At 44.9% G+C, this 60,096-nt stretch overlaps 2 protein-coding genes and 1 long non-coding RNA gene across 3 annotated transcripts; 1 reads left to right on the top strand and 2 right to left on the bottom strand.

The window, feature by feature from the left end:
- LOC8083761 (cation-chloride cotransporter 1) lies at nt 34,696–45,698 on the bottom strand. The gene is made up of 14 exons (XM_002440890.2): nt 45,529–45,698; nt 45,165–45,353; nt 44,251–44,400; nt 44,003–44,081; nt 43,501–43,592; nt 43,050–43,164; nt 42,776–42,876; nt 41,182–41,243; nt 39,603–39,851; nt 39,420–39,534; nt 38,179–38,373; nt 36,814–37,214; nt 36,406–36,567; nt 34,696–36,325 (listed from the first exon to the last, which is right to left on the bottom strand). The coding sequence occupies exons 2-14, from the start codon at nt 45,338–45,340 to the stop codon at nt 35,226–35,228; spliced, it is 2,997 nt and encodes a 998-aa protein (XP_002440935.1). The 5' UTR covers nt 45,341–45,353; nt 45,529–45,698; the 3' UTR covers nt 34,696–35,225.
- Nucleotides 53,867–55,384, bottom strand: LOC110430014. The gene is made up of 2 exons (XR_002447186.1): nt 55,201–55,384; nt 53,867–54,269 (listed from the first exon to the last, which is right to left on the bottom strand). It is a non-coding gene; the product is annotated as an uncharacterized LOC110430014 (long non-coding RNA).
- On the top strand, nt 56,043–57,621 carry LOC110430452 (nascent polypeptide-associated complex subunit alpha, muscle-specific form-like). The gene is made up of 3 exons (XM_021448134.1): nt 56,043–56,115; nt 56,226–57,174; nt 57,268–57,621. Exons 1-2 carry the CDS (start codon nt 56,043–56,045, stop codon nt 57,038–57,040), a joined length of 888 nt encoding a protein of 295 aa, XP_021303809.1. The 3' UTR covers nt 57,041–57,174; nt 57,268–57,621.

Below are 60,096 nucleotides of genomic sequence, written 5' to 3' on the forward strand. Positions count from 1 at the left end.
ACGCGGCGTCCGACCCTCGACCGAACAGGGACCCTTCCTAGGGACGAGTTGGGCGTCGACTGACAACACCACAACTACCCCGTCGGATCTGCCGCCATACCGTACAAGCTTGCGACCTCAGAACCAGCGCGAGGCGGCACGCAGGGCAGAACGCAGGAGCACGCGTAATCATCACCGGGCTATCAAGATGGGACGGCTCGAGGCTACGCCGGTACGGAAGCATCGAGTAGGTCAGCGCTCCATGCTGCTATCGACCCCTACTCTGACATCTATACATGTACCCTGAGTCACTCCTTGGAACTATAAAAGGAGGGACTCAGGAATAGATCAGGAGAGACGACAACACAACACCACGCTCATACGCAGTAGCACACACACACTCCATACCACGCTTGTATCCGCCCCTGTACAAGTCTTAGGTGCAAGATAATACAAACTCTCTTCCCCCCGCTGGACGTAGGGCCTTCTCTTGCCCGAACCAGGATAAATCTCTGTGTCTTCTTGCATCACCATCTGGGAAAGGGAGCACGCATACAAATTTACTCGTTGGTGTGACCCCCCGTGGGGAAAACACCGACAGTTGGCGCGCCAGGTAGGGGTCCTGCGTGTTTTTCATCGATTTCCCACTCCTTTCCAGATGGCAACTCTTGCCTCGCCGATTCCGCACTCCACGGTTATTTGGTTTGGGAGTCTCGAGTTCATGTCTACGGGCTCCGGCTACGACATGATTTTGCTCTCAGTCAGAGGACCAGGAGGAGCCCGCGTTGCGCCAGCACGGTTGGGGGCCCCGAGACGCCCTCACCACCACGCCTCCCCGCCTAAGAAGAGGCGCGGACAGCACCACCGCGGTCCCTCTGCTTCATCACGACCAACAACTCGTGCGAAGCAGGAAGTGGGCCACAAGTCGGCAGCGCCATGTGTCGAAGCAATGAGCACGACGGCTCAGCACCGCACAACAACGAGAGGGGACGCATCTCGCGCACTCTCCCTCGCCGCTGCTAGGCTACTTCCACACGGGTTGTTCACTCCAAGAAGGGCACTGCCATTCGGATTGGACAACGTCGCGGCGTCGCTCGCCAGGGCGACATGCCCAAATGCCCAGACACACGTGGAGAGACCAATGGTCCTCCCACGTGACTCAGGAACGCCACAGCCGACGCCCGGACTACCGAATCTCTCCCAGATGCGGGGCCTCCGTCGTCTAGGCCCTGGACGATACACGATCATCTCCCTCAGACAGCGGTTGCTGGAGGAGGGACGTGGGTGTTTCTACACCGCCAAACCAGACTCCGACTCCGAGACTGATAGCTACGACCCTACGAGGGAATGCTGTCACATCGACGGGGCGGTAGAAACTACCGACGAGACACAGGATGCTGTTGCGGGCGGTCGAGCCCCCGCGGCACGAGAAGACCCCAGGACGCCTGGGAACGACGGACAGGTCGACCCTCCTCCACAGGAAGACAGAACCGCACAGCTCGCGCAGCTGCGGGAGCTCAAGATGAAGCTCGACGAAGACCACGAGCGCCTCGTCCTGCTCGAACAAATCCTTGAGCAAGACCTACCCTACCCGCCGGGCGGAAGTGTCCGCAGACGCGCTCGAGAGGTACATCGACAGATCGTCGGTGACGCAGAGCCAGAGCAACCTGTCAGCCGTTTCCCTCGAGCAGGCCAGAATGTAGTGGCAGCAACGATGCTGCTACGTAACATGCCGGAGCCATCAAACTCCCAGACTCGACGCATTCGAGATGAGGTACAGACATTGCTCCAGGTGGCGGCAGTTCAACAAGCCGAAAGTTCGGCTTCTCGACGGCGAGGAGCCGCCACTGAAAAGTGCGACGAGCAGCCTCAAAATGAAAAGGAAGTATCAGTCCATCAACAACCTCCTCCTCGAGGCAGAAAAACCACTCTCGTTCTCCCCGTCGACAGTCAGCGTCGACACGACGCACGACACGACATCGAAGAAAATCGACGCCGCCGGCACGGAGACGCAGAAGAGCGCGGTTACAACGCGCATCGCGGTGGGAGGTACGACAGCGACGAGGACCGGGTGGCCCCCGAGCCACCGGGCCCACGGGTGTTCAGCAGGGCGATCCGCAGCACGCCCCTGCCCAATCCATTCCGACCCCCGACCAACATCGCGAAATATAATGGAGAGACCAAACCAGAATTATGGTTGGCTGATTTTAGGTTGGCCTGCCAGCTAGGTGGCGCTCGAGGGGATGATCGAGCCATCATCAGACAACTACCGCTCTTCCTCTTCGACACCGCCCGTCGATGGCTCGAGGAACTTCCAGCAAATCAAATTCACGATTGGGTCGATTTGGTCAAAGTCTTCGAGGGAAATTTCAAAGGGACCTACATACGGCCCGGGAACTCGTGGGACCTTAGCAAATGCAAGCAGAAGTCAGGAGAAACTCTTCGAGAGTATGCTCGACGTTTCTCGAAGCAGCGCACTGAGCTTCCGCACATCCCTGACCATGACGTCATCCTGGCTTTTGTCTCTGGTACCACCAGTCGAGACTTAGTGCGGGAACTGGGCCGAAATCGCCCTCAGACCGTCGATGAACTGATGGACTTAGTAGCAAACTACGCGGCAGGAGAGGAGGCAGTCGGCGCCTTCTTCAGCTGCGAAGGGGGGAAAGGCAAGCGGCCTGTCGATGAAGATGGAACCCCCAGTCGAGGGCTCAAGAAGAACAAGAAGAAGCAGAAAGTGCGGCAGTACAAGCAGGAGAACTTCGACGACGATCTTGTCGCCGCCATGGAGCGGAAGAAGCCTAGAGGCCCCCCAGACGGAGGTATCTTCGACAAGATGCTTGAAGAACCGTGCCCTTACCATAAGGGAGGCGCCAACCACAAGCTCAAGGACTGTCGAATGCTGAAAAGGCATTTCGACAGTCTAGGGCTCAAAAGAGATGAGCGTGATGACTCGAAGAAGGACAAGGGTGGTGACAAAGAGGGCGACAAGAATGACGACGGCTTCCCCGCCGTCCACGACTGCTACATGATCTATGGTGGGCCCTCGACTCAGTTGACCACGAGGCAGCGCAAAAGGGAACGTCGTGAGGTCTTCGCGGCAAGAATGGCGGTGCCCCAATACCTTAGCTGGTCGAGCACTCCCATCACTTTCGATCGAGAGGACCACCCCGACAAGGTAGTCGCCCCAGGCGTCTACCCGCTCGTCGTCGACCCTATCATCGTCAACACCCGGCTCTCAAAGGTGCTGATGGACGGTGGCAGCAGCCTCAACATCATCTACCTGGAGACCCTCGACCTCCTCGGCATAGATAGAGGAAAGCTCCAACCAAGTGCCGACGGTTTTCATGGCGTCGTACCAGGAAAAAAGGCGCTGCCAGTAGGTCGAATTGACTTACCGGTCTGCTTTGGCACAGCGGCCAACTTCAGGAAGGAGACCCTCACCTTTGAAGTAGTTGGATTCCGAGGCACGTACCACGCCATCATCGGACGCCCGGGCTACGCCAAGTTCATGGCTATACCCAACTACACCTACTTGAAGCTGAAGATGCCAGGTCCCAAAGGCGTCATCACCGTCAGCTCCTCCTTCGAGCATGCGTACGAGTGCGACGTCGAGTGCGTCGAGTATGGGGAGGCGGTCGAAAACTCCACCGAGCTTGTCGCGAAGCTCGAGGCCCTGGCAGCCGAGGCTCCAGAGCCCAAGCGCCACGCGGGCAGCTTCGAGGCGGCAGAAGGAACCAAGAAGATCCCACTCGACCCCAACAACTCCGACGGCAAGGTGCTGACGATCAGCGCCGATCTCGACCCCAAATAGGAAGCTGTGCTCGTCGACTTTCTCCGTGCAAACGCCGACATGTTTGCATGGAGTCCTTCGGACATGCCAGGCATACCGAGGGAAGTCGTCGAGCACTCCTTGGAGATTCGAGCCGGTTCCAAGCCAGTGAAGCAGCGGTTGCGCCGATTCGACGAGGAGAAGCGCAAGATCATTGGCGAGGAAGTCCACAAGCTTTTGACGGCCGGATTCATCAAGGAGGTTCATCATCCCGACTGGTTAGCAAACCCTGTATTAGTTAAGAAAAAGAATGGGAAAATGAGGATGTGTGTCGATTATACTAGTCTAAATAAAGCATGTCCAAAAGTTCCCTTTCCATTGCCACGTATTGATCAGATTGTCGATTCTACCGCGGGATGTGAAACCCTTTCTTTCCTTGATGCGTATTCTGGTTGCCACCAAATAAAAATGAAGGAGTCCGACCAGCTCGCGACCTCTTTCATCACACCTTTTGGGATGTATTGCTATGTGACCATGCCATTTGGGCTTCGAAACGCGGGAGCCACATACCAACGTTGCATGCTCCACGTATTTGGCGAACACATAGGGTCAACGGTCGAGGCCTACGTCGACGACATTGTCGTCAAGTCAAAACGGCGAGGGGACCTTATCCAGGACCTCGAGATCGCTTTTAGGTGCTTACGCACCAACCAGATCAAGCTCAATCATGAGAAATGCGTTTTCGGTGTGCCTCGAGGCATGCTCCTAGGATACATCGTTTCGCAGCGCGGCATCGAGGCCAACCCCGAGAAAGTCTCGGCCATCACAAGAATGGGGCCGATCCGAGACATCAAGGGTGTGCAGAGAGTCACGGGATGCCTGGCGGCTCTGAGCCGTTTCATCTCGAGACTAGGAGAAAAGGCGTTACCATTGTATCGACTCCTGAAAAAGGTCGAGCGCTTTTCTTGGACCCCCGAGGCCGAGGAAGCGCTCGAAAGACTGAAGAAGACGCTGACCTCGGCACCAGTCCTGGTCCCACCTCAACCTGCAGAGCCGCTACTCCTCTACGTCGCATCGACGACCCAGGTCGTCAGTGCGGCGGTGGTGGTTGAAAGACAGGAGGAGGGTCATGCGCTGCCGGTCCAAAGGCCAGTCTATTTCGTCAGCGAGGTGCTTTCAGAGACCAAGGCGCGTTACCCCCAAATCCAGAAGCTGATCTACGCTGTAATCCTTGCCCGTCGCAAGCTGCAGCATTACTTTCTCGGCCACCCCATCACGGTGGTCTCGTCTTTCCCTTTGGGCGAGATAATCCGGAGCAAGGAGGCCACGGGAAGAATAGCTAAGTGGTCAGTCGAACTCATGAGTGAGACTCTCACTTACGCGCCTCGCAAGGCCATCAAATCGCAAGCCCTGGTGGACTTCATCGCGGAATGGACAGACTCCCACCTCCCCCCGACCCAGGTCCAAGCGGAACTGTGGACGATGTATTTCGACGGGTCACTCATGAAAACGGGGGCCGGGGCTGGTCTGTTGTTCGTCTCACCCTTGGGCGTCCATATGAGGTATGTCATCAGGATTCACTTTGCCGCATCCAACAACGTCGCGGAATACGAAGCCCTCGTCAACGGTCTCAAGATTGCCATCGAGCTAGGAGTCCGACGCCTCGACGTCCGAGGTGACTCCCAACTCATCATCGACCAAGTAATGAAAACCTCGAGCTGCCACGACCCGAAAATGGAGGCGTACTGTAAAGAAGTCTGTCGACTCGAGGACAAGTTCCATGGCCTCGAGCTCGTGCACATCGCTCGACGCTACAACGAAGCAGCTGACGAACTCGCCAAAATCGCGTCGACCCGAGGCACGGTACCACCTGACGCGCTCTCAAGAGATCTCCACGAACCATCCGTCGACTTGGGCTCGGGGGCTGGCGTCGACGCCACTCCCGCCCAGCCAACCGACAACGTCGATACGCTGCTGACCTCAGCAGAGGTGATGGAGGTGGAACAGCGATCCAGTCGACCGTTCGACTGGCGCACACCATTCCTCGACTGCCTAATCCGCTGCGAGCTGCCAGAAGACCGATCTGAGGCCCGCCGTATCGCTCGAAGAGCCAAGTCATACGTGATTTACGGCGAAGACAATGAACTATATCGACGAAGCCCGACGGGGGTCTTACAGCGTTGCATCACCGTGGATGAAGGCTGAAAACTCCTCGAGGACCTGCACTCGGGAGCTTGCGGCCACCATGCTGCTCCACGGACCCTCGTAGGGAACGCTTTTCGACAAGGTTTCTACTGGCCGACGGCCGTGGCAGATGCCGTCGAGCTCGTACGCTCGTGTCACGGGTGCCAGTTCTACGCCAAGCAGACGCATCTGCCCGCCCACGCTCTTCAGATGATCCCCATCACCTGGCCGTTTGCGGTATGGGGGCTCGATTTAGTAGGACCTCTACAAAAGGCAAAAGGAGGGTACACCCACTTGCTGGTGGCCATTGACAAGTTCTCCAAATGGATCGAGGCTCGACCCATCACCAACATCCGCTCCGAGCAGGCCGTCCTTTTCTTCACCAATATCATTCATCGGTTTGGGATTTCGAACGTCATCATCACCGACAACGGCACTCAGTTCACCGGCAAAAAGTTCTTGGACTTCTGCGATCAGCATCACATCCGTGTGAACTGGTCTGCGGTAGCCCACCCTCGAACTAACGGCCAGGTCGAGCGTGCCAACGGCATGATTTTGCAAGGACTCAAACCAAGGATCTACAATCGTTTGAAGAAATTCGGCAAGAAATGGGTCGAGGAGCTTTCCTCGGTCCTATGGAGTCTGAGGACAACACCAAGCAGGGCCACAAAGTACACCCCATTCTTCATGGTCTACGGCTCCGAGGCTGTCCTCCCCACAGACCTCGAGTATGGGTCACCTCGACTCAAGGCATACAATGAGCAGTCCAATAAGGAAACTCAAGAAAACGCAGTCGACCAACTCGAGGAGGCTCGAGACATGGCCCTCCTCAACTCCGCCAGATATCAGCAGAAACTTCGACGCTACCACGACAAGCATGTGCGCAAGAGGGATCTCAACGTGGGCGACCTTGTCCTACGACGCCGGCAAAGCAACCAAGGACGCCACAAGCTGACTCCCCCTTGGGAAGGCCCGTATGTGGTGGCCGAGGTTCTGAAGCCGGGAACGTACAAGTTGGCGGACGAGAAGGGGGCAGTCTTCACCAACGCATGGAACATCGAACACCTACGTCAATTCTACCCCTAGAAGTTCTAAACTTACGTTCCTACGTACATTTTGTACCGAGATTTTGTAGGCGAATGCATGAATAAATAAAGTCTTTTCCTCGAGCAACTTCTTTTTGCACCAAAAGGTTTACAAGTCTTGATCCCGACGTTAGAAGGGGGCATCGCCTATGACCCATCATAGCCAACACCCCCTCGGGGGCTACCAGGGGGGCAACCCCCCCAAGCGTCAAAAAAGACAAGAAGTTCCCTTTTCTTACTTCCTTTTCTTACTTAGTAAACCTCGCACGGTTCGAGTAGCTAAGGCGCCTCGAACCTCTCAAAGGCCGGGGGATAACGAGCTAGAGAACTCCTACGCCCCCGGGCTACGGAAATTCTACTCACTTCCCCACCATTGAGGTGGTCAAGGTGGTTTTCTACGAAAGATCGAGCGAGGGATACGAACGTAGGAACAAAGAGAGATAAAAGAATCTCGAGCGGAAAGACAAATAAGCATTTAACAATTACAAAAAGACACTGTATCACTTAGCAATAGAATTAACAAAGTATCATACAAGGGGCCCCAGACGCCCTGAGCAGGCTCACAGGCCTCAGTCCGCGGCATGATCCTCACCGCCCTCGCCTCCGCCTGAGCTAGTCTCAGGAGGGAGCACCTCAGGCTCAAAAAGCTTAGCCAACCGTTCCCCAAGAGCCTCCGCGTCGTCGATCAAGGCGTGGAGCCTCTCCTCGTTCTCCGCGTCAGTCTTGGAGATGTCGGTGACGAAGCCATGAGACACCACCTCCATGTCGTAGGAGAAGCCCGAGCAGACAACCGCCATCGCCCGCTTCACCCCGATGTGGAGGGCATCCCGCACCCGATCTCGCAGCGTCGCGCCTATGTAGCACAGCTGGTCGACCAGGGCGTCACCTCGAGCGCCCTCCCTCGATTCATCCATAGGCTCGACCTCCCAAGAGGTCGAGAGGTCGCTTATCGCCGTCCGCACTCGACGGTTCAAAGCAACCTCAGCCTCGAGCTGGGTCTTGACATTACGGGCCTCGGCTTGGGCGGCTAGGAGCTCGTCCTTGAGCCTTGTAAACATCAAACCAAGAAACTTTAGGAAGAACCAAGCGCACCTCAAAGAAGAAATTTAGCAACAAGAACATACCGTGAATACTCTCCTCCAGGGCTGTGTTCTCGCCGACCAATCTGATATTGGCCCTCTCGATCTCCCTGTTGGAGCGCGCCAGCTCAATATTGGCAACACGGAGATCCTCGATCGCCTTGCCAGCCTGAGCAATGGCTCCACTCTTCTCCAGCAACTCTGCCTTCAGACGCTCGACGTTGTCAGAGAGACTGCGGGATCGAGCCCGCTCCGCCTCGAGGTCTTCGAGGGCCTTCTTCTTTACATCCTCGGCGGCACCCCTGGCGACCTCACTGTCAACGTACGCCACCTTCATCTTCTGGAAGGAGTCGCGGAGGGAGTCCAGGTCGGTCTTGAGAAGGCCCTTCTCCTTGTCCAGGTCTGCAATGACGCTCTTGTAGGACAGGGCCTCCTCCCGGGCTTTAGACGCGGCCTCCTCGACCGTAAGAGCCCGCTCCCGCAGCAGCATCGTCTCCTCCTCCGCCTTCTTCGAGGCCTCTCGAGCCTCGGCCAAGGCAGCCTCCCTCGCCTTCTTCTCCTCCCTGAGCGCTATGAGATCCTTATAAGCTTGAAGGAGCTTTTCCTGCGACTCGAGGAGTTGATCCTGAGGAGGGGGAGCTGCTCCCAGCCGCCTCTCGTGGCGTGTATGAAACTAGACTTGATGCGGGAGGTCTCCTTCATATCCTGCGAACCAAGGATCGAACGGTTAGAGCACAAAACTGAAAGGTTTCATAAGGATTGAAGATCGAAAAAACACTCACGAAGTAAGCCGGCCCGAGCCCGTTGTTAATGACGTCTGCCAGGAGCCCCACCACATGCTTCATCCAAAGGCGGAGCTCCTCGACGTGTTCCCACTTTTCCGCCTCCTTCCGGTCATCCAGGAAGATGTTCGGCTCGGACGGGTCGTGGGAGGCCCGGATGCGGATCCGATCAGGGCACCAGTGCTCCATCTCTCGGTCGGCCCGTGCCTTGACGCCGCGGATGAGGTCCTCGGCGGTCTCGAGGGAGCCCCCATGGCGCAGGAACAGGTCGACGAGGCATGGGAACCGCCCGTCGTCGTCCACCGTCTTCCAAGTTCCGTCCTTGGTCCCCGACATCCCGATCTCATCCTCCTCGGAGGGAAAGTGGTCCTCCCATGCCCGACGCTCCCGGAGGAACCCTGGGGTGATCCCGTCCATGCCGTAGATCGTCCTCTTGATCTCGGACTCGGGGTCGGTGGGGGTGCGCATCATGCAAGCGAGCGCCACCACTCCATCCGCTCGCCCCGGTTCTGCCCGGATCGCGGCAGGTGCCCCCGGGAGGAGCCACGCTGGGGTTGGGGGGCCGTACACCGGCAGATCCTCTTCCTGCTCGTCGGGCCCTTGCGGCTCCGGCAGTACTGGCTGGGCCGGACCTTGGGGCGGGGGCTCGAGCAGTCCCTCCTCTTGGCCCCACGGCTGCTGCTGCTGCTGCTGCTCCTGCTGCTGCTGCTGCTGTTGCTGCTGCTGCTGTTGCTGTTGTTGCGCCTCATGCTCCTGCGGCTGCCGCGCCGCCTCGCGCTCCCGCTGTTCATCCTCCTCCCTCTTCTTCTTCTGCTCCTCGAGGGTACGGAGGCCGGCGGGCTAGGGAGTCGATCCTGCGACGTGAGGGGTCGACGTTTCCTCCTCCATAGGGCGGACACCCCCAGACGCTTCGTTACCATCAGACGTATCGCTGATGGTGATGGGTTCCCCCTCGACCCCTAATCGAGGGGACCCGGGGGCTCCCTCTGACGCTTGCGTCCGGGGCGCCTCATCACAAGTCGGCGGCGACGGAATAGGCGCGGGACGAGACGGAGCCCTCTCGACGCCGGCTGGAGGTTGGGAACTGGAGGAGCCTACAAAACAAAGGGTAAGGGTCAGACGTTATAATAACCGACACAAGAACATCGCAAGGCCCAGAAATAAACTATAAACCTGGTTCCTTGGAGACGGCTCCTGTTTTGAGCCTCTTCGCCATGGACGGCTGGGCCTACTCGAGGGTCCGCTTTAGCCTGAGAAAAGAATGGCATATGAGGAAACGCAGGGGAGTAGAAAGACAAAAGCCACAACATCGAGAAGGCTTACCCCACAGGGAGAACAGCTCGCCTCCCTCCGCCCCGACCGGCGGGCCTCGAGCCTCCCCGCGTCAGGGCTCCAGGCCCCTCGAGGGCAGGCGCTGGCCTAGGTGCGTCAGTTCCCGCCTGGCGGGCACCGGGACTGGCACTCCTGCGGCCGACCTCTCCTTTCTCGGAGGCCGCTGCGTGACCGCGGGTCAGTGGCCCCGTCGCTTGGGGCCTGGCATGACCGCTCTCCCTGAGCGCCGGGGGAGGGAGCGGCGCGACTTGACTGACCTTGGGCGCGGGAGGGTTATCGGCGCGAGGACGGTGGGATCCGCCTGGGCCCCCCGTCGGAGCTTCCGCCCGAGGAGCGTCGACGTCGCCTTGAGATGGACCCCCGAGGATCCGGTCAAGACGAGACGCCATCCCCTCGGAGTCCTCACTGTCCTCGTCATCATCGTCATCTTTCTCGCTGGGGGACTCTTCCTCAGGCTCTCCCCTCTGCCTGGATTTGGACCGGCGCGCCTCTAAGGCTTGCCGGTCGAGGTTTTTCTTCTTCTCCCCCTTCTTCTTAGAGTCCTTGACGGACTTCGATTTCTCGGCGGACCGGCGCCGCGCGTCGCGGTCGACTTCGTCCTCCCTCACCGGGGGCCTCGAGGATCGAACGTCGATCCGCCCCTGCCACCGCAAAAAGTAGACTTAGAAAAAGGGGGTGGAAAAGGAACCCAGAGTCAAGGCTACCCATGAGGAAGAAAACATACCAGATCGACCGAGCCTTCATCAGGCCTCATGGGGAAGCCGTTGACGTGCTGCGACTTGAAGTCGCCGGCGGTAGCCGCCCTGACCCGGGCGGCGACTTCATCGTCCGCCAGAGCCACGTTGGACATCCGACAAGCTTCGAGATCCCGGGACGAGACGCCCGGCCCCATTTCGTCCATCCTCAACGGCCGAGACATCAGGGGAAGGACCCTCCAACGATGGACGGCCGAGAGGACGAGGGCGGCGGACAGGCCCTCCAGGCGCAGCTTCTTCATGGCGTCGAGGAGGGGGTCGAGCCGCGACTGGTGCTCCTGGACGACGCCATACGTCCAGTTGTCCGGGCGCTCCGAGATTAGACGGCCCGTGTAGGCGGGGAAGAGTCCGTCGTCGTTTCTCAGATAGAACCACTGGGAGTCCCACCCAGCATGGTTCGACGACAGCCCCACCGGGATGTACTCGCGCGGCCTTTCCGTCTTCTTCGTCTTCAACACCAGGTTGAGGCATCCGGCCCGCACGGGTTTCCTCACGCCAGTGGTTCTGGTGGGGGCGTTGAAAAGTTCGCCTCTGTAAAGGTGGAGCCATAGATCCCAATGGGGCATCATCCCCAGATAGCCCTCACACACCGCGGCGAAGACCGCCGCAACGGTGATGGCGTTCGGGGAAAAATGCTGGAGCTCCACCCCATAGTGGAAGCAGAGGGCCCACATAAAGCGACTCGGGGGAGCGCCCAGGCCATGGCGGTGGAACTTGGTGAATGACACCACATAGCCCTCGGGTGGCTGGGGCTCCCTGTGACTCGCCGGTGGCGCGATCCATTCCGGCGAAGACTGCGAAGTGCGGCGGCGCAAGAGCCCTTCATTCTCGAGCTCTAGCAGACGGCGGTCCGTCATCAACGACAGACGCCAGTCGTCGGCGGCAACGAGCCTCACAGGCATCTTGGTTGGAAGGATGGTGGATTCGCTACCGCTCGAGGGGGTGCACGCGCGCGTGGAGGAAGCAAGAGAGCAAAGGCAGCAAGAAGGCTAAGGCGAGAGCGAAGATGGGAGGCGGAAGAAAGAACGGCGGCGGTGCCGCGGCGTATTTATAAGCCAAGATCCGCCAACGGACAGATCCGAGAAATAAGGTAACGTCCCCCCATAAATGCGCTACCTAACAGTCTTTCCCCCTTCACAGGCTGGGCGCTCCGAATTCCACGCCGATATAGTGTCGCAACGTCACTTACCTCAAAAGGTGCGCCCAACGGGCAGAAAGACAAACCGGCACGGCAGCTTCCTTACTTCGTAAGCCAAGGTATGCGCCCACAATAGTCTCGAGAGGTCGATGGCTGGCCTGTCGAAAGGGTTCGACAGCCGATCTCGAGCATCAAGAGTCAGGGATCCCCAGCGAGCGGTCGAAAATCGAGGCCTGCCTCGAGGACTCGCTGGCGATGTCCAAGGTAGGGTCGAGACAGTCGAGAGGAATCCCCCCGAAGGGAGGCATCGAGCCGCTGGACTCTATCGAATGAGACCGGTATCCCCGACTACGCCGGCCCTGCTTTATGAGGACGCCTCCGGGCTACAGCTGACCCCCTCGAAAGAGGCACAGGTTCTCACTTGTACTACCCGCTAGGAACTCAATCTGGGGTGGAAGACGCTCGCTCTATCGAGAGTACGTCGAAACCTCACGCAAGGCAAAGCCGAACAGAACCTTCCACCATGGGTGTTGATAGCGTTTCTGCAAATTTGGCAAAATAACCCTCGAAGGAGTTAAATACTCCCTCGAGGGCTCGGGGGCTACCCCCACGGGGTCGCTCGTGCACCCCCGCGGAAGCTCGACCATAAAAGCGAAAGTCTCCACTCGAGCGCCAGCGCTCGAATGAAGACTCGGGGGCTACTGTCGAGGGTATCAACAAGGGGTACCCTCACCAATGCGTATAACGAGACCATCCGTACATAAAAGTAGCTCCTCGATTCGACGCTCCGTCCGCACACACGCGCGGCCATCGACGGCCGCAGCCTCGAAGACGGAAATAGCGTCGAGCGAATCGATCTGGGGTCGAGCGACTACAGCCATCGAATACGGAAGCGGTCTCGAGCGAACCGAGAGGCGTCGAGCGCAAGGACACTGTCCGCCGCCTGACGCGCGCACGAGAGCCAGGGCATTTAAAGCACCTGACGCTTCCCCACCTAACACACGGGTCACGGGAGGCGCGATAGGGAACAGGCTTCTGTCCCATCGTTCTTTTTGCAGCCTTCCCACCGAACGACCCAGGGCGTGTCAGGACGCGGGAAACAAGGATGAAACGTCTAATCGGGACCCCCTCGAGACCTCCAAGGTCAGCGCTCCAGATATCAGCACATTACGCGGCGTCCGACCCTCGACCGAACAGGGACCCTTCCTAGGGACGAGTTGGGCGTCGACTGACAACAACACAACTACCCCGCCGGATCTGCCGCCATACCGTACAAGCATGCGACCTCAGAACCAGCGCGAGGCGGCGCGTAGGGCAGAACGCAGGAGCACGCGTAATCATCACCGGGCTATCAAGATGGGACGGCTCGAGGCTACGCCGGTACGGAAGCATCGAGTAGGTCAGCGCTCCATGCTGCTATCGACCCCTACTCTGACATCTATACATGTACCCTGAGTCACTCCTTGGAACTATAAAAGGAGGGACTCAGGAATAGATCAGGAGAGACGACAACACAACACCACGCTCATACGCAGTAGCACACACACACTCCATACCACGCTTGTATCCGCCCCTGTACAAGCACTTAGGTGCAAGATAATACAAACTCTCTCCCCCCCGCTGGACGTAGGGCCTTCTCTTGCCCGAACCAGGATAAATCTCTGTGTCTTCTTGCATCACCATCTGGGAAAGGGAGCACGCATACAAATTTACTCGTTGGTGTGACACCCCGTGGGGAAAACACCGACAACAAGAACTTACTAGTATTAGAAGTCGAATTACTGAATAATCCTAGGAGCAAGCTTCGGGTTAGGAGAACTTGATCCCGCAGGTACAACCTCGGAGTAGACACCGACAGGTCGGGCTTCCTCCGATCTACACCTCCACTCTATCTCTCTCAATCTAGTAGAAACTAGAAGATCTAATTCTACTCACATTGGATGCTAAGCCTAAAAGAAATTTTATTTAGAGGAGAGGTATTCCTTCGAGAGCTCCTCTCAACTCTATGATGAACTTGTCTCCCCCAGGGGCCAAGGGGTCTGGTTTTATAGTCCCCTCAAGTGAACGTGAGCCATTGGATCAAACCGACATTGATTGGACGGTTATCCTTGATCCTTTAGGTCGGTGGAGCTTGGTCCCCGAAAAGAGTTCTGATTGGAGTCCAGGTCAGGGCGGGCGCCCAAGGGGGGAGGGCGGGTGCCCTGCCCCCGGGCCCGTTCGGCCTCCCGTTTGTTCCCGTGGCTTCTAGAGTCTTCTAGATGACAGAAAATTACGCGACACGTTAATATCTCTATGTAAACCCGACGTGTGGGCCTTTCTTCCATATTTCCTGATAACCCCCTGCAGAAATAGACAAACACCAAAACTCATAGAATTCTGTCAGATAAAACCCTAAGTCTAGGTGTTGGTTGCATTTGGATCCTTTTCTTTATTTATTTGATGATTATATTTGGTACTTAAGGACCGTCAACAAACTCCCCCAAGCTTACCTCTTGCTCGTCCCTGAGCAAGGATGAACTCAAGAGTTTCTGTAGTGGTTTCATGCCTTAAAAGTAAGACCTCATCTCTGAGTTAGAGTAAACTATTAAGACTTAAAACTTACTCATTTTACCTTTCACCATGGGGCTTGCAACCGTCACTTGTGTCTTGAGCAGTTAAAAGATTGAACGGTCAAGTTAAGCGTCATGTCTCTTGTTCTTTGATTAACTATAGCTCTGGAGTTTTTACAGATTTTCAAATAAAACTCAGAGATTCCTTGTATGACTCTTTCAGATCTCTCTTTTGTGGTATTTCTGGATCCTTACCAAGGCAGTAATGGTATATGCCTTCTCTCAAAGTATGTGGTATTTTTGGTATGAGGCATAGTGATATTGCTTTCTCTCTCACCCTACTCTAATAAGGTTTTGATATCTGGAGCTCATAGGTGGGAGACAAATAATACATACTTACAAGACATTTATTGCATAGTCAAATCATGGATCCAGAGAAACAAGTCAATAAGTCAAATCAAGATGTACATGTGTGGCCAGAGAATGGTGTATGGTGATGGTGGTGATAACAATGGTGAAAATCTAATTCTACTTTCGCTCTTTTAAGGGGATACATACCTTTCTTGCACTTTGAAGCTTTTTGAGGAGAATGAGATGCTCTATATTTTCTTTTTCTTTTTCTCTCAGGTGGGTATCCTGTACCCCTAATTCTACTATCGGACACTTGTCCATTTTTACCTCTCGTCTCACTTTTTCTTTTCTTCGAGGTTTCGGGCACTTGCCCCTTTTTATTTCCTCGTATTTTTTTAGAGCACTCATCTCCTGAAATAATATAGCAAGTGGTAGTAACCAAGATAACTCGAGCATTTATTCCACAGGGAATAACAGGGATAAGATAATGTTTTTGGCTATTCTCTCCCGGATTAGGAGTGGAATACTTTTGGGTGAATCTGGAGATGGAAATGAGTGGATGTATGTGGATGCATACTTCCGGAGTAGAAGCAGCATGTGTGAGTGAACGTGCAAGTGAATCTTGATTTTAACCGCATGACAAGTTCCTAAGGGTCTACACAGCTTGACCACACTCAATGCTCATAAGCAGTAAAAAGTAAATGTGTGGCTCAAAGTCTAGCAAGCATGTATATATGGCTGTGGTAGGAATTTAAACTCTCATCATACAGGAACTCATCATGTGTTATTTTAAAGATTTTTCAAAGATAAAATTCTCTAGAATTCTAGCATCTTCTAGGAACAGATAAACAATAGCTCAACCTTCCCATATCATATCCGTTAACAACTTAGACTTTAGATCAAGTACTCTTCCAACAAGTTTAGGTTTAGAGCAGATTTAAATTATAGCAGTTATGCCTCAACTTGAGAGAGATTTCAATTTTAAGAACTAGTCATGGCAGAGCAACTATTCATCATTTCCATGTGAGAGCTTATCATAAGGGTTCATAGCAAACTTTATTTATTTATTTGTTTAGCAAACTAAGCAAAGATATAAGCATAAAATTTTTATTTGGGTTTTCATGATTATGCATCTTTTTATTATTTGAGTAAAGTATAAACATGAGTAGAAACACTTAGCTGGATAAATAGAGGTGCTCTCCCCCAAGTTGGATTTTGACGTAATTTCTTCTGATGTAGCTAGCAGGTGACAGAGGTGTATTTGAATGTCGGTCCTCCGTCTGCTAGTCTTCTTTGATCCTTGAATTCTGTGGAGCTCAAATAGACAACAAAGCTTTGTGGAACTGGTTAAGTGTTAGCATAAAATCTCTTTGCCTTTATCATATTGAGCTTCCTCCTAATAAATTTTATTTAGCAGGATCATGCACTTATTATTTATATTTTTATTGTAAGATGAAAACATATTTATTTTATACCACCACAGTCAATATACCTATGGGTTTTTAAACCACAAGTCTACTCACATAGGGCTTACTATTTTTAACATTTTTATTTTCTTTTCAAGATAGCATGAACCTGATTAACTAAGAAAACTATTGAAAGGAAAAGGATAACTACCAAGTTTACCTCTTGGCAAGACGTTTGGTGTTTTTAAGTCCTCCGAACGGGACTCTCCATTTTCTCAGTCGTCCTCGGGTTCGCTGGATGGCGTAGTCGGTGGTTCCAACGGCGCCTCCTCTTTGTGTATAACTATCTTCTCTCTCCACACCTGACTCGGTGCTCCGGTCTCCTCAGGATAGTTCTGTTCAAGCTATATGTCTTCAGACCTTACCACTTCTCCTTCGTAGTCTACCCATCCGTCCCTGATGATTTGCCTCCTCTGGTTTCGGTTGCGTCACCTTCTTCAGAGGGAAGTGCATGTGGACTTCTCCAGTTCCAATATAGATGATGGCTTTGATAGTGTTGAGGAACGGTCTTCCAAGGATAGTGGGTGGATCATACTCGTCTTCTCCCATGTCAATGTCCTGAAAATCATCTGGAGCTGAATATATATTGGTTGTAGGGGCATGGTTCCATGCAGGAGCTGATAAGTGACTGCGGCCATTATGTTGTCGTCAGATCTGGTGTCGTAGAGTGTCTTCTGAAAAGAGTATCCATTGATTGTGCACTCGATGCTTGGAACACCAGGGTCATCCTTCTTGATCAGGAAAGGCGACTTGAGTCGACGATCTTGACCTCCTCCGACAAGGATCCAATGTTTTAAGTCTTCTGGACAAGACTTCTCACCGTCTTCATCCTTTAGGTGCATCATTTGATTAGGTGTGGACCTTGACGTCTGCACCTCTTGATACGGAGTCACCCATGTTCTTTGATTGCCCAGCAGTTCGAAGTGCGGTGTTGGCAATATCCTGTTAAGTGTGTTTGTGCTCGTAGATTCAGGTTCTTCACTTGGTGGAGTCTGGGAGTTGTAAAACTCCTCCATGTTTTGCTTGAAGTGTACCTATTCATAGATACAAGGCAGAGATCAAGTGCATGGGCTCTGTTGGTGAAAAACACCAACAAAACCAAAAGTGTATTTGTTCTTCTCTAACCTTAAGCATAGTGAGCAAGACAAAGTTAATGGATAATAAGATCATGAGTGTAGCATTTAAAACATTTGTCAGATCAGATTGCTCGACCTAATGGAAAGATAATTTTGTCTATATTTATGTTTTGTTTATATCTTCCAAAGATTGAATGTGCAATATTTTAGCTTATATGATTAGGAGTGTGGGATCACGAAGGTAGTACTAAGAACAAAGATTAAAGGACTAAACATGTTAAATTAATTGGGTTGGTTAATTTGGTGCTACAAATCATACATGTTTGTCTTCTTTTATTCATGTGTATGCCAGAACCAAGGAGAAGCTTATAAAAGTGATAGTCAAGTACTTTAAGATGTTACCTTAATTGAAAAGTGATGGTATAGTATCACCTTGTAGAAGCTTTCCTTTCTTAGCGGTTGTGCATCGTGTTTGTGGCACCTTTCATGGATCATCTCTCTATGATGAATGAGCTATGTCTTCCTTGTGCAAATCGTTAAATTTCATGTGTCTCCTTTATCCCCAATGTGAGTTTGTATCTCAGGACTTCCCAGGTTGATATTGAAAGTTTTCCTGCAGGGGTTAGTCCGACAAAATATACCAATGCCTACTCAAGCAGTTTTTAGTTCAGTAACCAAACTAGACTCCATGTCTAATCAGATTAAGGAAGGCTATTTAACCTAAGCACCACGCTTAATTTAAAAGCCAATAGAAGTATGTACAGTACTTCCAAACTAACACTTACTAGGATAAACATAGGTAACATGATGGCTTATAGAGATCTACTTAAGTGGAGATGAAGTAGTGTGATTAGTATTTAATAAATTGAGCATGTCTCATAGGTAGGGACAACCAACATAGCAACATGGCAAAGGATGTTTTTATGTAAAGTACTCCCCCAATCTTGAATTTTGCAAAATTCAAGTTTGGATGAATTTAATTCAATGTTGTATGATGGTTGGTTGGACATACCTTGTGCTTGTCATTCATCCGATCTTCTTGCTCCAATCCTGGAAAGGTTAGTGACAAGAATACCCAAAGGAATATTTCTACAATTATCTTTATATGATCAATACACAAGGTAATGTTGCAAATAATTAGAAGTTCATGTTACGATCTGATCAGTGCTTGTTTTAGGAAACTAAGCTTGTCCTTAGGAAACCATCAATTTATGTCGGCGAAGTGGTTTCCCCTCCAACGCTGACCTATATCAAGATCAACTCAACGAGATCTGCAATATTTATTATAGACATATGCATCGACAACCGCCCTTTTAAAGTTTTTATAAATAGAAAGGAAGAGGGGGTTAGAGATCTCAAATGCGGTGATGTTGGAGAGACCAATTGATTGGGGAGATGTTTTATATGAGAAAGGACTTGGTGAGGTATTTATGAAATAACTTCCATGCTCATTGTTGTTTCTCTTATTCTCAAACTCCAAGGATGATTCTTCATGAATGCTTAAAATTCCTCTAGGATTGTCTCTCAAGTTTGTTTTATCCATCCATTTAATGGTGATAACATATGGATTTTTAATGCCCTCTAGCCATTGATGTTGCTCTTCTCGATCCTCCTTGTGGTCTTGGTGACTCTTATGATTGGGATGTCTAGAGAGATTCATAGGATCATCGAGAGGTTCAAGAGAAAGAGCATAGTAGAAATTATTAAGCACAAGGATGGGTTGGATAGCCGAATCATGGGATTGGAATGTTTGGAAATCGGCTATTAAAATTTTCTTTCCTTGTTTGGGAGATGATTACTTCTCTATCTCTAAGATTTTTCTATGAAGACTAGTGCAAGAAGGATGTCCACAAATGAAGACTAACCTTCCTTTACTAATAGATAAAGAAAGAAAGGCTCTACCAAAGGTTATATGATTAAGACCAATGTGAAAATATCGAGGAAAAACATGGTCTTGTAGGGCTAGGTTTAAACCAGAATTTATAGAAAGATTAAAAGATTCCCTAAGTGTAGCTAAAAGTTCATTATCTTCTTGATTAAAAGATAGGACCTCGGCTATATAAAAAGGTTGGTTTTAACCTATTCCAATCAACTCCGGACACAGATCATAATTAGGGGCAGGACTTGTTGACTCCCATGGTCTATGGCTGGTCTCCGAAGGTGCAAAGAATTCAATAATAGGTATGGAATTTGAGTTATCCATAAAGATGGAGAAAATAAAAAGATAAAAGAATAAAAGTATAATACAAGATAATAGCAAGACTTAAAGTTATCTCAGCAAACCGTCTTTCTCTCCGGCAACGGAGCCAGAAATGCTTGTTGATATTTGGTAACGCAATAAGAAATTGATCCGCAAGCGCACGGATATCGGTGAGCATTTCACCCAGGAGGTTTTCCAGAGTATCGTATTTATATTTTTACCACTGGGAGAAAACGTGCATCTGACTAACCAAATCTATTGCTACTACCCTTTAGGCTATAAAGAATGTTTCTCGATGTGGGCGATGTATAGAGAAGACTGCAACCGTAGTCTCGTTCTAACCTTGGTAAGGATGATCTACTGTTCTATTGGGGAAGCTTACGGAATCTAGACACCACAAAGGATGTTCGACCCGCACCTATAAACCTACCAGTCCTGCTAACAAGATGTGGGATGCAAAGGTAACTCGGAAATGTCACGTTCCTAGCTACTACCACGGTCTAGCTAGTCAGGGGATATCTATGAGTACCCTAGCCCAAACACCACGTTTACGCTAGCAATGATTACTCTAAACTCAACCGGAAGAGATTAAAGTAAACTCATAAACCAAAGAACAATAAAACAATAACTTACTAGAATTAGAAGTCGAATTACTGAAGAATCCTTGGAGCAAGCTTCGGGTTAGGAGAACTTGATCCCGCAGGTACAACCTCGGAGTAGACACCGACAGGCCGGGCTTCCTCTGATCTACACCTCCACTCTATCTCTCTCAATCTAGTAGAAACTAGAAGATCTAATTCTACTCACATTGGATGCTAAGCCTAAAAGAAATTTTATTTAGAGGAGAGGTATTCCTTCGAGGGCTCCTCTCAACTCTATGATGAACTTGTCTCCTCTAGGGGCCAGGGGGTCTGGTTTTATAGTCCCCTCAAGTGAACGTGAGCCATTGGATCAAACCGACATTGATTGGACGGTTATCCTTGATCCTTTAGGTCGGTGGAGCTTGGTCTCCGAAAAGAGTTCTGATTGGAGTACAGGTCAGGGCGGGCCAGGGGGAGGGCGGGCGCCCTGCCCCCGGGCCCTTTTGGCCTCCCGTTCGTTCCCGTGGCTTCTGGAGTCTTCTAGATGACAGAAAATTGCGCGACACGTTAATATCTCTATGTAAACCCGACGTGTGGGTCTTTCTTCCATATTTCCTGATAACCCCCTGCAGAAATAGACAAACACCAAAACTCATGGAATTCTGTCAGATAAAACCCTAAGTCTAGGTTTTGGTTGCATTTGGATCCTTTTCTTTATTTATTTGATGATTATATTTGGTACTTAAGGACCGTCAACAGTTTGCTCACAGCAATATGACGGAAACTAGTAGATTCTTTGTTAATGGATTTATAGTCTGTAGCACTTTTCGTGTGCCCCCGTTGTGAAAATTGATATGGCTGAATGGGTATTCCTATTCGTTTGCTAATTTGTAGCAGTAGTGCATGTCATCATTATTTACTCTATTTAGTTACTTTCTTGAGTTACTAAAACCTTTAGTCCTTTACATTTTGCTGTTGAAAATATGATTAGTCAGTTTGGAAATCTTGTGAACTGTTTTTTACAAAATATTTACTCGATGTTGCTGTTGTGATCTTTTGCAAAAATTTTCTGAATATTTACTGGATGCTGCTATTGTAGCTTGTCTCGAAATTTATAAGGCTAGTGTTTGATCGAGTTAGTTACCAAATAGCTTCTCCAACATCATATAGAAATATAAAGAGAGCAATCACATAAATATACAAGACACATTATAAATATCGTTGTTACCTGTTGCATGTTTTTCTGTTACCTATTGCTTGTTTTTTAGAAAACTGCATAATGTGAGCTTTTTTATCTATGCTTCATGTTTTCTTTTGTTTATCCATCTGTATAGAGATATTTAACATATCTACTATTATGATGTATGGGTATTTAGCTTTATCTACCCAATTGGTGGGGGCGGTGGATATATCACCTTCAACCTGTATGTGTGTTAACACTTGCTAACACCACTTGAATACTAGGTTATCATCCCCAGCATGGCACTAGAGTGTACTATGGTATTTATACGCACACAGATAATCCGCAAGCGCACGGATACCGTTGAAGCTTTTACCCGATTAAAGGTTTTATCGTATCCACAGGGAAACGGGAGAACTGATCTACGCTCTAACTTAACCAAGATAAGTAAATAGGTGTAAATAGGAAAGATGGTAGAATCGAATAAGAATAATATTAAAGGTAAGATAATAGTGAGTGATAATATGGGAATAGAGAATAGAGCAATTCTAGTATATGGGCGATGGTAGCAGAATAGAGAGGATAACTATGGTTTCTTTACTTCAAAGGGGTATGTCTATGTCTGGGACGAACCACGTGATAAGATTACACCACAAAGGATGCTTATCCATAGGCCGATCAACCCTACCCGTCCTGCTAACGAGAGGTGGACTATAGAGGACCAACGTAACTATCACCTACGGGGCCTACCACACGATCCAGCTAGACAGGAGATATCCACAAGTAATCTAGGTCTAAGCACCACGCTTACACCTATACTACAACTCTAACCTATAGCGTCCTATAGATTAGAAGTACTCAAAAGAGTTGTGAACCAGAACATACAAAATTAGTAATTGCATAATGAATTAGAAGTAGATTACCAGAGTCATCCCATGAGCAAGCTTGATTAGAGCTTGATCATGACGAAGTACAACCGGAGGAAGACCGACAGGCCGGCCTCTCCTCTAATCCTCCTTCGCTCTCCATCTCGCTACTATCCAGATCTACTCTAGTTTAGAGAAGAGAGGAGAGCTCTCATCTCTAAACCCTAGCTTTTGCTCTGTCTATGAATAATGAATAATGATCAAGGGGTGCCTCCTCCAGGGGCCAGGGGGTCTGGTTATATAGTCCCCTCAAGTGAACCTAGGCCGTCGGATCAAACCGACATTGATTGAACGGTTATTCTTGATCCTTTAGGTCGGTGGAGATCTCCCGAGAGAAAGAGTCCTGATTGGGCTCCAAGTCAGGGCGGGCGCCCAGGGCAGGAGGGCGGGCGCCGTGCCTCTGGCCCTGTTCGGCCTCCGCTTCCTTCCCGTGGCTTCTAGAGTCTTCTAGATGTAAGATAATTGCGCAGCACGTTAATATCTCTATGTAATCCCGACGTGTGGGCCTTTCTTCCGTATTTCCTGATAACCCCCTGCAGAAATAGATAAACACCAAAACTCGTGGAATTCTGTAAGATAAAACCCTAAGTCTAGATGTTGATTTCATTTGGATCATTTTCTTTGTTTATTTGATAATTAAATTTGATACTTAAGGACCGTCAACAAACTCCCCCAAGCTTACCTCTTGCTCGTCCCTGAGCAAGGATAGACTCAGCAATGGATCAGAAGTTGTTGCAATATCTTAAAAGTTTGACGGTACACATGCTTTTAAATAAGATCTCATCTCTGAGTTAGAGTAAACTGTCAAGAACTAAAACTTACTTACTTTACCTTTCACCATGGGACTTGTAACCGTCACTTCTGTCTTGAGTAGTTAAAAGATAGAACAGTCTAGCCAAGTGTCATGTCTCTTATTCTTGATCAGCTATAGCTGTAAAGTTTTTTTTGCAGATTTTCAAATAAAACTCAGAGATTCCTTGTATGACTCTCTAAATCTCTCTTTTGTGGTATTTCTGGATCCTTACCAAGGCAGTGATGGTATATGCCTTCTCTCAAGATATGTGGTATTTGTGGTATAAGGCATAGTGACATTGCCTTCTCTCTCACCCTACTCTAATAAGGCTTTAATATCTAGAGCTCATAGGTGAGAGATAAAGTATACATACTTACAAGACATTTATTGTATAGTCAAACCATAGATCCAAAGAAACAAATCAATAAGCCAAATCAAGATGTGCATGTGTGGCGAATGAATGGTGTATGGTGATGATGGTGATAACAATGGTGAAAGTCTAATTCTACTTTTGCTCTTTTGAGGGGATACATACCTTCCTTGCTTTTTGAAACTTTATGAGGAGAATGAGATGCTCTTCTTTTTCTTTCCTCTCAGGTGGGTATCTTGTACCCCTAATTCTACTGTCAGACACTTGTCCATTTTTACCTCTCGTCTCACTTTTTCTTTCTTTCGAGGTTCCGGGCACTTGCCCCTTTTTATTTCCTCATTTATTTTTTTTTCTTTTCTTCTCTTTTCTCTTTTTTTCAGAGCACTCATCTCTTGAGATAATATAGCAAGTGGTAGTAGCAAGATAACTTGAGCATTTATTTCACAAGGGAAAACAGAAATATTTTTGGCTATTCTCTCCCGGATTCGGAGTAGAATATTTTTGGGTGGTTCTGGAGATGGACATGGATGGATATATGTGGATGGTACTTCCGGAGTAGAAGTAGCATATATGAGTGAACGTGCAAGTGAATCTTGATTTAACCACATGACAAGTTCCTAAGGGTCTACACAGCTTGACCACACTCAATGCTCATAAGCAGTAAATAGTAAATGTGTGGCTCAAAGTCTAGCAAGCATGTATATATGGCTGTGGTAGGAATTTAAACTCTCATCATACAGGAACTCATCATGCAATATTTTAAAGATTTTTCAAAGATAAAATTCTCCAGAATTCTAGCATCTCTAGGAACAGATAGCTCAACCTTCCCATATCGTATCCGTTAACAACTTAGATTTCAGATCAAGTTTTCATCCCACAAGTTTAGATCTAGAGAAAGCTTTAAATTATAACAGTTATGTCTAAACTTGAGAGAGAACTTCAAATTTGCAAATTAGGCAGAGCAACTATTCATCATATCCATGGTAGAGTTTTATTATTAAGATTCAGATTAGCATAGCCACTTTATTTATTTATTAAACACACTAAGCAAAAGATATATATATATATAAGCACAAAATCTTTATTTGGTTTTTCATAGTTTATGTATTTTAATATTCTAACATAATATAAGTATAAAGATAGGTAGAAATACTTAGCGAGATAAATGGGGGTGCTCTCCCCCAAGTTGAATTTTGACGTAATTTCTCTTGATGTAGCTAGCAGGTGGTAGAGGTGTATTTGAAAGTCAGCAGCATTCTGACAGCGATTAGAATGTCCTCCGTCTGCTAGTCTTCTTGATTCTTAAATTCTGTGGAGCTCAAATAGACAACAAAGCTTGTGGAACTAATTAAGTGTTAGCATAAATATCTAGCCTTCATCATGTTGAGCTTCCTCAATAAATATTACTTCCTGTTTTTATATTTTTATTTTATAAAGCAGAAAGAAATATTTATTTTATTTTTATGCCACCACAGTGAAGGTACTTATGGGTTTTATGCCACTCGTATAGCTTAGTATTTTTTAACATTTTTATTTTCTTTTCAAGATAGTATGATTATCTAATAATCTATTTAAGGAAAGTAAATAATTAATGGGAAAAGGGAATGCAGAAAGGATAAATATGGATAGCTACCGATCTTACCTTTCGGCGAGGGTTCAATGTTTTAAGTCTTCTTAACAAGACTTCTCACCGTGTTCATTCTTCAGGTGCGTCATTTGATTCAGGTGCGGACCTTGACGTCTGCACCTTTTCGTTTGCCCAGCAGTTCGAAGTGCGGCGTTGGCAGTATCCTGCTCAGTGTGTTTGTGCTCGTAGATCCAGGTCCTTCACTTGGTAGAGTCTGAGAGTTATAAAACTCCTCCGTGTTTTGCTCGAAGTGTACCTGCTCATAGAGACAAGGCAGAGATCAAGTGCATGAGTCCTGTTGGTGGGAAACACCAACAGAACCTAAAGTGTATTTGTTCTTCTCTAACCCTAAGCATAGTGAGCAAGACAAAGTTGATGGATGAAAAGTTCATGAGTGTAGCACTTATAACATTTGTCAGATCAGATCGCTCAACCTTATGGAAAGATAATCTATCTATGTATATGTCTTTTTCTTTATATCTCTCAAAGATTGAATGTGTAACATTTTAGCTCATATGATTAGGTGTGTGGGATCCGTGAGGTAGTACTAAGAACAAGGATTAAAGGACTAAACATGTTGAATCAGTTGGGTTGGTTAATCTAGAGTTGTAAATTATACATGTTTGTCTGTTTTACTTATATGAACCCCAGAACCAAGGAGAAGCTTATAAAAGTGATAGTCAAGTACCTTAAGATGTTACCTTGCTTGAAGAGTGATGGTACAGTATCACCTTGTGGAAGCTTTCCTTTCTTAGCGGTTGTGCATCGTGTTTGTGGCACCCTCCATGGATCATCTCTCTATGATGAATGAGCTATGTCCTTCTTGTGCAAATTGTTAAACTTCATGTGTCACTCTCTTCGTCTCTGATGTGAGTTTATCTCAGGACTTCCCAAATCGATATTGAAAGTTTTTCTGTAGAGGTTAGTCCGACAAAAATATACCAATGTCTACACAAGCAGTTTTTAGTTCAATAACCGAACTAGACTCCATGTCTAATCAGATTAAGGAAGGCTGTTTAACCTAAGCACCATGCTTAATTTAAAAGCCAATAGAAGTATGTGCAGTACTTCCAAACTAACACTTACTAGTAAATAGACAAATGTAACATGACAACATTTATAGAGATCTACTCAAGGAGATGAAGTAGTGTGATTAGTATTTAACAAATTGAGCATGTCTTAAAGGTAGGGACAACCAACATAGCAACATGGCAAAGGATGTAAAGTACTCCCCCAAGCTTGAATTTTGCAGAATTCATGTTTGGATGAATTTAATTCAGTGTTGCATGATGATTGGTTGGACATACCTTGTACTTGCTTGTCATTCATCTGATCTTCTTGTTCCAATCCTGGAAAGGTTAGTGACAAGAATACCCGAAGGAATATTTTTACAATTATCCTTATATGCTCAATACACAAGGTAATGTTGCAAATAATTTAAAACTCATGTTATGATCTGATCAGTGCTTATTTTAGGACACCAAGCTTGTCCTTGGGAAACCATCAATTTATGTCGGCGAAGTGGTTTCCCTTCCAACGCTGACCTAAATCAAGATCAACTCAACGAGATCTGCAATATTTATTATAGACATATGCATCGACAACCGCCCTTTTAAAGTTTTTATAAATAGAAAGGAAGAGGGGGTTGGAGATCTCAAATGTGGTGATGTTGGAGAGACCAATAGATTGGGAAGATGTTACATATGAGCATGGAGTAAACAAAGTGGCTATGAAATAAATTCCATGCTCATTAATGTTATCTTCGTCTCCAATCTGAATGTTCAGAGTTTCTCTTGGATTGGTCTCACTTATGTCTTCTTCTGTAGTTGGATGAATCCCATCTTCAAAGGGAGTCAAGAACTCACCATTTGAAATTGAACCAAAGTCAGAATTCATTAAGGCTTCTTCCTTATCCATCCATTCTACACATTCTAGCCATTTAGAACTTGTGATCAGGAAAGGGGAGGTGTTAGAATTTTCAATATGGCTTAGCTCTCCTTCACTTGATATGTCATCCTCGACTTCTTCATTACAGGAACCAGGACATTCTCTAAGAGAACCATTATTGCGAGGATTTGAATTATCCCTGCTTGAAGGTCTCTTATGGAACCAGAAGTCTAAACCATCAGCATCTGAAAGATTTAAGGTCGGAATTCCTTCCTCCCTTGGAGAATTTTGGGGTATTGATGGTTTAGGATCGATAGCTAAAGTTTGGAATTGAAGTGGTTGTGATCTGGCTATCGAAACTTCTTCTTCTTGTCTAGGAACTGGTTCTGTCTCTTTCTCAGGGATATAAAAGCTAGGAGACTTTCCACTTAATAAATCAATCAAATTCCAAGCTTCACTAGCAGGTAGGTGATAGAAGGATCCTCTAGAGGCTGTATTCAAGGTTTGCTTATTTTCCCCACTAAGGCCCTCAAAAAAGTGAATTAGAAGAACTTCTTTTAGAATAGAAAGCTTTGGGCCAGTGAGAGTAAGGTTAATAAAGCGGTCCCATGATTTCCTAAGAGATTCTTCTTCCAGTTGTCTAAAAGAAATAATCTCACGCCTAAGTTCCACCACTTTGGAGATTGGAAAATATTTAGAAAGAAAACTACTATATAACTCCTTCCAATCTCCATGAACACTCCCTATTTTGAGTTTGTACCAATGTCTAGCTTTTCCCGTTAAAGAGAACGGAAAGAGCTTCCATTTGAGGGTCTCATCGGACATTCCTTCTATGCGAAGGAGGTCACAGACTCGATAAAACTCTTAGGTGTGTGTATGGGTTTTCCTCACCTTTGAAAGCCCTAGTTTGGTTTTGGATAATTGATGAAACCCTAGTACTAACCTCTATGCTAAGTGTGCGTAGACTTAATGAGGTTGGTACATGCCAAGTGAAGGAGCAAGTGGTGATCATGGTGATGATGGTGATGACCACAAGGTGATCAAGTGCTCAACTTGGAAAAGAAGAAAGAGAAAAACAAAACCCTATGGAGATCAAGGCAAAGGTATTGCTTAGGGTTTTGGTTTTGGTGATCAAGACACCATAGAGGGTGTGATCACATTTAGGATAGATAGCCGTACTATAAAGAGGGGAATTCTTTGGCTAAACGGTTATCAAGTGCCACTAGGTGTCATTGTTCTTGTGCATGCATTTAGAACCTAGTGAGCTAACTTAACTCCTTCGAAGAAATTGTTTGTGAAAATGCTAACACACGTGCACTTGTTGGTACACACGTTGTGGTGTTGGCACACTTTGAGAAGGAGGTGGAGTTTCAAAGGTAGAGAGAGGATCGGCGCTTTTCGAGAAAATGAAGTTCATTTTTTGTACTGCGCCGGTGGGAAAATTTGGAGAGGTCGCGGGAGGTTTCTCGCTGAGGAACACTCACCGGACGCTGACTCAGAAGCACCGGACGCTGTTCCTGTGCGTCCGGTGAGCAGGCAGCCTGACTCGGTTAGGGTTAGGCACCGGACGATAGGCACCGAACGCAGCTTGGAGCGTCCGGTGGTGTGCGTCCGGTGTAACGAGATTTTGCAAACCTCTCTGCGCATGAGTCCGGTGAGCACCGGACGCTCAGGGTGCGTCCGGTGGCTCGCGTCCGGTGACCCTGCAAGTTTGCGGAGCTCTCTGCGCATGAGTCCGGTGTGCACCGGACGCGTCCGGTGCCAACCTGCTCAGCGCCCGGTGCTCTGCAGGTTACCGTTAGACTCTGACACGCGGCTGACGTTGGAGCACCGGACGCTGGTGTTGAGCGTCCGGTGCCCCTTTAAGAGCGTCCGATGACCCCGTTTTTCGCCCAGTGAAAGAGCCAACGGCTCTATTTGTTTGAGGGGCTATAAATACGTGTTTGGCCGGCTTAGGGCTCACCTTCTTGGCATTCTAGCATACATAACATCCTTGTGAGCCTAAGCAAACACCTCCCACTCATCTCCTTCATAGATTATACATCTTTGTGAGATTGGGAGTGATTCCAAGTGCATTTGCTTGAGTGATTGCATCTAGTGGCACTTGGGGATCGTTCTAGCTGCGGTTTTCTTGTTACTCTTGGTTGTTGCCGCCACCTAGACGGCTCGGAGCAGCGGAGGAGGATTGGCACGAGTTGGTGATTGTTCGTGGCCATCTCCCGGTGATTGTGAGGGGTCTTGTACCTTCCCTGGCGGAGAGCCGAAAGGTAACTCTAGTGGATTGCTCGTGTCATTGAGTTACCTCACTTGTGGGTAGGTTCTTGTGGTGTCCTAGTGAGGACGAGGTTCGTGCTACACCTCTTAGCCACCGAACCACCAAGTGTTGGTCGACACAACGGGGACATAGCGTGCCGGCAAGCACGTGAACCTCAGGAGAAAAATTGTGTGTCTCCATTGTGATTGTTCATTGGATTTCTCTCGGTGATTGGACTTCATATTAGTGATTGGTTCATCCCCTACACGGCGGTATAAATATCTTTTCCTCTCCTTTTACTTACCGCAAAGTAGTGTAACTAGTTTTAGTTGCTAGTTTTGACTTGTGTAGTTAAGCTCACTAGTGTAACTTGTAGAAGACCTAGAGCTTGTGTGCATAGTGATCATAACAACTAGAATTATTGGATATGTGACTTGCAAACACCCATTTTAGAGCTAGAGCAAAAAGCTACGCTTTGTTATTTACTAACCGCTTGCTCTAGTGAGTTTGTAGATTTTTTAAATAGGCTATTCACCCCCCCTCTAGCCATATTAGGACCTTTCAACCTTCTCCTGAGAAAGGTTGTTTTTGAACAAATTCTATGTATTCGGGGTTTATCTCAAAACTAGATGCTATGATAGGCTTTGAAGATTTTGGTGGTTCGAGATGTGTGCCCGTAGGTCTATGAAATTCATAGATAGACATGTTTGAATTCATGATAGACCAGAGATCAAGGATTAGATAAGAAGAAAGATTAGTAGAGATGAGGCAAAGGATAAAAGGAAAATATATTTTTTTTTATTTTTAGAAAATGATTAAGCTAGTTCGTAGTCAACTCAGCAACCGTTTCCTCGGCAACGGCGCCAAAAATGCTTGTTGACACTTGCTAACACCACTTGAATACTAGGTTGTCATCCCCAGCATGGCACTAGAGTGTACTATGGTATTTATACGCACACAGATAATCCGCAAGCGCACGGATACCGTTGAAGCTTTTACCCGATTAAAGGTTTTATCGTATCCACAGGGAAACGGGAGAACTGATCTACGCTCTAACTTAACCAAGATAAGTAAATAGGTGTAAATAGGAAAGATGGTAGAATCGAATAAGAATAATATTAAAGGTAAGATAATAGTGAGTGATAATATGGGAATAGAGAATAGAGCAATTCTAGTATATGGGCGATGGTAGCAGAATAGAGAGGATAACTATGGTTTCTTTACTTCAAAGGGGTATGTCTATGTCTGGGACGAACCACGTGATAAGATTACACCACAAAGGATGCTTATCCATAGGCCGATCAACCCTACCCGTCCTGCTAACGAGAGGTGGACTATAGAGGACCAACGTAACTATCACCTACGGGGCCTACCACACGATCCAGCTAGACAGGAGATATCCACAAGTAATCTAGGTCTAAGCACCACGCTTACACCTATACTACAACTCTAACCTATAGCGTCCTATAGATTAGAAGTACTCAAAAGAGTTGTGAACCAGAACATACAAAATTAGTAATTGCATAATGAATTAGAAGTAGATTACCAGAGTCATCCCATGAGCAAGCTTGATTAGAGCTTGATCATGACGAAGTACAACCGGAGGAAGACCGACAGGCCGGCCTCTCCTCTAATCCTCCTTCGCTCTCCATCTCGCTACTATCCAGATCTACTCTAGTTTAGAGAAGAGAGGAGAGCTCTCATCTCTAAACCCTAGCTTTTGCTCTGTCTATGAATAATGAATAATGAATAATAATCAAGGGGTGCCTCCTCCAGGGGCCAGGAGGTCTGGTTATATAGTCCCCTCAAGTGAACCTAGGCCGTCGGATCAAACCGACATTGATTGAACGGTTATTCTTGATCCTTTAGGTCGGTGGAGATCTCCCGAGAGAAAGAGTCCTGATTGGGCTCCAAGTCAGGGCGGGCGCCCAGGGCAGGAGGGCGGGCACCGTGCCTCTGGCCCTGTTCGGCCTCCGCTTCCTTCCCGTGGCTTCTGGAGTCTTCTAGATGTAAGATAATTGCGCGGCACGTTAATATCTCTATGTAATCCCGACGTGTGGGCCTTTCTTCCGTATTTCCTGATAACCCCCTGCAGAAATAGACAAACACCAAAACTCGTAGAATTCTGTCAGATAAAACCCTAAGTCTAGATGTTGATTTCATTTGGATCCTTTTCTTTGTTTATTTGATAATTAAATTTGATACTTAAGGACCGTCAACAATGTGCATTCTCAAAACATGACTGCAACTCTATATTTTTTTTATAATCTGCACTGCATCTTCAGTATAAATATGTGTTCCTGAAAAGTTGAACCTTGCCTCCAGAACTTCATCATTCTAATCAGTGAAGACAGCTAACTATCCCCTAATCCTAGATGCATCAAAACTGCATCCTTTTGTCTATTTTACTTCTGATTTTATATAAAATAATTTTAGGTTCATCAATAAGCTATACATTTGTGTGTGTGTGTTTTCTTTCTTCTTTTTTGAAACTTTTTTAGCTTTTTCTTTGGTATGGGTGTGTCTGTCTATCTCTTTCACTCTGTATGTGTCTGTCTCTCTTACTTTGTGTGTGCTTGTATTTTTTTCTGTTTGTGTGCGTCTTTTTTCCTTTTCTTTTTCTTCTTCTTTTTGGTTTTTTTACTTTTTTTTTGGTGCGGGTGTGTCTGTGTGTGTGGGTGTGGGTGTGTCTGTTTGTGTGGGTGTGAGTGTATTATTTTTGACAGTTTTATCTTTATGTATGTGTTTGTGTGTGGTGTATCTGTGTTTTTTTTTATTTTTTAGTTTAGTTGTTTGTGCATTTGTATGCTAGCTTTTGTTTTTGCTGCTGGAGCTGCTGCTATGCTTCTTTTTTTCTATTGTTGTGTGTATCTGTGTGTGTTTCTCTCTCAATGTCTCTGCGTGTGTTTTTGTGGGCCTTTTTTTCTTTTTTTAATTAGTTGTTTGTGTATTTGTATGCTAGCTTTGGGGTCTATATGTGAGTGTGTGTGTATCTTTATTTTTTAATTTTCTCTCTAGGTTGGTTTTTGTTTCTGCTGTTGGAGCTGCTGCATTCTGAGGTTTGGGTAGCTGATGACTTCTACGTGTGTTGTGTAGATTTGCATTGTATTTATATTTGAGTTTGAACGTTACTTTTTTTGTGAACTTAGTTGAGTAGCTTTTTTTTCTTTTTTGTTTGCTAGCTTTACCTAAAGTTCAGACAAAAGACCTGCCTTTTTTGCAATTCCGTAAAACGACTCAAACTGTTCTCGTCCTTGCAAGGAAGATGCTTTATTCCTTATCACTCATTTTTTTCTACAGTGGCACTGATGAAATTGAGATCAAAACAAATAGACATTTATGTCTCTTTGCTAAAACAAATGGCACCCGAGCACCTTTTAGCCATTTCGGCCAAATTATGTGTTTGAGATCTTGGCAGCTGTTTGTGATATATAGCTTGCTCAATGTTGATGGTGCTGGTGTAAGGGTTGTACTTCAGGTGAGGATCAATATCTTTAGAACCCAGATGGTTTCTTATCATTGTAAACTAAGAAAAGCATAGGATATCCAATACTTAGATAGTACTAGATATAACCATTAACATCGATGACTATTTATAGTCTGATTGTCAATTGACTCACCTGCAATGTGCACATGCAACCTGAGTTTTTTTATTCATGCTTATTATGTTACATGCTTAGTGTGTTAAATTATTAGTACAGCTAAATGGCTTTCTATGCTGCTATTTTTTCATAGTTGTGATGATTTAGTTTTTTATCTGCAAATATTGGTTTGCAAGGAGATGTGCATCCACCCCAACATCTTGAGATGGACGAGGAAGATTGTCAGGATGGAGGATTAGCCTGGCTCCTGGTGACCAAAGGGAGGGTGGTGACCTAGGTTGCGAAGAAGAACATTGTGGTCCCGATCTTTATTGAGTTGAAGTGGCTGCTAGAGAGCAAGAACAACAAGTGAGCAATGACATCGAGCTGAAGCGGCTGATGGAGAGCAAGAACAGAAAGTGAGCAGTGACGATAGTGAGGCATGTATAGTGAGCCAGCTGCATGCTACATGTGTACAACAAATCAAAAGAGTGTGTTTTGTTTTTTGCTGTTAATGGATGTTCGATTTGGGAACCCGGTGATCCGTTCACTTGTTTTATCCGTCGTACTTTTTCTGCTAGCCAGTCTCACAATAAATCAGCCAACAGTAATTTTAGTCATGACTTTTCAGACCAGAGTTCACAGATTTCTCAAAAGATCTGACAGATTTTGACAACAAAAATCTGTTAGTAGATAGCTAGACAGCCTAAAGTTTTTTGTTGTGACTTTAGATTTATGTTTTTTCTAAATTAATTAAAATAATTCATAACTATAATTTCTAAGGTCTAATTGTGATAAAATTTTTATGGTAGACTAAAGCCTTGTTTAGTTCACCCCAAAAACCAAAAAGTTTTCAAGATTCTCCGTCATATCGAATGTTGCGGCACATGCATGAAGCATTAAATATAGATAAAAATAAAAACTAATTACACAATTTGCCTGTAAATGGCAAGATGAATCTTTTGACCTAGTTAGTCTATAATTGGACAATATTTGCCATAAACAAACGAAAATGCTACAGTAGCGAAATCCAAAAAATTTTCGCATCTAAACAAAGCTTAATTATTATATGATTGAACTGTAATAAAAAAATTTATACTCATTGCATGTATATCTTAGTTACAGATTTATTCATATTTAACAAGAATAAATCCAAATAAAGCCTCCTTTTGAAGTAACGACTCTGGCTCATACAGAATGTACACTATTGGGCTGGTTTTGTCTCGTTTCCCAAAATAAATAGAAGCCGATAATAAATATAAAAAGAATACTGAACCCAAAATGAGATAGAAGCTAATAAATATAAGGAAAAACTTAAGATAAATCAGAAACCGGTGAAACAAGAAAAGGCCCAAAACGAATTAGAACCTAATAAAACTTCAATTTAAAAAATAGCTATTTGTTAACCAAGAGCTAGCTCCTACTCCTAGCATGATAACCTGGTGGATACCAAGAGCTATTTGTTAACCAGCTAAAAATTAGCTAAAATTAACCATATTTCATCCAAACAACACGTTTGTAGGCAAGCTAATTTTTTGACCAAGCCTCCAATTAGTTGTTAGCCAACTAGGTAGCCAATCTTACCTATAAAAAAAAACTAGCTAATCTTAGCTGATTTGAACTATTTTTTAACCTAACTTCAACTAGTAATTACTCCTAGCTGATCTAAATAGACCTAGCAAAAACAGCACTCGATACATGTATTATATTAGCTGAAGATGACGTGTAGATCAGCATTCAACAAAACTTAGTAGAGAGAAATATGATTCATTATATCCAGAAAGTAACCGGGTAAAGTAGCACCCCTCATTGAGCAATGTATCTCCAAATCTTGTACCATTCAAGAATTTGCGACAAAGCACAACCAAAATTCATTTGTGGTAGCCATTCAAAATTTGCAGCTCCGCTCATCTCAAAAGGTCCGTCAGTTTTTACACCCATACAAGGATTGCATTTCTGTCATTGGGCCAGCATGTAAGTATGCGTACTAGATGGTAAGTGTTTATATATGATAACTACAAAATCTGTAAGAAGCAAAGCTCGCTATGTGGATCTTTTAAATCCAGAAAAGAATGAAGACACTGCAGTTCAATAGTTCACGAACCCAATAAGCGAACAACAGCTCTGCACATCTGACATCTCATCGGGTTGCCTTCAAGGTGAGGGCTTGTCATTTCAGTGGTAGAATCCACGCTTGAATCTTGTTGTATCCAGTCTCTGCTAAGATAGTACAACAGCCAGACGGCACTAGAGTCTCCAGGTGGGAAGTTTATATGTATAATCATGTGAAAAATGTGACAACATCTCTTGTATATCCCCTAACTATTAACATGCGTGGGACATTCTCTACAAGCAAATCCATGTACTCCATGTAGAAATATGAAGGATGATTTAATGGTGGTGGTGGAAGGCTCACAAGAACTACAGCTGCCATTCTGGAGTACCTGAGTATCGTGGAGTTCAACTTGAACATTGTGTAAAGGAATTTATCAACCTTCTGTTCATTCACAACAACTTGCCTCCCATTCTCCATTAGTGGCTGCCTTTCTCTTTGAGCAGTTTCCTTCATCTCGTCAAGGTATGTTCTAATCCTTTGCTGTGCACTTGTGTAAGCCTCATGAGAGTTATCCTGCTGAGCACCGCTACTGCTGCTCTCCATGTGTGACTCCCATGATTTCATAGTGACAACAATGACCTCAGCTTGCATCCTAAGATCATACAAGAACTTTTTGACATCAGCCTTCAGCTCCTCTGCGTCAGTATCCTCTTCAGATATGCAGAAGACTTGGATCTTACAGCTCTCAAAACTCTCCTTTGTCAGCAGGAGCTGAGACAGAAGAAGCATCAATCCTCCATCTCTTACAATCCAGTAGAGGTCAATAGTCCCATACTGTCGCTGGTACTCATTAGGCCACTCATCGAGTCCCTTCACAATGACTACTGCCTTGTTAGCAATAATGCAATCATTTATTATGCTGACAAATGTTGACGGTATCTGTGTCAAATTCTCACGCCGCCAGATCTCAGGGTACCGCATCACAACAATGTTTGGCTTCAAATTTCCTAGGCCCATTGTCTGCACAATGCTACGGAAGCCATCAGACATAGTAGGAGCTACAATGATCTCCGCAACACCCTCACAGCGTTTGTAGTCAATGTAAGCATCCAGTTGGTGGCAGGCAGTCTTTGCATCCTCAGCTAGTTCATGGTAATCACCATCAATTATCGAGACAAAAATGGACATACCACGACCCTTCTTCTTCATACAATTAGCGAAGTCTGCAAGTTTTGGATGACAAGGAACATTTTCCGGAAGTTTACCCCATGGACGGCAGAATATCAGAGGAATGGGGTACCAATTCTTAGGATGCACTTGGTTTGCTGCAGAAAGGACCAAAAGTTACAAAATTGTGAAGTATGAAGTATGATTATGTATTTGCAAAGCAGATAGTCAGTCATACCTCCAAGTGATCTGAGACTTCGGAGTGCCAATTGGAAGTATGCACTCTTGAACCCATCTCCCCAGTCTCCAGCCTTCCCTTTTATGCTCACATAGTAATAGATGAGGCTTGCAAGGGCAAGGGAGACAACAGTGAAAGACCAGGAGATCAGAAACATAATCACTGAAATTGATACAAAGATTCATGTCAGCACTTATAATTATAAATGCATTTATGGCTGTTTCAATTAGATATTTGCTATTGTAAAACATGATAAATAATACTTGAGTATAGTTAAAGATAAGGTGGTTAGATTAAAAACAATAGAAGTGGACAAAGTCTCAAACCAAGGACCTAGCTCAAGTATCAACTGTTCATGCTGAAGATCGTGATAAACAAATAAAATGGTAAAAGTATTAGGAACCATACCAACACAGAGCAATGCCCCAACAAGTGAAAGGCTCCAATGGTGAAATTTCCATCTAGGGCGCCAGCTAGGAGCATCCAGGAGGTCAAGCAGAAAGCATGACAGGTTCACGCCGGCATAGCACAGAAGGAAAAACATTGTGATAGTGGGTGTAATCAAATCCAAGTTTCCAATAACAACGCAGCAAATACAGATGAAAGCCGTGAATAAAGTGGCCGCATGCGGCTCGGATCCCTCAGAAACTTTGAAGTAATTAAGAACTGGAAGAATGTCATCATTCGCAATTGCTGCAAGCAACCTTGGAGCCCCAGTCAAACTCTGCAGTGCTGCACCTAAGGTTGACAGAATAATACCAATGTAAATCACTGCAGGAGCAGGCCAAGCCACCGTAGCAGTAAGAAGCCTGCAAGTGGTTAAGGATATTTATGAGATAACCGCACAAGCAAGAAGACACTGTAACAGCTGGCATAAGCCTTATGGGACTACATAAAAAAATAAGCAACTGGAGACTACAGTAATGCTAAGGATGTTGTTCTAAGACAATAACCGATAAGGTAAAAATAAAGCAAACACTTAGTTAAGGTCATACAAAGCAAAACAGAGTATTGTTAGCCATTAAGACTATCTACCACAATAATATGAACATAGATCTTATAAAGTACTCCTCCATCCCAAATTATAAGTTATTCCAAGAATCTTGGAGAGGTAAAGGATCTCAAGTTAGATCAAATTTATATGATAAGATAATAATATTTATGATACCAACTAAGTATCATTAGATTCTTCATTAATTATATTTTCATAGTATATCTATTTGATGTTATAAATCTTTGTAATTCTCTCTATAATTTTAGTCAAACTTAGATGCTTTCACTCTCCAAGATTCTTGGAATGACTTATAATTTGGAATGGAGGGAGTAGATTAGCAACAGACCATCTGCTGGCATTTATTCACAGTAGCTCCAGATGCACAATAGTAATCATAGAGCATTCTGATTGTAAAATTATGGAGCATGTATCCTAAACAAGATCTATACAACAGTAACCAACAATTTGCTAACAAAAAAAAAAAGTTTATGTCCACTTCAGAGACAATCGGAAGCAAGTGAAGGATGCAAGTAAAGTAAGAACATGAATCACTTTCTCTACTGTTAGGAAACTTAAAACCAACGAGACAATAATTATGTCTTTGGCCATAAAATCATGTTGGTCATTAGCCATATAATCATGTTGGCTTGAATTTGATGAAAGAACTAGCACATATGCTCTAATGGCGTCATGAACTATAAAGCCACATTTATTAAGCCCTTAAAACATTTATCAGCAATTGACACAAGAACTTGTATGCAGTACTAAAAAGCAGATACCTATCAGTTAGAAGCTCCTCCCGTGTGGCCAAGGCTCCAAATAGAAGCACAGAGAACAGGTACATAGCAGTTGTTGTAAGAGTTGCAGATAATGTGCCGATTGGTATTGAACGCTGTGTATCTTTCAGTGAAGCAGATCGGTTTGAGCCAGCCATAATTCCAGTGACTGCTGGGAAAAATAGACCTACCAAAGCACTGAAAATCGATACAAAAAAATATTTGTAAGCACAATAAACTTTCACATACACAAGGAAATGTGCAAACCGCCGTGCATTTAAAAAATGCAGCAAAAGGGTCACGCCCCTAATAGCTTGGAAATCTCTAAACCTTGTCACAGTTAATCATCTAGTTCAAACAGGCTTTGAATATATGGCAGATGGAATTCACTAAACAAGTGGATATGATAGGGTGAGCTTTTTTCTGGTAATAAACAATCCTGCCATTCTGTTTAACCTATTAATTTTTGTAGTTCTGAGCAATTAGTGTCAATTTTGACGGACCATGGTTCCTAAAAATGTGCCACCAGGCCCTGTAGTTACCAGGAAACAGGACAAACCATGTGATAAATCATAAAGAATTTGCAATCTCAAATGATTGCATCAGTTAGACAATTACAGAGATAATTCAGAACTTCATGAATTTATTGGAGTCTAACAAGTTTGCATACCCACATTGCAATAGATGTTTCTAAAAGGAAATAAAAATGTTTTGTGAGAAAAACACATGTCCAGCCATTTATACACCTTTGCAAGAAATCACCTAATATGGGATCTTTTTTGCACTCAAGATGACTATTTTCTTCATTAGGAACAGAACACTGTTACAGACCAACCACATTCACATTCAACACCATGATGGCACAGTACTGTATCCACAGGGTGCTTAAGAATGCAGGTTAAGACCTCAGCTCTTCACAACCAAAACCAGGCTATGCAACAGGACAATGGCACAAAGGCACAGAGGTGTGCATAGGATGATTGAATAGCAAAGGAATCTCTCTGCATAGGCAGTATAAACCAGGGGGTGGGTGGCATATTTAGTCCAGCTGGAGGAATTCGATCAACATATTGGTTCCAAATGTTGGCCTCTGTCTAAATTACAGCAACATTGAAGAGAAGGATCGGTGCCACTGCCAATATTGCTCAAAGTTTATCCAAACTCTAGGAGAGCATGCTGAAGTTACTTGCATATTTTTTTATGGATAAAGAAGATTTTTCAATTTTGACATAGGAAAAACTTACTTGAAATCCCAATATATTGATCCACTTGGATCAGGAACACCAGCATTGTTTGTTCGTTGATAGTCTTCACCCCAATTGTCTTTCAACGTGGTTATACTCAACCCAGTGATTCCCTCTACATTAGTAAAATTCAGCACATGGAGATGACAACATAATCTGAAAGTAAAAAATGAGGGTACGTACTTGGAGCATTATGCCTTGGTGCAATGAAGACACCAAGATAGATGCACAGCAAAGAAAACAGGACTGGTATTAAGAAAGCAGGTGCAACCTTGTTGATGATTTTGACACCACCAAACACAATAAAACACAGCAGTATGGTCACAATAACACCATACACTTGAAGATCATGCAAGCTGGGTGTAGATATAGTTGACGTGCCAGCAGTTTCTGTACCATTCACTAATGTATTGTTGACAACTGTTACACTCTCTGCGTTTTGAAACAGGTACAGATTAGTCCACACAAAAATCAGAAACAGGTACAAGTTAGTCCTACCAAAAGTCAGAATCAGAATTAGAAGTTATGTAAAGCAATTAATATAGCTTTCATCGCTTCTTTTATTTATCCCCATCAACCTAACTAGCTAACTTTGCTCACTGTTGCATGTCATCAGTGATCGATGGAGAAGGGCTTGGTCATGACTGTGAAATAGGCTCTTTTGTGACTGCTATGACAGATGGGCAACCACCAATATACTTGCTTTCATGCATGCACCTAACAGAAAAAATATGGTGCTAAATCATACATGACAGTATGCATGCATCTTTTATATAAGTGTCTTTTCAAGTAACCCCATCATTTCTTCCATAAAACGCATCCTGTCTACACAACAATTAAGGTGCTTATAACATCAGGAATACAGGCACCAGGAAATGAACATTACGTCCTTGTGCTAATGTCTTAAAAAGAAGAGAGAATAGTGTATGAATATCCAATAAAGATGGAGAAAGGATCACTGAAACAAAAATGGTGTGGCACCCAAGGGGGCTGGAAACCCTCTCTATTTCAGCCGTTGCATGTGATTGCCCCCGTCAACTTCAACAAAAGACAGGTTATCGGTGGCACAGTAAAAAAAATATTTACAGCAGATAGAACTGGTTGTATATCAGATTTCTATGTAGTAGCAGATGATGTAGTGCTGCAGATTGGTGTATACCTGATTTTTTTAATATAACTTTGTATTCCAGAAGATCACTTTGTGCTTTAATTAATGTATTAAAAAAGCTCCACTTTATGGCTTACATATTATTGGGCCTTACGAAATTATATGTTCCTTATAGCCATCATGCTATCTATATATGGAATGCAGGTACCATGTTGTGCAACTGAAAATTATGGAACTATACCATGAGTAGTTCAACAGGGAAGAATGAAATCCATACAATAACATAAACACATCATTTTGATTCACAGAAGTTATACAAGTACATATTTCTTTTTTTTTACTGGACTGTCCAGCCGTCTGCTGCTGTTAGTATCTGTTTGAGCAGCTTTTCAGAATTCAATCCACAGTGTGGATAAGCAGGGTGCCAAATGCATACTCATCACTGAAATTGCATGCCTGCCTTATATTTTGGCGATGAGGGAATATTAAATAACATAATACATGATTACCATCTCATAAAATGCAATTGTGTGAATACAGATGCTCCATATGTCCAAAGTACTAAAGCACACAAACCACACTTGAAATACACGTAAGTAGACCAAAATTCTATTCACAACCTAAGCATACTGATTCAAACAATTTGTAACTTACTTTGGAAAAGTCCAGCAGAAGGAACAGCATCAAGAAAGGTTTCTACAGCCCCAAGCACATACCTGAAAATGGTCAAATAAGTTTCTAAGGCGCAGATGAGAGACACTCCTACCAACAAGTAGCAAATTATTCAAACCCTATATTATTTGAGGTTTATCAAACATAATTCCTGTACTCTTCTGTCATGGACACACTTTAGATGGCCCTGATCCCAAGTAAGCAGGACCATGCTCATGCCCGGCGGCCATGCCAAAAGGGCAGGGATAGAGAAGGGATTGGGACTCTTGATCTATTTCTTGCTTACAACCAAAACAGACACATTCCCAATCTATATATAGATGAGATGACTTTACCTTTAAGAACCTATCTCTAAAATTAACGAAATACTCTTTCCATCCCAGAATATAGATAAAACTAGTTTTGGCATTCACATAGGTGCTATAAGCAGTCTACTGCCAAAAATACCCATCCTATCTCCCGTGTTCACAAACTAATTTGGCAACATGAAAAAACAAATCGCTGCCATGCATGTGTGGGATGCACATTTCCTTTTTTTTTAATTTGGCAACAAGAAAATTAAATTGGAAGGAACCACTGCCATGCACAGACGCTGGCAAACATGCAACTCACTTGCCCATGCAGTGGGACAGTTAATGAAGGGCAAAATCAGACCTTTTATTGCTCTCCTTAATCTGTCTGAGAAAGTCTAAAACCAGCTACATTATGGGATGGAGGGAGTACATAACAGCTCAAGCCAATCTAATCTAATCTCCAACAAAACTAACTCATCCTTGGCCTGGTGTTAACAGTACGTCAGTACCTAGCGTGAACAGTACGCGCCGGCTTTCGGGGAGGCGGTTAGGCACTGCTCTTTCTTATGGGCCCTAATGGGCTGGATATGGCATCTTCACATTGTTCCTAATCAGTTTCGCATCTAGAAACCATACTAGTGTTCAATCACAGAGTTGCGTGGATCTTTATAAAATACCCAACAGGTGGAGCTACCCTGCATTCCAATCGTTGACTGGCGAAGGTACAACAACAAGAATAAAGACTTTTTAGTCCTAAACAACTTGGGGTAGGCTAGAGATGGAATCCAAAAAAAGTCAAAAGGGAAGATAAATAAAAGGTAAAAAGAGGTATTAGTAGCAGTGAAAATAGTACATGCGGACTAATAGACTTGGTCATGGTTTGGACATGTGGGTTCCTGATTTCCACATGCTCTTATCCAAAGATAATTCTTTTGGTGTATTCCAATATTCAAGTCTATTTACTGCCACCTCCCATGTCAGGCTGGGTTTCATCTCCAAAAGATTGGCTGGCTTTTTTACATTGGCTCACCAGCCTGTCACACCCCCTTCCTCTATGTTGAAACAAAATGAGCCATAACAGTTCACTACTTTATATTCTTTTACTCACTACATACTAATACAGTAATACATACTATTTATCACATGCTGACTAGAAGAGGAGTTCATGATGATAGCTACGTAGCAGGTGCAGAAAGGGTGCATTAACATCATAATAGCATTGCATCAGAAAATTGAAAACGAAAACCTCAATTAATGGCTGTACTGTAATGCTGCACACTTACATGGATCCAGCCACTGCATTCCCAAGGAAGAAGCATAATCCTATACTAACTCCAACTTCAGGACCAAGTGCACGGCCTATAAGATAATATGGCCCACCACCCTATAGGTCATTCAAAATGCAAGTCAGTTTGTCAGTGTTGTTTTGTTTTGGTTGAACACTAGAACAACAAAAAATGAGATCTCGAAGTACTTTGTCCCAGCATTGAAGACAATCAAAAAGTGTGAACATACCAGCCTAAAAACTGTCAAATATTGTGCAAATATTTAACATACCTTCATAGCTCCATTCGTTGCAATGGCACTTAATGATATCGAGGTTAAAAATGTGCATGCACCACAAAATGAAACTAACACAAGCGACTGCCATACACCGGCCATACCTACAATCCTACAGAAAGGACGAAAAGTGTTGGTCAAGTTTATCTAATAAGTATTTGTTAGTTTTTTTTTATCAGTAATGTATGAGGCAGTAAAGAGAGACAGGCATCACAGTGAAACACCACTTATACCTGATTTGAACAATAGGAGGATAAAAAGAGACTAATACAGTAATAAGTCAAATTTCAAGTACTGATACTTATTTACAGTTTTACTTCAATATTCTTTTATTTGGTTCTAATATAACACAAGGGCAGCAACATCTGTATGATCAAGAGCATTTTCAGAAAATAAAAAATAGAAACAATGTACTGAGGCCATAACAAAAGTGTATGTAATACCTTACCAGGTAAAACGGATATAATAAATGATTCCCAAGATATTCTGCAAGCATGGAACAAAGACACCCATCATGGTGCCGAACTTAGGTCCACTTTGCTGTCCAAAAAATAAAAGTAAACTCATCAGCGATATAGGTATACCACTTCTACAATTTCATAAATCAAAATGGAATGGAATGGAATCTGGTCACTAAAACCAACAAGAATGAATAAAGTTTAAACTTAACAACCACTGGAGATCAGACATGCATGAACCAAATGATATTCCAAACAAACTAAAATGAACCCAGCTATCTCTGCTTAAGTGAATATTCACATGCATCAAACAAAATAGGGGTACTATGAAATGAGTCAATTTTTCATCCTAAACTTCACGAGACACAGAAACATACACCCAACATACTGTAAGATCACTATAATCACTAATTCTTAGTTTTTATTTATTTTCTAAAAGCAGAGTGAGGAATTTTCAAACAAGTGGCAGAAAATGTTGAAATGGAAGAAAACCTTGGGGCGCCCAATGGTAATTGCAACATCCTCACCATCCCTAGGACTTGAAGGGGCCTGAATCTGCTCTCCTGTCATGCTGCTCAGGTTCAATCAGATGATGATGTCATAAGTAGAATCAACAGTTCAAACGATCTTCAGGGTGCATAAGCTAAACACTGGTAAAACTCAGCTTCATGATAAAAAAAACAAACATAAAGTTTTAGTCAAGTTAACAACAGTAAGAAAAATAGAATGATTCACCCTACCTCTTAAGGCCCAATATATTTACAAGGGAATCAAAACCAAAGAGCTCTAGCTTTGAATCCCCTTGAGATCCACTGGATGTATCATGATCATCAGGAGAACCTTCCCGCATACTTGGATCAATAGTTAGATTAGCATCAGGCTTCATGTTCCTATATCAAACATAAAAGAGTGTGAGTCCATACACCTAGCACCTCGACAATCTGTTTTCTACTGAATTCTCTTGTATCTATGATTTTCAAAAGAAAAGGACAAAAAACAAAAAAGAAAAAGAAAAGATCATGACCAGCAATACCATTTCAAGTTGTTCAAAGCAAACAAGGTTGAGGGTATATATGCCAATGCCATGTGGCAAGCCGGTGCACAAGAAGTAAAATCGATACAAGGACAAAACAATATTCCCTTTCAAGCATCACAAACTGACATCAAACAGTCTAGCCGCAAAACTAAAATCTACATCAACAAGCCTATAGTTGCTTGACAGCCTGTTTTGTACCGATTTCAACAATGGTGGCATTGCAGTTGCAAGTGCTCCCATAAAACAGATATGACAGACATGGTCTCACAGACTTGCTCCCGATGCCCACAATTTTAAATAGGAGGAAGCAATCCAAGGCCCAAAATAGTAGTTTCAGTGTTTCCTAGCATCCAATGGAAGTCAACCTAAAATCCTAACTTCTGATACTTCCAATAGATCGAGTATGCTCAACAGTCCACAGCTACTCTCCAATTGCTCCGTTCAATACCCCATGTGCTAAGCAATGCATGTCCAAGACAACGCACACACTAATTTGCAGCAACTATACTGATAATCCACGCAGCAGTAACCTATGAATTCAGCACGTATGCGATCTGCTAGCACGTTACATAAAAAATTGCTCGCTGAACCTGCAAATGTGAATAAAGTCCGCATCACCTTGGCGGCTGGGGCGTCACGACGGCGTCGATGGTGGCAGAGGAGGATCCCGGCTCCATGGAAGTCATCTGGATCACGGCGCGGTCGCTCGAACCGACTGGCCGGTACCGCCGCCCATTGGGCGGCGCGGGCACCGGCAGTGCGTCGTCGGCTTCCTCGATTCCACCGTTCTCCATCACTCAGGAGACGCTGCGGAACACGCCGAAACTGATCCCGGTGAGATCCAGAGTTCAGAGGCACACACGCCGACTAAACCCGCACAGCCAGTGTCGGATCCAGATCCGCGGCGGTGCGCGCGAGCGGGAGGAGCAGCGCCGCGAGCAGGAGTTGGGGCCAGGGAGAGGTCTCCGGATGCTCTGCTTACCTGGAGGAGGAGGTGGGAAGCGATAGTCAGTGGGCGGTGACGGTGGGCGGTGGCGGAGGAGGAGACGCCGGCGGCGACGGTGGCGACGGCTGCGGAAGGTGGACAACGGTCAGAGGAAGTAAAGATATGAAACTCGCTTTTTTCACTTCTTCTCTGTTTTTTTGCGCACTAGTCCCCTTCGAATGGAGAATTGCCGGTTTTGGCCTAACTGTTTGCTTCCCCTCGAGGTTTGCGTGTTTTGACCTTCTAGAAATGTTTTTTTTTGTGAATAACCTTCTAGAAATGTTTGTCATTTGAGAAATAAAGAAAAGTTGTTCATGCTCATTAATGTGAAAAAAACTACCCAATCTTGCCCATTCAAATGATTGTAGATGGCCTTTTAAATTCCACCAAGTTTTACCCAAAAACACAAAAATCAAAAGGACATACGTTGCACTAGCAAATGTTTAAACACAACAACAAACTTAAATGGTGAGTGACATCTTAACATTTCTATTTTTGAATTTAACACAAAATAATTTTTGTTTTTCAACTATCATATTTACTTCAATTAACATAATATATTCATATTTTAAAATTTTATATTTAGATATTAGTAAGAGCATGTTTGGTACAACTTAGCTTTACTAGTGAATTAGTTTTTTCTAGCTTCGATTCCATAAAGTAGCTTCACTAAAGTTGTTTTTTTATAAATGTTTAGTCAACTACACTTTAGGTTTTACTAGCACTGACAAGCTACCCAGTGCATCTTTGAGCATCCTTGACACAAAAGACAACAGTTTAGGATTAGAGAAAGTTTAGGGCAAAAAGATTAAAAGACGAAAAGGTAAAATATAGAATAATGTTTTTATCGATTAGCTCTAGTGCTTTAAACGGTGGTTTATAGCAAAGTTACAGTAGTTCATCATGCTAGCTGCCGCACACAACAACATTGTTGTATTAAATAGCGAGCTATAATTAGCGACACTATAGCGGATGTGGTTTAGAAGAACTCTCTGCTAAATGGTATAGCACACGATTTAAAACAATGATTAGCCCTTAACTGACCATGACACTTTATATTTTTAGGGTAGAGAGGTTTTGACGTTGTTATGAGTCGAAACTTTTCCAACTTCTCTATCAAAATTTAAGCCTTAATCTAGATTAAGTTACCAAAATTGGCCTAGCTAGTTTATCAAGATGTCTAATATATAGCAAGACTCTGTCATGGCATTACGAGTTAGGCCATTGGCTAGTCATTTGCCACAACAAATCTCGCAAAGGAACATGAGTTGATTCATTTTGCCACCGCTTTTAGGCCTTGTTTAGTTTCTAAAAATTTTCAAGATTCCCTATCACATCGAATCTTTATACACATGCATGAAGCATTAAATATAGATAAAAATAAAAACTAATTGTACAGTTTATCTGTAATTTGCGAGACGAATCTTTTGAGCCTAGTTACTCCATAATTGGATAATAATTGTCACAAACAAACGAAAGTGCTACAGCAGCCAAAGCCAAAAAATTTCGCGAACTGAACAAGGCCTTAGTAGGACCATATGCGTCGGAAAAGACATGCTCTGTGGTCACCACCTAGATTGGTGGAAAGAAAAGGGGTTGTCACATGTTAAATACCTTTGTGTAAAACTCTCATGTCATGTGGAATTTGGATGATCCAAAAATTTTTTAGATTTTATCACTGTAGCACTTTTGTTTTTATTTAACAAATATTGTCCACTGTAGCACTTTTGTTTTTATTTAACAAATATTGTCCAATCATAGAGTAACTAGACTTAAAAGATTTGTCACGCGATTTACAGACAAACTGTGTAATTAATTTTTGTTTTCATATATATATTTAATGCTCTATACATGTGCCGCAAGATTCATGTGACGGGAAATCTTGAAAAGTTTTTGATTTTGGGAGTGAACTAAACAAGACCTTCATGGTGTGGTACATACACACATGCCAACATGTAAATAAACACATGAACATATTCCATCTGTACCAAATTATAAATCATTTTAGTTTTTTGGGTTAAAGCATCTTAAGTTTAACTAAAATTATAAATAAAATTATAAAATATTATAACATCAAATAGGTATATTATAAAAATATAACTAATGAAAATCTAATGATATGTATTTAGTATCATAAATATTATTATTTTATTATATAAATTTGATTAAACTTGAGATATTTTGTCTCTTAAAGAAAGTTAAAATGACTTATAATTTGATGCGGAGGCAAATGGCCCGGTCTAGTTAATCCTAACGGAAGGTGCTCTCGAAGAGCCTAACTCTGACCGAAATGGGTTTAAACGCAAAGAACAAAACAACTTATTATTACAACTCCAACAGAGTTGGTAAAAATAGATGGCTAAACTCAAGATTTAGCTAACCTTTAAAATAGAAACTCTGAGCAAAAAAACACAAAACTCCAACAACCTTTCTAATAGGGTGAAGTGAATGGCTAGCGACATATGCAAGCTATATCTAACATGCGAGAATTCCAAAATACATGACTTGCTATTTTAGAAAGCCAGATACAATAGTTGTTGGACTCTCTCTCTCTCTCTCTCTCTTTTTTCCAAAAATAGCTAAATATAGATTACATAACATAGATAGCTCTTCTCTTGGAGTTGCTCTAAGTTTGATAAAAGGTGCAAAGAGTCAAAAGAATTTGAACTACATAAGTGCTCTTAACTAACATTGTTGTGCACATGCTGGTACTGAATTCCTACGCCAATAGCAACAACTTACCTCCAAGCTAGTGTGTTGCACTCAAAGTAGAGTCCACGTCCAGCTTGATTGCATAGGCAGAGAACCATTTGAGTTGAATGTAAGGTGGCAAGCAGGTATAAACTAAATGAAGTAATCAGATGCAATAAGTTAAAAAATAAACTGCCATTGTTTTAAAAAAGGAAACTCGAAAGAGAAAAGAGTAAAGTAAAACAATTTGATATTTTTGTTCGGGCGTGTTTGGTATCCTTGCTAGATATTGTTTTACCTAACTTAGCGAAGGAACATATTTGGTAGTGCAGTGGAAAGATCGCTTTGCTTAGCAACATTGCTCCACCTGGCAAGGATTTCCTTGCCCATGTAGGCGAGCCAAATTGGCTTCCTGCGTCAGCAAGATTTGCTTGTTCTCGTGCGTGAAGAGCTTCGTCCGCTCGTGTCATTACACCATGACCCATTTTTTCCCTATAGTTATATGTTGTAATTAAATCATAGATTTTACTACACATTATCTGTTGGCAAAGGTATGTCGTGTTATAGTACGTGTTTGGTTGAGCAACTAGATCCACTGGCGGAGCCACCCTGGGGGCGGGGTGGGGCGGCCGCCCCAGCTTTCGGCGAGCTCGCCCTAGACTCCGGAACCCTTCTTCCCTAGCACCGGCGGTGAGGCGAGCACGAGCAGGATGCAACGACTTGTGGCGCTCGAGCGTGGAAAAAGAAAAGCAGAGGTGAAGAGAAGAAACGAGCACGGGATGGGCCTTTTCTTCACTTTGTTGAGGCCGACAGAGGTGAGACCGTGAGGGGGCCCTTGAAAGCCCACCATTGCACACAGGCACGCTCCTTCTCCAACCAGTGGATTCGTTCCCAAATTCCTAATCCCCATCGCGGCTTGCGACGAAGCTTGCGAGGTCCCGCCCGCCGCCTAGGTGCCCACCGGCCACCGCGGCTCGACCTCCGCGCTGACTGCCGAGTGTCGACCGTCGCACAGTCACCAGATCGCATGACGCCGTGCATCACTCGACATTGGCTGTTGGCGTCCCCGCATCAACCGTCGCTGGCTCGCCCCCGGGCCAACCTCTGCGGTCCCCGCACGGCCTCAGCCTCGCCCGCCTAGGATGCAGGAGCTGCTCAACTGCTACTGCTTTGGTAGCTCTGTTGCGAGCCTGTGCTTGCCAGCCTTCGATGGAGGGAGGAAATGAACAGGTCCACTAGGAAGCCCTGCTTTTGGTAAGCGTGATTGGTTGTGTGATACTGCCCTCACTTAGCAATTTTGTGTTTAGCATGTAGTTTGTGCATAGAGTTCGCCCCGGGTAAAAAAAAATTCTGGCTCCGTCATTGACTAGATCTGTCACGGAATCAATCTCACTGACCTCGAATCGAGTTCAACCACTACTAGATTAATAAGGTTGTAGGTCCTAAATTGGTTTTCTCCTTCACCGAATTGAGTTTTGATGGTCTCTAATTGACTTCTTCCTGTGCCGGATTGGGCTTCGCCAAGACAGATCAACCTCCACTACCACCGAATCGATCTCCGTCGTTGTGCCATCGCCGGATCGATCACTAGTGTGAGGTGAGACAAGCGTCGACAAGAGGAGCACACAGTGAATCATGAAGGAATCAAACAAAGCCCTTCATCTCCCGCGAAAAATGACAATGTATTTCTATACTATCGACCACGGACATTGGACAAGGTGATGGTTCATCTAGCAACATGTAGGCCTATTTAGTTATGAAAAGTTTTTGGATTTTGACAATGTAGCACTTTTGTTTTTATTTGACAAACATTATTCAATTATGAAGTAACTAGGCTTAAAAGATTCGTCTCGCGATTTACAGACAAACTATATGCAATTAATTTTTTTTGTCTATATTTAATGCTTCATGTATGTGTCGCAAGATTCGATGTGACGGAGAATCTTGAAAAGTTTTTGTTTTTTTGGGTGAACTAAACAAGGTCGTAGCTTTGTAGCCGATGCTATCTGCTTTCTTCGTCCCCGTATATAAGACGTAACTACCTCTAGTTTAAAAGAACAAGAACTGTATTTAATTTTAAACATATCCATTCGGCATATATAAGTAGGCCCTAATACATCGATGTATATGTATCTAGAGAGAGTACGTCTTATATTATAACTAGGTAGCGTGTCTGTGCGTTGCTACGGGATAGCTAACAATTTATATTAAAAATACAAAGATCACACAATAAGATTTTAATACTGTAAAATTTAAGTATCAACATTAAAATAACATTAAATGCAAACCACAAAGTTTTATGAACAAAACTCTACTTTATAGACCTTTCCATGTGTTTACTATAAAAGTTTGGTTGTCCCGTAGTGGTGTTTTCCAGTGTGTTGTCCCAATAAAATTTATGTGTCTATTGTATTCTTTTGAATGTTAGAATGATTTTTTAATTTAGGGGATGACTTCCTGTTGCTTGTTGTTGGTTATATTGTAGATAATGCATCAACAATCCTGTTAGATATGAGATGGTCGTAGTGAAATCATATATAGCTTTACAAGTAAATTTGACCATCGTGTAATATGGAACTGCACAGAATTGGCGCTAATGATTCTTGCCACAGATCATGCGGGCCAACATGGAAGTGCATATAATTGGCACTAATGATTCCTGCCACAGCTCATGCAGGCCACTAATGGACTACTATATATCTAATTACATAGTGAAGTCAGACTCCGAACAAGTCACTGTTGATAGTGATCTAACTGGAAAGCAGTCCGATCAAAACATATCGAGAACTTCTCAATGAAGTGCAGGTAAATAGGCTACAGTTTGATAATGCTGTAACAATGAAAATATATGCATTTCCTTGCATAGTTGCACTATGCTATAGTGGGGTACTTCAAATCATCTTCTCATTGTTGCAATCGGTCAATTTGTTTCAAATGGACACTTGAACACAGTGCTTAGATTTATTTTTTCTTGAAACAAAACCCATATCATGATTAACACTGTTTTCTATTTTTAGAGCCAGATGCATGGTTCTGTTATTAGTTCATATAAAGGTTTAATCGTGCATTATAGCTGCTATCAATACATACTATAATAGACAGAATTTTGGCAATTTTTAGCATGACTTGTCGTGCCATGTATACAGTCTGACCAAGGAGCAGATCGTGAGAGAGACAGGCATCGTCTAGCCGGGATGCAGATCGCGAGGGAGGCGAGGGTTGGTGAACGCTAGCCTTGGGGACGGACAGGCGTCGCTGGCCTGGAGTAGCAGATCGATGCCGTCGAGTTGCCACAGGGTGTCGGAGGATTGCGGTAGCGGATCGCAGGGATCAGACTTGGTGGCGGCAGTGGCGGCTTGGAGGAGATCGCTGTCGAGCAGTCATAGTGAAGGCAGTTTTTTTCACGCGTGCTGGGTCGCGGGAGGCGCTAATAGCGATCGCATGAGACAGACGCTGATTGCTGCTGCTTCTTCTTCTTCTTCTTCATGGAATAACATTGTTTGTTTGCTTTCTTTTTTATTTGCTTGGAACAGATCGCAGCGTTGTTTATTTGCTTCCTGATTACAGAAATGAAAAAGATTCTGAGGGGCAGTTTTATTTGGAAAGAAGAAGATGGTGATTTGCTAGGAGGGTTTGCATGGATCGCAGGTTTTTTTAAAACAACAGGAGGCATCGCGCGCACATGTTAGGTGCTAACTTTCCTTTTCGTCCGTACACATTATTTTGGTTTCCTTTTAGAGGTGAATTGATCGTGCGCATGCTGTGGTGCTGAATTCCTTTTTCGTTCGTACCTATTTTTTTTTCTTTTTGGGGCTACATGCGGGGTCGCAAGGAGAGAAGAGAGGTTACACCAAACAAAAGTTGCACGAAAAAATTATCTTCCTTTTATTTTTTTAGTTGTAGGAGATATATGAATAAAACGTGATTATGCTTTATATATTAGAATAGAGAGGAGTAAGGGCTTGTTTAGATGCAAAAACTTTTTGGATTTTGACACTGTAACACTTTCGTTTTTATTTGACAAACATTGTCCAATCATGAAGTAACTAGGCTTAAAAGATTCGTCTCGCGATTTACAGACAAACTGTGTAATTAGTTTTTATTTTTATCTATATTTAATACTTCATGCATGTGCCGCAAGATTCGATGTGATGTGGAATCTTGTAAAGTTTTGGATTTTTAGGTGTATCTGAACCAGGCCTAACACATGTAAGGCTTTGATGTAGTTTGTTTGTCCGAGATAGAATGAGCAACGTGTGCGTTCCATTTGACCGGTGAAGGGAACAAAAGACAGGTGGGCGTGCTGTGGACCTGGAGTCCTGGACGACGTCGGTGGAGCCGGGGAGGACTGATGACTGACTGGACTGGAGGCATATCGAGGCGACCAACGATACGTCTGTCTACTGTGGCCTTGTTTACTTGTAGAAAATTTTTAAATTTTGTGCAGTATTTTCGTTTTTATTTAATAAATATTATTTAATTATAGATTAATTAGACTCAAAAGATTTATTTCGTGATTTACAGGTAAATTGTGTAATTAGTTTTTGTTTTCATCTATATTTAATACTCTATACATGTGCCATAAGATTCAATGTGACAAGGAATCTTGAAAAAATTTTAATTTTTAGGTCAACTAGGTAGTATGCCCGTGCGTTGCTACGGGATAGCTAATTTTTTATAAAAGAAATACACAGATCGCACGATAAAATATCAATACTCTGAAATTAAATACTGATGTTCAAGTAACATTTAATCTAAACAGTAAAGTTTGTAAAATTAACACAGTCACAAACCCACTCTATTATATAGACCTTTTACAATAGGAACAAATAATGTCCAGATAATTTGAGCATGAACATATTGTTTAAAAAGGATAATACAAGCATTATGTCTGTGAATTCGTCGCTATCGACCACTACCGCGTCTGAGTCCGAGAGGTTAGGTGCGAGGGATTTGGCAATGTGACACGAGGTGCATGTGCTAACACTGTGGCTACATTTTTATATACAAATTAATACTATGAGATGGTATATGTACCTTTAATACACAAAATTTTTTCTAAAAATAAGTTATCCTTTACTAAGCAAGTTTAAACTATCTCCATAATATTAGAAAAAATTAGTTTCACAAACATCGCTTAATTTCTATTACAAACTTAGTTTCTTCCCCTTAAGGGAATCCTTTCCGACAATGCTATCTGATATCAGACTGGCACAAAACAGACCAATGCTTGACCATCAAGAGAATGGTGCAACACACTTACCACCAGAAGCACCAGTTAGGGCACTCACAATGCAGACTCTATCATAGAGTCTAAAGTTATTTATTATCTCGAACAATGTGGACTTAGAGTTTAAATAAGATTTGGAGTCTTGTTTTTTCTACCTCTTTCTTCAATAAATATGCTACCACATCAGCAAAATATCATAAATAATATGTAATTAATTGTCTTGGACTCTGTGATAGAGTCTTGCATTGTGAGTGCCGTTAGGATGCTAAAATTATAGAGTTTCTTACTTTCCCCAACGCCCAAAGAGTAGCATAGGTAAACATATCCAGGATGACATATTTTCTATCACAAATTCACATTTTAGCTAAAGGTTCAAAATTATCTATCATATATCCATCAATTATCTCGGCTAGCTGACATCAAATCTCTGTAGCTACAGCTAGCAGATTTCTCTATTTCTAGCATTGTTCAAAGTCTACACTTAGGCAGGTACAAAATCCACCATGCCATTAGCTTAGATGAATCACCTGGTTGCGTTGCAATGAGAAAAAAAAATACAATGATGATTCAAGTTTGAACGTGTATGTCATTCTCACAAGAAAAAGCTCCCATGTAGATGATATCAAAAGTCTAAAATCCCTCGTAATAAAGTGACACACTAAGATTTTAATGTCAATTATAAGACAGATTCCATACCAACACTGCTCTTCTTAACCCTAGATCCACATGTTTGCATCCTCTCTCCACCCTCACCACGCTCATGTACTCATGTCTTTGTGTTGTCGCTGCCTTGCCAGTGCGGGATCACAATCTGGACCTACTTAAAATAAAGGGGAAAATCATTACAGAGGGAACATCACATATGTTCCTGTGGGTTTAGAAACTTCTATTCTTACCTTCCTAACATTATGACAACACGAGAAATAGCCCCATGCATGATTTTATTTCAACATACCCATATGTGGTAGAAAGCAAAAACATTTACAATTGGTACATGGCTCATTATGCAAATCCATGATATAGTGAGTCTGTTACTAAATTAGGCATTAATTAAAAATCAATTCAACTAACATATATCAAGCAAAGTTTGTAAACATGGTTAAAACAATATAGTGGCTCATTGGATGATCTCCTAGTGCCATCCGTCGTAAATGGTGAAGGCACTACTATTTCTCTCTTCCAAAATTGTCTTTCTATCAAAATATAAGTGGTTTCATAGTATTATTTTATTTTGACAGGTACAGTCATTGCCCCATGTTTCATTAATGGAGTTTGTTGGTTTACTGATCTTGTCTCTCTCAGCTTGGTACCTTACCAACACATCAGTTAGTTTTCATATACATGAATTAAACAAGAATAAATTTAACCCCTAATTTCCAAGCAGCCTAGTATCATAGCAGCACATCAGTTAGTCTTCGTATACATGAATTAAACAAAAATAAATTTAACCACAAATATCCCAGAAGCACTGCTAGTTAATAAATTGATTTTATAAGAGAATCTAGTTGGAATTTGAGTGCCATAACCCAATACCTGACTGTGTAATTTGCAGGCTAGCATAAATCCAGAATTAACTTGCAATGCCATGAATTAGATTAAAACATATGATTTGTGGTTACAATTGCAATCTTTCTAAACACCTAGGAATCGACAAGGTGCTCAGGTTCACGGGGAGGGCAGATGGCATGACAGGGTCACCAACTCTAGCCATAATTGATCATAATGTTGTGCTTGAACAAAAAAAATACCATCTCAACAATCACTGCCTACTGGGATGAAACCGCTAGTGTGTCCGCATAGCTGGTCATGATCTGTCATTTTGACAAGATTGACAAGCTGCAATCAGCAATAAATTAATGAAACAAATAAAAGCTAATGAAAAGAGAGTTAGATACATATTAGTGAAGCTTAAATTTGATAGTGAGAAAAGTAATACATACTGTAACATCCCAGATTTTTACGAAAACCAAAAATACGAGCTTTTTAAAATTTTTCCTGTAATCGTGTGAACCATACAGTTTTTAGGTTAAACTCGATCCTAACCCGCTAACAAATCGTGGCATACATGTAGAATTGTTTGTAGGCGAGTGCCTTTGTTCGTGAGTCGTCTTGAGTCGGGTCTTGTTTAGGGTTTTGAGTTTCTTTTGGAGTGCACAAATCCATCGCAAAGTCTTTCTGAATCTCTGATGAGCCTATCTCCCAGGCAAAGTAGATCCCTTCTCAACTTCTTTGAATTCTTTCCGAACTCTCCTCGAAGTCCCCTTCTCAAACCTCCTCCCTCTTTGATCTAATCTCAAATCTTCCGTCGTATCCAATCTCAATCTCTTTTCGAGTCCCTTCTCAAATTTCATTAGCTCGCAAGAAGAAGAATTTCTTTTCCCTTTTCTCCTCTCTTGGGCTAGTTTTCCCTCTTATTTTTCTTTCTCCTCCTCCTTTTGGCCCACGTAACCAGCCCAGCACCTTGCCCCGGCCCAACCGCTGCGCGAAGCCCGTCCTGTCCCTCCACTCGCCTCGGCCCAGCAGCGCCGCAGACCCAGATGCGCGGCCTACTCGGCCCAGCTCCCTGTGCGCCCCCCCTAACCCTAAGCCGATGCCGCCCCTGCACCCCAGCACCCAGCCGCCGCCGCCTGGCCCTGAAGGGGAGAACTGCGCCCAACCTCGACGTCAGCGCCCCACCTGCCCTGCTTGCGGATGCTCGACGCGTGGACAAGGGTACGGACGCCGAGGCCATCCACCGTTCGCGATGGGAACCCTAGGCCACGACGCGTATAAGAGCCCGAGCCGTCGCTCTTCTCTTCTTCCTCCAAGCCGCCGTCACCATCGCTCTTCTCCCTCACCTCTGCAGCAGCTCCGTCGTGCCCCATCGCCTCGCGACCCCGGCGCCGTGCTCGTGCCCCATCGCCCCGCGACGCCGTCGTCTGCACGCCGTGGCCGCGACACGCCTCGCCCTCGCCCCGACCACGCGCGTCGCGCCCTCGTCGCGAGCGCGGCACCTCAGAGCACGTCTTCGTCGACAACGCCAGCGCCGACGCCACCAGAGCCCGCCACGGCCGCGCCTCGTCCTCGGCCACGCCGACCGCTCCGCCCCCAGAGCTCGCGACGCCGCCTGGAGCTCTCCATCGACCACCGCACCGCGAGCTCCTCCTCGTCACGACGCCGCCCGGTGCTCCATCGAGCCACGCTGCGTCGGCCTCGCCCTCGCCGAGCGCGGGGACCCCGACCACCTCTGCTCCACCGGCGTTCACGACGCCAACGCCGAGCTGCACGCAACGCCGTCCACGGCCCCGTCCTCGCCTTCGAGCCGAGCACTGCGACATCGACTCCACGTCGTCCTCGCCACCGGAGCCCCAACCTCGTCGCGACGCCGCGGTCGTGCCTCTGCTCCGAGCCACGACGCCGCGACCTCCTCTGGAACGAGTCCAGGGAGCCCCGGCCGAGCCGCGCGCGCACCTCGGCATCAGCCGCGCCAACGGCGCCACCCTCGCACGGCGACCTCGACGCACCCTGTCCCTCGCCTTCACGCCCAGCGCCCCACCTTGCCGCGACGTCCTCCGCGCCAAGCCATGGGACGTGAACGAGCAGTCGTGACGCCAAGCTCAGGGACCCTGCACCGTCCGTGAAGTCGTGCTCACCTCGCCGTGGTGATCGCGAACACCCCCTCCACCAAGCTGAACGTGCAGCAGCGGCAGCACCACCCCACGCGAAGCTCTTCTCTGCCGCCGGTGAGCCACCAGTGCCTAAGTCCCCTTCTTTTTCCCTTCTCTCGCGTTCCAGATTGAGACCGGCCTTCGCGCCGTGAACCTTCACTGTTGCAGGGGAGCGGTGGCTTCGCTATATCATTTTGCTAGAGTCGCGGTGTCTCTTGGATCGTGCTGTCATGCCCAACGTCGGCCTCCAGCAGCAAACCACAGTGGTCCAGGACATGTTGCAGCTAGCCAAGTTCACCTGGGCGCTCTGCGACAAGCCTCGCCCATCCTCGGCACCAGCAAGGTCGAACCTTGAACTATGTCGACGCCCTTCGTGACGTCGACAAAACCCTTGTCCTTCTTTCTTATACCTTTGTATACCGGTGATACTTGATCAGTCATCTCCGATCTCGTTTAATGCATGATCTGTCTCTATTATATCTTTGCCTGTGCCGTGCCTTCGCGCCGGTCTACTCTATCTCTTTTGGTCGCTATGGAAATGTGCTACTCCGAGTCGTCGTCTTGTTAGTGTTGCAATTTGTGCTTTTGTTCTTGTCGTTGTGGACCGTGCCGTCGAGCCGGTTGAGAGAGTGACGTGTTTGAATGTTGCGATCGCGAGTTCGTCTCGCCATGGTCGTAATGCCGAGCATGTCCCTTCTCTCGTATTTCCGTTGTTCCTTCTTTTGTTATTTGCATGCCTGAGGACCGAGCCTTCGAGCCGGTTAGGGAAAATGGTAGTGCGTTCGATCATTTCGATCGTGGGTTCGTCCCGCCGTGATCGCGATGCCGAGCATAACTCATTCCCTGTGTTTAGTTGACTTCGTTGCGCTACGGTCGTTAGCTCCTATTCCCGTCCCTCGGACGTGGTCAACGTGGACTCGATGTCGTTAACAACGCGGTTCTTACCCGCACACCCGAGACCTAAATGACCTAGTCGAGTGGGATACGAATTAGGGGACAACCTTCGTGGAACAGTCGGAGGCCAACTCGTTAGGTGAAGCTCATGGTCGCGAGACGCCTCGCCATGGCCATTGAGCCTATCCCATTTTTCTCGCGTATTTATTTATTCTGTCTCGTATGCTTATGCCACCTAGACCCGGGCATTTCCCTAGTTCCCGCGATGACAACCGCATCGCCTGAAACTACGGAAATGACCTTGTGCCGATTCAGAAGCACCTAGGTTGAGAAGTGTTATGAGTTGGAGTAGATCGTGGGGTCGTATCTCTTTTAACCAATCGTCGTTCGTTCCATGGCGAGTTGGTCGAAAGAGTGTGATTCATTCATCTTCTCTCTTGTTCTCAATCCCATCGATCCAGTAAGATGTGGATTGAGCCCCTTTTTTTTTGTTTGATGTTTTGTTTCCAATCTCGCGACTCCCGTCGTTGTTATGGCGAGCGGATCAATGAAAAGTGAAACCCGTGTCCTTTCTTGCCTTTTGAGTTCTTCGTGCTTAAACTCTTGTATGCTTGTACCTATTCGACCGTAGCATTTCTTTGGTTCTCGCGGTGACAACCGCACTGCTATGGACTCGAGGAATGTCTTAGTGCATTCAGTGTACCTAGGTCGTGGTACCCTATAAGTAGCTTGAGCACTCTTTTTCTTTGTGCGTCACTCTTTCTAATTCCTCGTCTCTTACCGTGGCGAGTGGACTGGATGGAGTAGACCACTCCCCTTTTCTTCTCTCTTTGTTCCACCCTCTCTTGACTCTCGCCAATCATAATGGCGTACGGGTTGAGAGAGATCAGAGTTTCTTGTGCTTACAACCGTTTGGTTCTCGTCAATCTCTATGACGCTTGGATCGAAAGTTCGTAAGCCCTGGTGTTTACTTAAAATAAGTTAGAGTCTACACCTTTGTTATTAAAGCCGTACAGGTCGACACGATCGACCCGGGAAGTAACGGCTAGGCGAAGACTCCAGCTTGTACTTAGTAAACAACCATTCTCATTTCTTTTAGCCCAGGGATCGGACCTCCACCAAGAGGGCTAAGTTGTTATCCTTTCGGTGCTCTTTTAGTGTAGTTGTTCTTCAGTGTTCTTCGTCTCTTTTCGCAGTCTTTCGAGCTCTAGTGGTTTGATTGTTTCGTCTTGTTTGTCACTTACGAGGTAGTTGCTTCGGGTTAGCGTGGATCGAATCGGAACCAGTCGAAGGAAGGACATGCAGATAGGAGAAAGACCTTGGATGAGTACAACTACAAGTGAACTGATGATCTCGGAAATGACCTTTAACAGGTGCCACGTCCCACCCAACCTCGTAGAATCCTATTAGACATGCAATATTATAGATGCTAGTGCTTTACTTTTATGCAAATGAACTATGATAGGTTGCATGGTAGAAATGCTTGTGAGCCATTGCCTTGTTGCAACCTATAACCCTCGCACACCCGCTGTTAGGTTAGATGCTTGCATACTACTTGCTACTGCTTCTACTACGCATTATATCTGTGATGTGATGCATTGTGGAGGATTGGATGTGAGTGGATCAGGCACGTGGTGCCGATAACTGGTTAAGAAATGGATAATGGATTTGGGGAGATCTTGGCGTGTGTCTTGGGTGTGTGGTGAGGGTCGAGTCAACCGAGCAGGATCTACGACGAGTCTTGGGACAAGTCTTGCCGGGGAATGCTACCTGGGCGTTCTCCTTGAGAGATACCTGTGGCGGGTACATGTGACAGGGAGAGGTCCCGGAGTGGAGTGTCTTCGTGGGACGAAGCACCGGGATGGGAGGTGCTGTTTAGCACGGGGTAATCGGATGTCCCGTCGAGCGGGGCATCGGTTGGCCCCTCGTGAAGATGTCCTATTCGGTCACCCTAAGGACTGAGATGTCCTGAGAACCGGTTCGTAGGAAGCCTTGCACCCCACTCGCTCTTATGGGGAGGAGACGGATGTACGACCAGTTAGGGCGGTGCCACTACTACTAGGTTGTTGGTAGACAGTGTAGGGAGGTACGGGCATGAGGACC

This window comes from Sorghum bicolor, chromosome 9, assembly GCF_000003195.3.
Source record: "Sorghum bicolor cultivar BTx623 chromosome 9, Sorghum_bicolor_NCBIv3, whole genome shotgun sequence".
Taxonomy (NCBI): domain Eukaryota; kingdom Viridiplantae; phylum Streptophyta; class Magnoliopsida; order Poales; family Poaceae; genus Sorghum; species Sorghum bicolor.

What these genes read in the sequence shown, in the direction of transcription:
- LOC8083761 (XM_002440890.2), bottom strand. Translation starts at nt 45,340, where the DNA reads ATGGAGAACGGTGGAATCGAGGAAGCCGACGACGCACTGCCGGTGCCC. An exon ending in GTGACGCCCCAGCCGCCAAG is followed by an intron (nt 44,401 to 45,164) that starts GTGATGCGGACT and finishes TGTTTGATATAG; the next exon opens with GAACATGAAGCCTGATGCTA. An exon ending in AAGTCTCAGATCACTTGGAG is followed by an intron (nt 36,326 to 36,405) that starts GTATGACTGACT and finishes TCCTTTCTGCAG; the next exon opens with CAAACCAAGTGCATCCTAAG.
- LOC110430452 (XM_021448134.1), top strand. Translation starts at nt 56,043, where the DNA reads ATGCCGCCCCTGCACCCCAGCACCCAGCCGCCGCCGCCTGGCCCTGAA. An exon ending in GAACTGCGCCCAACCTCGAC is followed by an intron (nt 56,116 to 56,225) that starts GTCAGCGCCCCA and finishes GACGCGTATAAG; the next exon opens with AGCCCGAGCCGTCGCTCTTC.